This window comes from Lolium perenne, chromosome 2, assembly GCF_019359855.2.
Source record: "Lolium perenne isolate Kyuss_39 chromosome 2, Kyuss_2.0, whole genome shotgun sequence".
NCBI lineage: Eukaryota > Viridiplantae > Streptophyta > Magnoliopsida > Poales > Poaceae > Lolium > Lolium perenne.
In genome coordinates, this window is record NC_067245.2 from 52,564,082 (window position 1) to 52,636,170 (window position 72,089).

General features: G+C 42.9%; 4 protein-coding genes across 4 annotated transcripts; all 4 read right to left on the minus strand.

Annotated features, from left to right (window-relative positions):
- Positions 1-20,311: 20,311 nt before the first annotated feature.
- On the minus strand, positions 20,312-22,918 carry LOC127332599 (small ribosomal subunit protein eS6). The gene is made up of 6 exons (XM_051358911.2): positions 22,763-22,918; positions 22,600-22,664; positions 21,491-21,548; positions 21,288-21,396; positions 20,924-21,196; positions 20,312-20,796 (listed from the first exon to the last, which is right to left on the minus strand). The coding sequence occupies exons 1-6, from the start codon at positions 22,766-22,768 to the stop codon at positions 20,555-20,557; spliced, it is 753 nt and encodes a 250-aa protein (XP_051214871.1). The 5' UTR covers positions 22,769-22,918; the 3' UTR covers positions 20,312-20,554.
- A 943-nt stretch (positions 22,919-23,861) lies between these two features.
- Positions 23,862-29,080, minus strand: LOC127332598 (serine/threonine-protein kinase SAPK2). Its single transcript, XM_051358910.2, has 9 exons — positions 28,741-29,080; positions 26,930-27,004; positions 25,418-25,519; positions 25,272-25,325; positions 25,103-25,195; positions 24,929-25,021; positions 24,744-24,848; positions 24,533-24,631; positions 23,862-24,452 (listed from the first exon to the last, which is right to left on the minus strand). Exons 1-9 carry the CDS (start codon positions 28,858-28,860, stop codon positions 24,168-24,170), a joined length of 1,026 nt encoding a protein of 341 aa, XP_051214870.1. The 5' UTR covers positions 28,861-29,080; the 3' UTR covers positions 23,862-24,167.
- Positions 29,081-32,321: 3,241 nt separating this feature from the next.
- On the minus strand, positions 32,322-33,104 carry LOC127332600 (uncharacterized). The gene is made up of 2 exons (XM_051358912.2): positions 32,864-33,104; positions 32,322-32,784 (listed from the first exon to the last, which is right to left on the minus strand). The coding sequence occupies exons 1-2, from the start codon at positions 32,960-32,962 to the stop codon at positions 32,416-32,418; spliced, it is 468 nt and encodes a 155-aa protein (XP_051214872.2). The 5' UTR covers positions 32,963-33,104; the 3' UTR covers positions 32,322-32,415.
- On the minus strand, positions 33,096-35,732 carry LOC139829888 (serine/threonine-protein phosphatase 7 long form homolog). Its single transcript, XM_071825112.1, has 4 exons — positions 35,219-35,732; positions 34,238-34,904; positions 33,890-34,159; positions 33,096-33,807 (listed from the first exon to the last, which is right to left on the minus strand). Exons 1-4 carry the CDS (start codon positions 35,428-35,430, stop codon positions 33,586-33,588), a joined length of 1,371 nt encoding a protein of 456 aa, XP_071681213.1. The 5' UTR covers positions 35,431-35,732; the 3' UTR covers positions 33,096-33,585.
- Positions 35,733-72,089: the final 36,357 nt, after the last annotated feature.

A 72,089-nucleotide genomic window follows, 5' to 3' on the forward strand; every position in this document is an offset into this window, starting at 1 on the left:
AAGTCGACGCACTTTCAGTAAGTTTTTTGATCCCTTCTATTTTTACGAGAGTCACTGTTTTTTGTTGTTTGACCCACATTTTATTTCCTTGGCAGACCAAACAAACCAGGAATTTGATCTGTCAAATCCTGTTGACGACCCTCTCATTGATGCACTTTCCTATCTGGAGCTGCATGGGTCCGAAATTCGTGAAGGCGTGGCCAATGCTAATGCAGGATTGTCGGCGTTGTTCCCCTACTTCTTCCCGAAGAAAGAGGAGCCCTCGACTTTCCTTAATCTCGCCAAGATGTTCAATTCATCAGAAGACCTTGGACTGAAGATGCGCCAAGAAAATATGAAAATTGCTGTCGAAAGCACTGTCGCTTTGGTTGCTGACAGTCAACAGGCTGTTGATTGGACGAAAGTTGGCGACACCGAGCAGATAGAGCAATCAAGATGGAGGTCGTTGATTAAGGCAGCCAAGCCCAACACGAAGAAGATCTTGGCCTATCTCGGGATCAAACCAGCGTCGACTCCTAGCTCATCAAGGCCGGAGGTCTAGTTGCATGCCTCTTTATTTTTCTTTCTATGTTTCTTTTGCTCTTGTCGCCAAAGTAGTCATTTGGCGACACGTACTTCCTTAGCTCCACTGTAATGCCTTTGTAATTATTCCGAGAGATTAATGAAAACTCTATCTTTGTTTATTGTTTGATGTTGTCTTGTCTAAATGTCAGTTGATATTTGATAACTATACTCCGTCTGCCGCTCCTTCCGATATTTCGCCTTCTTCTTCTCGCTCGAGGGGAGCTTTTGTCAATACGCACCGTCGAAGATACCTTGTCGCAAGAACTGGACGAACTTCGACAAAGAACTTCAGGTATGCGAAGAAGCAAACACTTGTGATGATGGAAAAGTCTCATAAATCATCTGAAGCGAAAAAATTGCACTTGACAAGCTCGCGAGGCCGTGGCTGCTAAGGAAATTGTCGCTTCCGAGGCTGAAAAGGCGACTACTCGAGAAAATTTCATGCTCGAGTTAATGAATGAAGCTTGATCTGATATGTCGGGTATGCTTGTTTCATCCTCCGATATCTTTTATCTTCATGCTACGTCTCTTGAAGTTTTTCTGCTCCTTTGCTTTAACAGGTTCCTTTACTGATACTGTTGCGGAAGAAGAGAGGGTAAATACTAGGACGAACCTCCTTGTTAACCTTTCCCTTGATCATGGTTCTTTGTTTTGGGCTACGCCAGAAAGGACCCGCCAGGTTGTCAGATTTCAAGATCGCGTTTCTCAAACTCACGATTTCCTTGATTTCTGTACCAAGACCCTGTTCATGGTTTATAATTCCATGTTCCCTCGGAACGTTCAACCAAAAACTCTTCCTGAGGTAATGGAAAAATTTAAGGACGCTCACAAGATCCATGATTTTGTCAAAGCTCAACTGGTGGCTGGCGCCAGATTTGCTCTTATCATGCTTCAGATATGCCACTCGAAACTTGACCTGACCGAAGTTGTTGCGAAAGTTCATGAGAAGGTAAAGCGCCGAAGAGTTGGTGTCGACCGAATTAACACGAAGGTTTCTGAAGGAGATATGCCCTAGAGGCAATAATAAAGTGGTTATTATTTATATCTTTATGTTTATGATAAATGTTTATATATCATGCTAGAATTGTATTAACCGAAACATTAGTACATGTGTGATATGTAGACAAACAAGAAGTCCCTAGTATGCCTCTTAAACTAGCTTGTTGATTAATGGATGATTAGTTTCATAATCATGAACATTGGATGTTATTAATAACAAGGTTATGTCATTGTGTGAATGATATAATGGACACACCCAATTAAGCGTAGCATAAGATCTCGTCATTAAGTTATTTGCTATAAGCTTTCGATACATAGTTACCTAGTCCTTATGACCATGAGATCATGTAAATCACTTATACCGGAAAGGTACTTTGATTACACCAAACACCACTGCGTAAATGGGTGGCTATAAAGGTGGGATTAAGTATCCGGAAAGTATAAGTTGAGGCATATGGATCAACAGTGGGATTTGTCCATCCCGATGACGGATAGATATACTCTGGGCCCTCTCGGTGGAATGTCGTCTAATGTCTTGCAAGCATATGAATGAGTTCATAAGAGACCACATACCACGGTACGAGTAAAGAGTACTTGTCAGGAGACGAGGTTGAACAAGGTATAGAGTAATACCGAAGATCAAACCTCGGACAAGTAAAATATCGCGAGACAAAGGGAATTGGTAATATATGTGTATGGTTCATTCGATCACTAAAGTCATCGTTGAATATGTGGGAGCCATTATGGATCTCCAGATCCCGCTATTGGTTATTGGTCGGAGTGAGTACTCAACCATGTCCGCATAGTTCTCGAACCGTAGGGTGACACACTTAAAGTTGGATGTTGAAATGGTAGCACTTGAATTATGGAATGGAGTTCGAATATTTGTTCGGAGCCGGATGAGATCCCGGACATCACGAGGAGTTCCGGAATGGTCCTGAGAATAAGATTCATATATAGGATGTCATTTTATGTGAAATAAAATGTCGCGGAAGGTTCTATGGAAGGTTCTAGAAGGTTCTAGAAAAGTCCGGAAGAAACCACCAAGGAAGGTGGAGTCCACAAGGGACTCCACCTCCATGGCCGGCCAGCCCTAGTGGGGGTGGAGTCCCAAGTGGACTCCACCATAGGGGGCCGGCCACCCCCACATGGGAGGTGGGAATCCCACCTTTGGGTGGGAGTCCTAGTTGGGCTAGGTTTGCCCCTCCTATGGAAGGTTTTGGTTTCGGGTCTTATTCGAAGACTTGGACACCAACACTTGGGATCCACCTATATAATGAGGGGCCAAGGGAGGGGGCCGGCCACCCCAAGACCATAGCTTGCCGCCCCCTTGAGTGGCCGGCCAACCCCTCCCAAACCCTAGCTTTGCTCCTCCACTTCATATTTCCCGCGTAGCTTAGCGAAGCTCCGCCGGACTTCTACACCGCCACCGACACCACGCCGTCGTCTTTGTCGGATTCAAGAGGAGCTACTACTTCCGCTGCCCGCTGGAACGGGGAGGTGGACGTCGTCTTCATCAACAACCGAACGTGTGACCGAGTACGGAGGTGCTGCCCGTTCGTGGCGCCGGAACCGATCGTGATCAAGATCTTCTACGCGCTTTGCAAGCGGCAAGTGATCGTCTACCGCAGCAACAAGAGCCTCATCTTGTAGGCTTTGGAATCTCTTCAAGGGTGAGACTCGATACCCCCTCGTTGCTACCGTCTTCTAGATTGCATCTTGGCTTGGATTGCGTGTTCGCGGTAGGAAAATTTTTGTTTTCTATGCAACGTTATCCTACGGTGGTATCGAGCCGTGTCTATGCATAGATGGTTGCACGAGTAGAACACAATGGTTTGTGGGCGTTGATGCTCTTGTTATCTTTAGTTTGAGTACTTTGCATCTTTATGGCATAGTGGGATGAAGCGGCTCGGACTAACTTTACATGACCGCGTTCATGAGACTTGTTCCTCGTTCGACATGCAACTAGTATTGCATAAGAGGCTTTGCGGGTGTCTGTCTCTCCTACTATAGTAAAGATTCAATTTACTCTTCTATTGACAACATTAGTATCAACGTTGTGGTTCATGTTCGTAGGTAGATTAGATCTATATCGAAAACCCTAAACCACGTAAAATATGCAAACCAAATTAGAGAGCGTCTAACTTGTTTTTGCAGGGTTTGGTGATGTGATATGGCCATAATGTGATGATGAATATGTATGAGATGATCATTATTGTATTGTGGCAACCGGCAGGAGCCTTATGGTTGTCTTTAAATTTCATGTTGAGTAGTATTTCAAAGTAGTTGTAATAGTTGCTACATGGAGGACAATCATGAAGACGGTGCCATTGACCTTGGTGCTTCGCCGACGATGATGGAGATCATGCCCGAAGATGATGGAGATCATGTCCGTGCTTTGGAGATGAAGATCAAAGGCGCAAAGACAAAAGGGCCATATCATATCACATATGAACTGCATGTGATGTTAATCCTTTTATGCATCTTATTTTGCTTAGATCGCGACGGTAGCATTATAAGATGATCTCTCACTAAAATCTCAAGATAATAAAGTGTTCATCCTTAGTAGCACCGTTATCAAGTCTTATCGTTTCGAAGCATCTCGTGATGATCGGATGTGATAGATTCGATAAGTACATACAACGGGTGCAAGACAGTTTTGCACATGCGGATACTAAGGTGGCCTTGACGAGCCTAGCATGTACAGACATGGTCTCGGAACACGTGATACCGAAAGGTAGAGCATGAATCATATGGTTGATATGATGAACACTTTGAGTATTCGCCATTGAAATCACACCTTTTCTCGTGATGATCGGGTTTTAGGTGCGGTGGATTTGGTTCGTGTGATCACTAAGACAATGCGAGGGATATTGTTTTGAGTGGGAGTTCACTTAGGTTTTTAATTATGTTGAATTAAAATTTGAACTCAATATGTCATAAACTTAGTCTAAACTATTGCAAATATATGTTGTAGAGATGGCGTCCCCAATCAATTTTAATCAGTTCCTAGAGAAAGAAAAACTTAAGAGCAACGGTAGCAACTTCACCGACTGGTTCCGTCATGTGAGGATCTTCCTCTCTGGCGGAAATCTGCAATTTGTGCTTGATGCACCGCTAGGTGACCCTCCTGCAGAAGATGAATCCGATGAAGTAAAAGCTGTTTACGCGACTCGGAAAACTCGGTACTCTCAAGTTCGATGTGCCATCCCGTGCGATCTGGAATCCGATCTTCAAAAACGTTTTGAGCACCATGATCCTCATGAGTTGATGAATGAGCTGAAAGCTATATTCGAGACTCATGCGGCGATGGAATGCTATGAAGCATCGAAACATTTCTTCAGTGTATGATGGAAGAACGCAGCTCCGCTAGTGAGAACAGGCTCGCCATGACCTGGCCTGCGAAGAAACTAAGTGACTTGGGAATAGTGATTCCTAACAGATCGGGGATTAATCGTGTCCTTCAATCACGCCACCAAGTTACAAGAACTTTGTGATGAACTACAATATGCAGAACATGAACAAGGAGTTACCTGAACTCTTTGGCATGCTAAAAGCTGCTGAGATTGAGATCAAGAAAGAGCACCAAGTGTTGATGGTCAACAAGACCACCAGTTTCAAGAAACAGGGGCAAGTCTAAGGGAAAATTCAAGAAGGGTGGCAAGAAAGCTGCCACGCCTCCTATGAAACCTAAGAACGGCCCTAAGCCCGATGCCGAGTGCTATTCTTTGCAAGGAGAAGGGACACCGGAAGCGTAATTGCTCCAAGTATCTCGGCTGATCTGAAGAGCGGCCTTGTCAAGAAGAAGAAAGAAGGTATATCTGATATACATGTTATAGATGTTTATCTCACTAGTTCTCGTTCTAGTACCTGGGTATTTGATACGGTTCGGTTGCTCATATTTGTAACTCGAAACAGGAACTAAAGAATAAACGACAAGCTGCCGAAAGATGAAGTGACGATGCGCGTTGGAAATGGATCCAAGGTCAATGTGATCGCATGATCGGCACACTTCCTCTACATCTACCTTCGGGATTAGTTTTAAGCCTAAATAATTGCTATTATGTACTGCGTTGAGCATGAACATTATATCTGGATCTTGTTTAATGCAAGACGGTTATTCATTCAAGTCTGAGAATAATGGTTGTTCTATTTTTATGAATAATATCTTTTATGGTCGAGCACCACAAAAGAATGGCTTATTTCTGTTAGATCTCGATAGTAGTGATACGCACATACATAACATTGATGCTAAGCGAATTAAACTTAATGATAATTCTACTTATATGTGTAATCGCTGCCTTGGTCATATTGGAGTGAAACGCATGAAGAAACTCCATCTTGATGGATTACTTGAATCACTTGACTTTGAATCACTTGATAGATGCGAAGCATGTCTAATGGGAAAAATGACAAAGACTCCATTTTCTGGTATGATGGAGCGAGCTATCGACTTATTAGAAATCATACATACCGATGTATGTGGACCAATGAGCGTAGCATCGCGCGGTGGTTATCGTTATGTTCTAACCTTCACAGATGATCCGAGTAGATATGGGTATATCTATTTCATGAAACATAAATCCGAAACTTTCGAGAAGTTTAAGGAATTTCAAAGTGAAGTAGAAAATCAACGTAACAAGAAGATCAAATTTCTACGATCTGATCGTGGAGGTGAATATCTGAGTTATGAGTTTGGCATGCATTTAAAGAAATGCGGAATACTTTCACAATTGACACCGCCGGGAACACCTCAACGAAACGGTGTGTCCGAACGTCGTAATCGAACTCTCTTAGATATGGTTCGTAGTATGATGTCTCTTACTGATTTACCGTTATCATTTTGGAGTTATGCATTAGAGACAGCCGCATTCACTTTAAATAGAGCACCATCAAAATCCGTAGAAACGACACCGTATGAATTATGGTTTAATAAGAAACCTAAGTCATCGTTCCTGAAAGTTTGGGGTTGCGAAGCCTATGTAAAGAAGTTACAACCGGACAAGCTAGAACCCAAAGCGGAGAAATGCGTCTTCATAGGATACCCTAAGGAAACTATAGGGTACACTTTCTATCACAGATCCGAAGGCAAAATCTTTGTTGCTAAGAACGGAACCTTTCTTGAGAAAGAATTTCTCACTAAAGAAGTGACTGGAAGAAAAGTAGAACTCGATGAGATTGATGAATCTATACTCGTTGATCGAGTAGCGCGATGCCGAAAGTTGTACTGTACCGCCTACACCGGCAACGAGAGGAAGCTAATGATAATGATCATGAAACTTCGAACGAGGAAACCATCGAACCTCGCAGATCGACAAGGGAACGTGCCACTCCTGATTGGTATGATCCTTGTCTAAATGTCATGATTGTAGATAACAATGATGAGGACCTGCGACGTATGAAGAAGCGATGATGAGCCCAGATTCCAACAAATGGCAAGAAGCCATGAAATCCGAAATGGGATCCATGTATGATAACAAAGTATGGACTTTGGTAGACTTACACGATAGCCGAAAGGCTGTCGAGAATAAATGGATCTTCAAGAGAAAAACAGATGTCGATGGTAATATTACTGTCTATAAAGCTCGACTTGTCGCAAAGGGTTTCCGACAAATTCAAGGAGTTGACTACGATGAGACTTTCTCACTGTAGCGAAGCTAAAATGTGTGAGGATTTTGTTAGCAATAGCTGCATTTTTCGATTATGAGATTTGGCGAGATGGATGTCAAAACGGCGTTCCTTAATGGAGATATTGAGGAAGAGTTGTATATGGTACAACCCAAAGGTTTTGTCGATCCTAAAAATCTTTGACAAAGTATGCAAACTTCAGCGTTCAATCTATGGACTGAAGCAAGCATCAAGAAGTTGGAACCGACGCTTTGATAAGGTGATCAAAGACTTCGGGTTTATACAAAGTGTCATGGAGAGGCACTGTATTTACAAGAAAGTGAGTGGGAGCTCTTGTAGCATTCACGATATTATATGTAGATGACATATTATTGATCGGGAATGATATAGAACTATTAAGCAGTGTTAAGGGTTATTGGAATAATAGTTTTTCATTGAAAGACCGTGGTGAAGCCGCGTATATATTCGGCAGCAAGTTTGAGAGAGTTATATCACGACGCCTAATCGGGCTCTCACAGTACATATCTGGACAAGATTCTAAAGAAGTTTAGAATGGACGAAAGTAAGAAAGGGTTCTTACCTATGTTACCGAGGCAAGGTATTGAGTAAAACTCAAGGACCGGCTACGGCAGAAGAAAGAGAAAGGATGTGTAACATCCCCTATGCCTCGGCGATAGGATCTATCATGTATGCCATGCTATGTACTAGACCGGATATAGCACATGCTATTAGTTTGACTAGCAGATATCAAAGTGATCCAGAATGGAACAACTTGGACAGCGGTCAAGAATATCCTGAAGTACTTGAAAAGAACTAAGGATATGTTTCTTTGTTATGGAGGTGACCAAGAGCTCGTTGTAACGGTTACACCGATGCAAGTTGGAACACTGATCCCGATGACTCTAAGTCACAATGCAGGTACGTGTTTATATTGAATGGTGCTGCATAAGTGGGCAAGCTCGAAGCGATTGCACGGTGGCGAAGTCTTCAACAGAATCGAGTACATAGCGGCTTCAGAGGCTTCATCGGAAGCGGTATGGATGAAGAGGTTCATTGTAGAGCTCGGTGTGGTTCCTAGTGCATTGGACCCATTAATCATTTACTGTGATAACATGGGTGCCATCGCCAATGCACAAGAGCCAAGGTCACACAAGAGGCTGAAGCATATCAAGCTGCGTTACCACTCGATTCGCGAGTACATCGAAGATGGAGAAGTAAAGATTTGCAAAGTACACACCGATCCGAATGTAGCAGATCCGTTGACTAAAGCTCTCCCTAGGGCAAAGCATGACCAACACCAGAATGCCATGGGTGTTAGGTATATTACAATGTAATCTAGATTATTGACTCTAGTGCAAGTGGGAGACTGAAGGAGATATGCCCTAGAGGCAATAATAAAGTGGTTATTATTTATATCTTTATGTTTATGATAAATGTTTATATATCATGCTAGAATTGTATTAACCGAAACATTAGTACATGTGTGATATGTAGACAAACAAGAAGTCCCTAGTATGCCTCTTAAACTAGCTTGTTGATTAATGGATGATTAGTTTCATAATCATGAACATTGGATGTTATTAATAACAAGGTTATGTCATTGTGTGAATGATATAATGGACACACCCAATTAAGCGTAGCATAAGATCTCGTCATTAAGTTATTTGCTATAAGCTTTCGATACATAGTTACCTAGTCCTTATGACCATGAGATCATGTAAATCACTTATACCGGAAAGGTACTTTGATTACATCAAACGCCACTGCGTAAATGGGTGGTTATAAAGGTGGGATTAAGTATCCGGAAAGTATAAGTTGAGGCATATGGATCAACAGTGGGATTTGTCCATCCCGATGACGGATAGATATACTCTGGGCCCTCTCGGTGGAATGTCGTCTAATGTCTTGCAAGCATATGAATGAGTTCATAAGAGACCACATACCACGGTACGAGTAAAGAGTACTTGTCAGGAGACGAGGTTGAACAAGGTATAGAGTAATACCGAAGATCAAACCTCGGACAAGTAAAATATCGCGAGACAAAGGGAATTGGTAATATATGTGTATGGTTCATTCGATCACTAAAGTCATCGTTGAATATGTGGGAGCCATTATGGATCTCCAGATCCCGCTATTGGTTATTGGTCGGAGTGAGTACTCAACCATGTCCGCATAGTTCTCGAACCGTAGGGTGACACACTTAAAGTTGGATGTTGAAATGGTAGCACTTGAATTATGGAATGGAGTTCGAATATTTGTTCGGAGCCCCGGATGAGATCCCGGACATCACGAGGAGTTCCGGAATGGTCCGGAGAATAAGATTCATATATAGGATGTCATTTTATGTGAAATAAAATGTCGCGGAAGGTTCTATGGAAGGTTCTAGAAGGTTCTAGAAAAGTCCGGAAGAAACCACCAAGGAAGGTGGAGTCCACAAGGGACTCCACCTCCATGGCCGGCCAGCCCTAGTGGGGGTGGAGTCCCAAGTGGACTCCACCATAGGGGGCCGGCCACCCCCCACATGGGAGGTGGGAATCCCACCTTTGGGTGGGAGTCCTAGTTGGGCTAGGTTTGCCCCCTCCTATGGAAGGTTTTGGTTTCGGGTCTTATTCGAAGACTTGGACACCAACACTTGGGATCCACCTATATAATGAGGGGCCAAGGGAGGGGGCCGGCCACCCCAAGACCATAGCTTGGCCGCCCCCCTTGAGTGGCCGGCCAACCCCTCCCAAACCCTAGCTTTGCTCCTCCACTTCATATTTCCCGCGTAGCTTAGCGAAGCTCCGCCGGACTTCTACACCGCCACCGACACCACGCCGTCGTGCTGTCGGATTCAAGAGGAGCTACTACTTCCGCTGCCCGCTGGAACGGGGAGGTGGACGTCGTCTTCATCAACAACCGAACGTGTGACCGAGTACGGAGGTGCTGCCCGTTCGTGGCGCCGGAACCGATCGTGATCAAGATCTTCTACGCGCTTTTGCAAGCGGCAAGTGATCGTCTACCGCAGCAACAAGAGCCTCATCTTGTAGGCTTTGGAATCTCTTCAAGGGTGAGACTCGATACCCCCTCGTTGCTACCGTCTTCTAGATTGCATCTTGGCTTGGATTGCGTGTTCGCGGTAGGAAAATTTTTGTTTTCTATGCAACGTTATCCTACAGTTTCGCCTATAGCCGAGGAAATGATTGAAGACCTTCTTCGGATGGATGCCGACTTTTTTGCCGACGGTCATTATGCTGACTTTCTTGGCGCTGCTCCCGAAGAAGGCAGAATTACCCTTGATGACATACTGCATCAGGAGTAATTATTTTCCTTTTGTAGATAACTCTTCTTTTTAACCTATGACTTTGATTATATATTGTGAAGCAAACGTCGTATTTCTATATTTGACTAGCCCCCGAGTATTTCGGTGGCTAGTTGTTGCGAGGTTTTTGAACCAAGGCATTCATTATGGTGAATATCAGCCCCCGAGCGTTTTTATTGAGTACTATTTTGTATTTTGATTGACTCACGAGGTATTTTTAATACCAAGGTGATGCTTTTTTCTTTTGACGAACTATATTGAAATTTGTCGGGTTCGAGACTTTGAGCATGTCGATAAAGAAAAAGTTATATTGACACTATCTTTATTATATTGCAGCACCGCGAGCCCGCCTCATTAAAAACCTTTCCCGGCCCCACTCGGTGCCCCGAAAAAGGAAAAGAGTGCGTCCCGAAAACTCGCGGGCGTTTCAGTATATTGAAGTTTCATAAGGACTGTATTTCAGCTCTAGGCATAGAAACGCCTGAGTTGCGCCACGTTCCAAGGGTTTTGCTCCTCCACCCCTGTCTTCTTGTCCTTTATTCTGTATGCTCCTCCTCCGATTACTTCTGTGACGATGTAAGGGCCAAGCCATGGTGACTCGAGTTTTTCATGACTTTTTTGCGTGAGCCGAAGAACTAGGTCTCCCACCTGAAAAGACCTCGGCCGCAAACGTCGACTGTGGTAGTTTTTCAAGTCCTGTTGGTATTTGGTTACCCTTGATAGTACTTCGTCTCGAGCTTCGTCGAGTGCGTCGACGTCGTCCTCCAACGCTGCCGTAGAAGTTTCTTCATTATATTCGGTGACTACGGGGAGTCGTGCTCTATTCTGTTGGCGATGCGCCTCTGCTCCATGGACTAGAAAAACGGGGTCTCTGTGTCGCCGTATTTGGTGTTGTTCGGATGCTCCACAACACACTTGGTAGTTCTTCTGGCCAGGTATGCCGAGCTTTTTCCAGTGGTCCTAACAGGCGTTTCTTGATGCCGTTGCAAATGATGCCATTGGCTTTCTCGACTTGCCCATTGGTTTGAGGATGTGCAAGCGATGCAAAGTGCAGCTTGATACCTACTTCCTTGCAATAATCTTTGAATTCGTTGGATGTGAAGTTACCGCCATTGTCTGTGACGATCTTGTGGGGTACTCCAAATCTGAAGACGAGGCCTTTTACGAATTTTCTGCAGATGCTCCGTACGGTGAATTTATCGGCTTCGCTTCTATCCACTTTGTAAATTTGTCGACACTACTAGCATATACTCCTTTCCTCCTGGCCAGGATTTGTGTAACTTGCCTACCATATCAAGTCCCCATTGGGCAAAGGGCCATGACAATGGTATTGGTGCTAGTTCTCTGCTGGAGAGTGGGGTTTTGCGGCAAACCTTTGACACGCGTCGCAAGTTCTTACTATTTCCTTAGCGTCCTCGATTGCTGTCAACCAAGAGAATCCTGCCCGAAAAACCTTGGCTGCAATAGCTCGACTACTTGCGTGGTGGCCACAGATTCCTTCGTGTACATCCTTCAGAATTATTCTTCCTTCTTCGGGTGTGACACACCTTTGCAGACGCCTTTGAAATACTCCGCTTGTATAATTCCCCTTTGACTACCGTGAAGGCTTTGGAGCGTCGAATTATTCGCCTTGCCTCGATCGGATCATCGGGTATTTCTTTCACGAGGATGTATGATATGAACGTACGCATCCATGGTATCTCGTATCACCATGACCAGGTCTTGTTCTTCTTCTTCTTCCTCTTGCTCTTCCTTGGTAGCCCCCGAGGGTTTCTTCTCCTTCTTTTTTGACTTTGTTGATTTGGTGGATCTCTCTGTTATCTCTTCCCGAGAATACACTGGCGGGACCGCAAGGCATTGCGACCCGATATTTGCAAGAACGTCGGCTTCGTCGTTGCTCAATCTACTAATATGATTTACTTTGCATCCATCGAACAACTTCTCGAGCTCGTTGTACACCTCCTTGTATGCCATCATGCTATCATTGACTGCGTCACATTGGTTCATAACTTGCTGAGCCACCAGTTGTGAGTCGCCAAAGATTTTTAGTCGAGTTGCACCGCAGCTTTCGCCATCTTCATCCCGTGTATGAGAGCCTCATATTACGCTTCATTGTTAGATGCGTTAGGGAACGTCATCCGAAGGATGTACTTCAACTTATCGCCTTCGGGTGATATGAGCACTACTCTGCGCCAGCCCCTTCTAGTCTTTTGGACCCATCAAAGTTCATGGTCCAGGTTCTCGACAAGTCTGGAGGTCCTGTGTTTTGCAGCTCCATCCACTCGCGATGAAATGCTGGCAAAACTTGCGACTTGATTGCTTTTCTTTTTCATACGTGATGTCCCGAGGGGAAAGTTCTATTCCCCAAAGGGAGACACGACCCGTAGCTTCTGGATTGTTTAGTATATTTGACAAGGGAGCTTCATTGACCACTATGATCGGATGTGCCGAAAAATAGTGGCGCAATTTTCGTCTTTGTTGTGTACACTCCTTATGCTAGCTTTTGGTACTGAGGGTACCTTTGTTTTGAGGGCGACAGAACTTCGCTCACGACGTATACTGGCCTCTGCACTCCATGGATTTTGCCTTCTTCTTCTCTTTCGACTACTAGCACCGTGCTAACCACTTGAGGTGTGGCTGCGATATACGGCAGGAGAGGTTCCTTTTCCTTTGGTGCCACCAAAATTGGTGGTGTCGAAATTTTGCGTTTCAAATCCTCGAAGGCTCTATCGGCCTCTTCGTTCCATTGGAATTTATCTCCTTGCTTTATCAAAGCGTAAAATGGTAACGCTTTTCTCCTAGCACGGCGACAGATACGCTCAATGCTTTGCGACTCGCCTTGATTAGCTGCTTGTATCTCTTTCAACTTTGTTGGCTTCCTCATTGTTACTATAGCTTGTATTTTGTCGGGATTTGCTTCAATCCCTCTTGCTGAGACTAGGAACCCCGGAGTTCTCCTGTTGGGACACCGAAAGAACACTTCGTCGGGTTCAACTTTAGGCAGAATTTGTCGAGGTTGTCAAAAGTTTCTTTGAGATCCTCGATCAGCGTTGCCCCCTTTTTGACGTTATGACGACATCATCGATGTATACTTGCACGTTTTTCCCGATCTGTGTTGCTAAACACTTCGCATCATCCTCGATATGTTGCTCCCGCATTTTTAGACCGAAGGGCATTGTCTTATGTGCAGAACACGCCGTAAGGTGTAATAAATGCTGTTTTGGCTTCATCATCTTCTTTTAATCTGATCTGGTTATAACCAGAGTATGCATCCGAGAAAGGAAAGACGTTCACAGCCTGCCGTGGAGTCGATGATTTGATCGATCCTTGGGAGGGGAAAGTGATCCTTAGGACAATGTTTATTGAGACACGTAAAGTCGACGCACATGCGAAGGACTACCGTGTGTTTCTTCGGCACCATCACTGGGTTAGCTACCCATGTAGCTTCTGTAGATATCTCTTTGATAAAACCAGCCTCCTCGAGTCGATTTATTTCGGATAGCATGGCTTTGCGGTTTGGTTCGAAAACGCCGCAAAGGTTGTTTGATTGGTCTTGCTCTTTGGATCCAAGTTTAGGTGGTGGTCGGCAAGTTCCCTGGGTACTCCTGGCATGTCAGCTGGACACCATGCAAAGATTTTCCAGTTCTCACGGAGGAACTTGACGAGCGCTTTCCTATGCGATATCCATATTTGTTGCAATGGATGTCGTTTTTTGGGTCTGTCGGGTGGATTTGCACCTCCTTAGAATTTTTCTCGGTATTGAAAGTTGACTCTTTATTTGGCCTTCCAACGTGCGGCGATGCGTCGTAGTCGGTCATGCTTTTTGACGCCAAATACTCAGCTTGCATCCCGAAACTTTACGATAGCCGATGAAAATCTTTGTCGCATTTATCGGCTAAAGCGAAGCTTCCTTTGATCGTGATTGGTCCCCTTGGTCCAGGTAGCCTCCACAACAGGTATGTGTAATGTGGCACTGCCATAAATCTAGCGTATGCTGGTCGTCCCAACAAAGCGTGAATGCTGCGACGGAAAATCTACGACTTCAAATTCCAGCCTCTCGATTCTATAATTCTCTCGGGTTCCAAACTGAACGTCGAGGTTGATTTTTCCCAGTGGATAATTTGGCTTCTCTGGTGTGATACCGTGGAACCTTGTGTCTGTTGGCTTCAGGTTCGCTAAGGATATGTTCATCTTCCTCAATGTATCTGCATACATGAGGTTTAAGGCCGCCGCCGTCTATGAACACTCGAGAGACGTCAAACCCGCAATAGCTGCTGGTAGAATAAGTGCTGACTGCCCTGGTCGAGGAACTTGTTGCGGATGATCTGCTATGGTGAACCCAATATCTTGCCCTGATCAATTAAGATACTCGACGAGTTGGTGGAGGCATTTTTTCTGCCATAAACACTTGTCGTGAGATTACTTTCGAGCTCTATTTGATGGCCTTGCCTTCGAATCATCGACACCGCTCCATGAGAATTGGGATCAACGTAAGGTGGTGGTGGGGGTGCTGCTGCTATTACGAGCTGATGTCGATTGTCGTACGTGATTGCGGGAGGTGGTGGCAGGTGGATCTCGCTCCTGGGTTCCCGAGGATTTCTCTGTCTGCTCGAGCATTAGCGTGCTCTGCATGCCTTAGCATTGCCTGAAAATTTCGACGGTCTTCTGCAAGTGCCCTGACTGTCTTTTACCGTTGTTGTCAATGAAAAAGTGCATCCGACACGGCCCGTTCATCATCTCTTCGGGGGACATGAAAGGCCTTGGGAACACAGGCCCGCTATTTTGTCTGTTGTTGCGAGAATCATCCATGTTGTCGCTTCGCTGCTCATCGCTTCTCTCGATAATCATCTCTGTTGTTTCCTCCTGTATTTGTTCGAAAACCTGCCGAGATTTGTCCTGGAGCGTCGTAATGCAGTCTGCCGAGGAAACCGTCGCCTTGGTTGATAGTTTCGCCCCGGTCCTCTTACGCGACTTGTGTCGTTTGTTATAGACAGCATCTTCTCCATCTGCCCATTTGTTTGCTATCTCCATTAACGCAGAATCTTGTTCTTGGATTGGTTCTCCCCAAGTCCTCGACAAAATCTCCACGCCCGATTCCCGCAACAAACGCATCTATTGCTCTCTCGTCGAGATATATTTTCTGCCGAGTTTTTGATGATATTCCATCTTTGGATGTATTTTCTCATTGACTCATCTGGCTTTTGTCGACATGCTCTCAACTCCTCTAACGACGCAGGTTTTTGCACGTGGATCTGAAGTTCTTGACGAACACGTCCTCGAAACTTTCCCAGTGTCGATAGATCCTGGAGTGAGTTTCTTTATCCACGATCGTGCGGCTCCACTCAAATGCACCTGAATGCTTTGCATGGCTGTTGCCCTGGTTCCTCCCGTGAGCTTCTTGTCTCCGGATAGTCGACTAGCCAATCCTCTGGATCTTGAAGGCCGTCGAACTTTTTGAAATTGTCGGGTAGCTTGAATCTGAAGGGACTCGAGTTTTCGGACTCTCCTCGTGAAGCATGGCAAGCCGCACATATCTTCGTCGTTAAGCTCCGGAGATTGCCGATGATCCCTTCGCTTTGTCGTGCTCGTCGACTCTTGCTTGTGCTGCCGTATCTCTTGCTCCACTTGGTCCTTCGAGGCTGCCGCCGTTGCTGCTGCAGGTCGTGGACTATTTTGCCTTCTTGTTCCTTCGGGAGGCGTTGAAACGAACGCTGTCCCCATAGCTCCAACTCCTGCTATCGCCATATTGTATAGTGTTTCCCTTGGATCACCTGGAGGTGGTTTAGACGCGAGGATAAAAGCTTGTGTCGCCATATACCCAGCTTTCGGTGTCTTAGGGATAATGTTTCCTCTTGTGTCTATCGACATAAAGGACATGTCGAGGTTTTGAACCAAGTGCTCTCTTTACGCTTCGGGTATGTGTTGTAACCTTGATCTTCCTCTGTTCCGAGCCTCCTGTGGCTATCACCCGAAGTTCTAGATTGTCGACTCAGATCTGCCCTTCTCTGCTTTGGATGCGAAGCTGCTTCCTTTCTCTGTTCAACTCAGTTGTCTGTTTTCCAATTCCCTCGCAGCTCGTGCGAGCCTATATTGATATGCTTGCAATTCCTCCGGTGTGGCCGTGGTAGCCATTGGTTCTGTACCGTTCATAGCTCTCGCGGCTCTGTCCCACGCTGTTTGTGAAAGTTGGACTCTATCTCGCGGCTCGGCCCGACGTATTTATTGCCCAGGCCTTGTCGCAGATTGGAGGGATCGACGTATGGATTTCCCAGATCGTCGAAAGCCTCAGATGTTTCCTCTTGATCTTCAATGGCATAAATCTGATGATACTTTGTACTCAGATCTATGTTGGGTTTGGTGGCATCATCGTTTTGATTGATGAAGACCTTGCCCACCGTGATAGATTTGTCGATGAAGTCATAGGCATCGACATCGCTTGAGCCATCGCTTATATATGAGTCCGCAGATGACTCAAACGACATGTCGTTGAAGATCTTGGCGAGTTTCTCTCTTGTTCTGGTGCTGATGTAGCGTGTCGCCGAAGTTTCTTCTTCTCCTGACTCGGTTGACGACGCATAGCTTGAAAAATCGGAATCGACCTTCGACGATCTCGACGAAATCGGAACCTCGACACGATACGATCCTTCCTTCTCGACGCGAAAGTGAAACCTTCCGAACGTCATCTCCATGGGCTCCGCCAGATACGCATATGCATCCAAACGGGAGGGTGGGTGAGGAACAAAATCGACAAGACCAGCAGCGATCTGTTTACCTCGATCCATTGTGTTGCTTGCAGTTGATGATGTCGAAGATCTTTAACGTGCCATCGAGATCAGATCCTTACGCCTCTAATTCCCACAGACGGCGCCAATTGACAAGGTATCAACTTGTCAATGCCTATGGATTGTAGGCTAGGGTTTAGTTAGAAGTAGAGGGCAAGTAGATCTCGAAGGTTTCAGCCGAAAAGTACTCGACGATTATGAAAATTAGGGTTTGCAGATAATGATTCGATGATCTCCTCGTCCCTCGACTCCCCCTTTATATAGGAGGTGGAGCCGAGGGATTCGTGTAGTACAAATTACAGAGTCCGGGACGGTTTCTAACTCATCCCGCCAGATTACAAAATAACATTTCCTATTACAACTCTATCTTTCCTTAAATACATCTTGGGCTCTCGAATCCTCTTATTCTTCGGGTAGTGGGCCTTCAGTAAACCCCGGGTACTATCTTCGGCAAGCCCATTTGGGATGCCTATGTCAACTGAGAAGAGAATGGGTAGCTTGCTGGGCCCTACACCCTGAGGGCCCATCAACCCTAGGTCATTTATGTTGGGGGCAAGTCCAAGTATTACTCAGTATCTTGCTGGGCCTACACCCCGAGGGCCTGTGACCCTAGGTTATTTGTGTTGGGGACAATCCTTCTCTACCAACTATTTTTTAAACTTTCTAGTACTCCCTTCGATCCATATTAATTGACTTCAATATGGATGTATCTAGGACTAAAATGTGTCTAGATACATCCATATAGAGTCAATTAATATGAACAGGAGGGAGTACTAAAAAAATGTTTTTATACTTATTTTTTCTATAAAGTTGTTTATCCAAAGAAATTTGATACATACATGCATATTAATATCTCCTAGTACAAATATGTGAATTGCATGATTCTGTGCTTCGGTATCAGCCGATGAAGTTGAAGGCTGCGGTGAGAAGCCCGGAGAAGGTGTAGGCAATGGCATGACGAGACAACATGCAGGCAGGGGCGGATCTAGGGTGCCATGGCACCCCTTTCCAAATGAAAAAAGGACTTAAGAATTTGTATACTGGACAAGTTGATGTTGATAGTGTTTTCCCTGTCTGTATTGTAATTAAAAAAACAAGCTTAGGGATAATCTCGGCAATGTCCCAATTCTGGTGGGGAGATGATGATCAGCAGAAGCATATACACTGGTTCGCTTGTGGAAAATGTGCATCCCAAAAAATCAAGGTGGCATGAGATTTAGAGATATTGAGAGTTTCAACCTAGCTTTGCTTTCTAAACAATGTTGGAGACTTCTATCAGAGCCTGATTCTTTATGTGCCCGGGTCCTAAAGGCAAAATACTATCCTACAGGTGATCTCCTAAACTGTGAATTGAAGAAGGGCAACTCATTCACCTGGCAAAGTATTTGGGCTGGCATTCAGACATTCAAAAGAGGGCATATTTGGAGAGTTGACAATGGTGAAAATATAAATATCTGGGAGGATTGTTGGATACCCTCTAGCAATAACAAGAAAATATGACGCGGAGAGGAAATATTGTATACACTAGAGCGTCAGAACTTATTGACTCAGAAACAAGGACTTGGGATGAGGACATAATCAGAGAATTTTTTTGGGCTGCTGATTGGAAAAGGATCTTGCAGATACCTCTCGCCATGGGTATGATGGAGGATTTTATCTCATGGCATAATAATAAAAGTGGGGTCTTTTCGGTGAAATCTTCATATTACTTGGAATGGGACCATCATCACGGGCGGAAACTACGTCGAACTAGACCTTTCGACTCATCCGCAGTCAGTCCGGTCTGGAGAGCTTTATGGTCTACTAAGGTTCCGGCTAAAATAAAAATCCATTGCTGGAGGACTTTGTTGGGAGCGATCCCTTGCTATGGCGTTCTGGCCAACATGCATATTCCCATTTCGAGCCAATGCCCGATGTGCTCTGTCCACTGTGAGAGTGTGGCACACGCTTTATTCAATTGTGCTCGGGCCATGGAGGTTTGGGATGGATTGGGTATGTCGTAGGTTTTGGAAAATGCCCGCAATGCTGAAGTGAATGGTTATACAATTCTCGAGTCACTCCTTCTAGATACGACGGTGGCGGCAATCTCCCCTGAGGTACGCCGATGTTATCTAGCGGCAGTGGCAACATGGTACATCTGGTGGGAGAGAAGAAGAGCAACCCATGGCGAGACACTACAAAATTCTACCCGATCAACTCTCTCAATTCTCACCTTAACTATGAACTACGGGAGAGCGAAGAAGTTGGGGACTCCCCCTATTGATAGACACGGTTGGAAGAAATCGCAGGAGGAACTCTTGAAGTTAAATGTGGACGCTGCTTTTAATGTTGATACAGGTCGGGAGGCACGGGTGTGATCCTGCGGGATCATACGGGAAGCTGCATAGCAGCGGGACGTTGGACACTGCAATATGTAGAAGAGGCTTCCACTGCTGAAGCTATTGCACTCCGTAATGGGCTACTCTTAGCCGGCGAAGTTGGATGTAATAAAGTCATCATCGAATCTAACTGCGCCGAGGTGATTACAACTATGCAGAACGGGGGCAATTCGTTGGGAATAGCAGCAGCAATATATGAGGAGGCTACTTTCCTTTGTAGGGGTTTTGCCCGCGTTATTTTCTCCCACTGTCCTAGAGAGGCAAATGAGGCAGCTGATAGCTTAGCCAAGCTCATGGAGGTGACCCAAGCTGTTTGGCATGGTGATCCCCCTGACGCTATTAGAGCGGTTATTGCAAATGATGTAACGATTATGTAATGAACTGGCAGCAAGTTTTTCACGCACTCTTTTTCTTACCAGGGTACCTAAGGGGACTGGAAGGTTTTTAATGAGGCGGCTTGCTTGCTATATATATAATGAAAGTGTTAATTTCAAAAAAAGAAAAAGCTTTCACACTGAGCGCTGGGCGTTAGGATGGCTCACCGAGGTATTTTCCCCTCGTTTTTCTTCACGATGTAGAGCTTTGGCTAGTCTAGCCAGACACAGATTTTATGTAATATATTACTAGCTGAAATAACAATACAGCTTATAATTTAGGAATTTACGCAGAGTAAACTGAAACACCAGAACATCCTGTGGTCGCTGGCACCTCTACTAACTAGAAACCACCAAAGAATTACTCCAGTACTAACAAACTCTTAATATATAATAAGATACCGGTTCATGCAACACTACATCAATTATTCAACTAACTAGAGAAGGCTGAAACTCGAGGGTGGATTTACCGAACGAAGTGCGAATATATTCTTTGGCTGTAACTTAATATATAGGATGTAGATATATTTAAGCAGAGGCAGCAGGAGCCTTGGTAGCAGAAGAGAGCTTCGACCTCCTCTTAGACATGCTCTCACTCCGGCGATCTCTTTGCTCCTTCAGTCTCTGTGCAAGCAGCTTCTGGTACTCTGCGGCCTCGGACTTCTTCTTGATGATCCTCTTCTTCTTGTCAGTGATTCTAGCACGCTTCCTCTGGAGGGTCAAGGGAGTCACGAGACGCTGGATCTTGGGAGCCTTGCTCACCGTCTTGCCTGCAAATAAGAATCGACATCAATTACATATGAACAAAGTTAATGAGAGATGCAACATGGATGCAAGGAATTTCGGCTTCCTTGACAAATACAAAAATTGGAGCCAACACAATTTAGGAAAGTTCACCCTTCTTGTTAGTGAAGGTCCTGCGGTATGTGTTGACATAAGTGCGGACATCATCATCCTCGCCAAGGTTAAAGAGCTTCTTGATCTTGGAAGCCCTCTTGGGTCCCCTCATCCTGGGCTTCTCGATGTCAGTCAGACCAGGCAGATCATGCTCACCCTTCTTGACAATCACCAAGTTAATCACAGATAGGTCCTGGCTGACAATGCAACCACGGACAGACTTTCTCCTGCGCTCACCGTCACGCCTGCCGTTCCCACGGAAGCAAGGTGTGCCTACAGAATTGAGACAAAACAAGCACAGGCTGAAGTTCAGTTCAAGAGGGATAAAATGTAAGTACAAGTACCGTTGAAATAAAGGTAATACCCTTGTGCAGCAGAAGACGGACACGTCCATTGGTTAAAACTCCTTGCTTCATTGGGAAACCTTGCTTATCACAGCCACCCATGATCTTGAACACGTAACCCTTGAATTCCTGAAGAAACAGAAAACAACAGATATCCTTCATCAGAACTACCAACACATCAGCTGAAAGGTCAAGTATCAGCAAATAAGTTTTAGTAGGTTACGTCACCCAGAAGATGCCCAAGGACCTCCTGAGAGATCCTTTTGTCATAAAGGTTACGCCTGTAGTTCATACGAAAGTGTTACATATGGAGATAAAAAAAAAAAGAGAATAAATCAGCTCGAATATTTATCAATCGAAAAATTAGCTCACAGATCATTAGCCACTGGTTTCCAAAGTAAACTATATTACTAATTTCATAATGGTTTGGAACATCAACAGGATTATTATTCAGAAAGTTCAAAAATATTCAACTTCTAGTTTAAATCTTATTCCTGATATCACAGGGTCCATAGTTTTTATGTTCACAAACTAAAAAACATCACAAATAGTTGAAACTATTTAATACTATAATATGTTAAAAGAGCATGTCGTAATGACGATCTACTGATGTATAGTTGACGTATAGTGACAGCACAAACATATCATAAAAGAATATAAATGGTACATATCTAAATGCATTTTCATCTAGCTCAAAGTAAGCATGGGTGCTAAATGCACAATATAATTAAATGCGAACACACCACAAAATCCTCCATATTGTGGTTTCATAAATAATATTTGTCCTCTTGCGACACTTGCATCACCGAATAGCTTAAAATGGTAACTTCTGTGTCCCCCCAAAATCAAGGTTCCAAGAATACACCCTAAATTCTACTCTAGTTCACTCCAAGAGTGAAAGATTCTAAACGATCCTAAATCGCACCATAACATTGATAAAATGTCATTTTAGCTCATTTCCGCATCATCCAAATCAAATACTACCTTCGTTCAAAAATAAGTGTCTTAGTTTTGTCTAGATATAGATGTATTTAGACACATCTTAGCTGTAGATACATAGAAAAAGTTGAGAACTTATTTTTGGACGGAGGGAGTAAAACGAACTAACAGAACTAAGCGTCATCATTAACAAAGTAACAGAACTAGTTCTCAAAAACTAAGTATTAGATGCAGCATTCATAACTCAACCAAACTAAAACTCGCCGATGACAATGATCTGCACACCAAATAGCAACACAATGTCCTAAAAGCAATCAAGCTTGGTGATTGCACTACAAGGATCTAAAGGATAGCTGCACGAATAGACCAATGTGAGGGCAGAGATACACTTACAGCTTCTGGTCGTCATCGATCTCCAGCTTCTTCTGGCACCCCGTGGTGGGGCAAGCGATGTTCGCCTGGTACCAACGTAAAATCAGACGAATTAGGCACCGAACATATCACATCTGCGCACATCAGGATCGATTGTGCATGAAAGGCAATTAGCAGTGCGTACCTTCATGGTTGAGTTGCGGCAAGAGCTCGCGCGCGGCGAGCAATTGTAGCGCTGGCGGTGGCGGCAACGTCGGCGCTGGTGCGCTAGGGTTTTGGGCGAGGGAGGCCTGCGTCGGAAGATGTCTTGAGTTTATATGGGTGGGTGCGTCCAGCAAAGTAGCGTGGGCCTTAGATTCTGTGCACGGATGGATAAGATAATGGGCCTGTAGTGAGAAATGGGTTTATGCCTGCGTACGTGTCCCTGCATATTATCAAAAAAAAAAAAAAAAAAAAACGTGTCCCTGCATTCCCTCAATTTTTTTTTGTCCCTGCTTCGCCCAAAAAAAAAATGCTTAGTTTACCTATTCTAAGGTCTTGTGGGAATATGGTCAAATTCCACTAATGCCTGTATGTAATATGACTCATCAATCCTTATGCATGCGTAGGCTTCACTTATTTATGGGAATTTGTGTTAGAAAGCCAGCAAGGTTAATTACCGAATGTTTGTCTTTTTCACCATCGCTGTTCCCAGTCCCACTCCCTGCTTCAACCCTTTGAGCGAAATGTGGCAAAAGGAAGGAAAATCCATGGACCGACCCCATTGTTTCCACCCCATAGGGACTACGAGACCACCCCAAGGATGCCTTCGGCATTGATCTTAAGTCTAAAAAAAAATGCTTGGTCTCCCAGATAATTTGCTAGGGCAGCTACTGTTACTTTTGGTTCCTAACATGACGTACAAATTCAATGAAATCAAGTACCGCTAAGCTCACCTTTCTGATGTTATATTCACACATGAAAGCCGTTGTCTCAATTTAAGTGGTCAAAATCTTGGTATGAGCTTAGTTTTAAACTTTCAATGGACAACACTCCAAATACCAGCTATTGTACCCAGACTTCTTTTTTTCAAAAGGGGGTTGAACCCAGCCTCTACATTTGATGCACACCTTTTCTTTTATTAAAGTCGAAGCAAGGCAACAATGCCAGTGCCATGGCACAACCACAGCTACAACTTAAGTCGACTTTTTCCGCATCAGCACCATCAAGAAACCCCAGGCTATGCATTTTCAATAAATTACTGTATTCTTCCTGAAAAAAAACTAGTATGGCAGAGGTTACTGTAAAACAAAAGAGTATCTTTGAAAAAAATGAAACGGGGACAGTGTGATAAAAAAAATGACAATGGGATGTACACTGCCATGGCACAAACAGAAGCAAGTCACCAGGAATGCCAGCTAAGAACACCAGCGAAACACATGGAAGTATATATATTATATTTATACACAGATAGAAAACTTGGTAATACACAGCAGACTGCAACTCTCTGAAAAACGAACAACGACAAGACAGAAGGATGAACGCATCACAAAGACCAGACCACAAAGACAAAGTTCACGGCGGCGCCTCGCCTGAACCACACCTGCCCGTCACAACGCGCAAACGAAGTCGCCGCTGTCCTCGATGTCTGCATCGACGTCGTCGATGTCGTCGAGCTCCATGCTCCCCATGCCAGGCACGGAAAGCTGCCCTGCGAACTTGGATCCGTCGCCCGGTTTCCGCGCCTCCTGGATGATGGCCATGATGTCCTCCAGGGTCTGCGGGGGCGAGTTGATGCCGACCATGTGCAGGCTCATCTGGTACTCGTCGGTCATTTCGATGGGTAGATTCTTGAGGAACCACGGGTGGTTCTTGATCTCCTGGATAGTTATTCTCTGCAGGTAATGGCTGGTCAGAATGCAGGAACTATGTGTAATTTTGTTCGGATGTGTAGCTGTTCTGGGAGAAGGATTACTTGCTCAGGGTTTGCGACGAAAATCCGGGACAGCAGATGTCTGCACTCGATTGAGATCCGGACGTAATCAGGTACCGCATATTGTACACTGAGTATCCGCTGCAAGGATCTTATAAAGTTTTACTCCCACACAAAATGAGCAGCACATGCTCGGCTAAACAAATCTTAATGAGGAACTGCATAGATCCAACAGATTGTGGGATGAACTCACAGTAATTGTCTTGCGGAAGTTCTTTGGCTCGTCTGGGTCCTCAAATGGATAAGCGCCGACAAGCATCACATATAGAGTTACTCCACACGACCAAACATCAGCCACCTGGATTGCAAATGATGTTTGAAGGGTACGGTTTGAGGAATCTGAATATTTAACTACAGAAATAGAGAAGTGGAAATTACCTTTCCATCATATTGCCTTCTTGAAAGGACCTCCGGAGCAATATAAGCTGGAGTCCCGACGGTTGATTTAGGCTGAGAGTGCAAAACAGAGGACTGGAAAGCAGAACTACGAGTAAGTATAATGGTTTATAGTTGGCAAGCAGGTAATAAAGGTCACAATAAGCTCTGCATTACCTTGGAATAACCAAAATCACATATCTTGAGCCGGGGCGCTTCACTCCCATCTAGAAGTGTATTTTCTAGTTTCAAATCTCTATGACATATTTGCTGCAGTGATAACAGGATATGGTTATGTACTGTTAGCTAATTTTAAGTTCTTATCGTGATTAATTTGATTGTGTACCATGGAATGACAATAGCTAACTCCTGAAAGCAGTTGTTGGAAGAAGAATCTAGCCTGTTGATAAGAACGAACAAATCAATATACAATCAACAGAATGACACTCACTTAAATATTAGGTATCTTCGACTGTGGTGAATATCGTCTACCTCATTTTCGCTAAATCTTCCAGAACTGCAGATTCTTTCGAATAGCTCGCCACCAGCAGCGTATTCCATAATTATGGCCAAATGTGTGGGAGTTAGCGCAACCTGAAAAACTAAGTGGCCTTTTTTAAGCTTCACAAGCTGGATATGATAATAGATTTATACTTGAAAAATAAAGCATAATATGTTTTTAAGCTAAAAGGAATTTAAAAGACTTAAACTTGGAAAAATTCTATACCAATTCGGATATTAAGATATTATATACAATTATACAGGTATACTTTTCGTTTGGACCATAATCAAACGCTTTGATATTTTGTACACTTATACACAAAGGCAGTATACTGAATGAAAGCTTAGTTCAAGTGGAACACATCACATACAAGCAAGATTTAAGTCCAGAAATAACATTAACCTGCAACGCTTGAACAAGAGACTATGACGTCCTGCTAGGTCAGTATCAGTTCCATAGTCATTTAATGAAAAGTTTGCATTAGACTATAAGCAATTATGATATCTTCATGCAAAGTCATGGTGGTCTCAATGCTCAACACCAACGGCAGGTCCACAAAAGTACTTACCCAATCTAGAGGGCACGGCACTAGGACAAGCTACTGGATGCTGATAAGCATCCAATTATACATGATTAATGCGTTCTCACAAACCGTTGAAAGAAGTAGCCACTATTAATATGCATAGAAAGAAGAAACAGAATAAGCACTATATAAGTGAGAGTAAGAATATATGGGAATATTCTTGCAAACAAGTTGGTAGCCACAATAGCAGCATATGCTTAGAACTACTAAAATAGGAAAAGCACTCAAGCTTCAGTGTGTCACTACTAAAAGAGTCCTTTCAAACACTGCAACCAGGATAAAGTTTCTCTTTACATATTCTAATTGCCCTATTCAAGTTGATGGATGGTTTACAGATAGACAATACTTTCTTGCTGGAACTTCCAAACTGGTATAGGGCATATGCTGAGAAAAGTTTCAGGTTGAACATTACATCGTATCATTTTTTTTTTGTCTTCAAGAAAAAACTGCCTCTGTCCTGAATAGGATGTCTCAGCGTTGTCTAAATATGCATGTATCTAGACATGTTTTACTGTGTAGATACATGCGAATTTAGACAAAGTTCAGACATCCTATCTAGGATGGAGTAAGTATATGATTTCCGTATTCATTTTTTTAAAATAGTTATTGGAAGTGTGAAGAATTTTCAGAAAATAAATTGCACTGAAGTTTCCTCAAAATACTTATTTTATTAGCAGGGGTGTTAAAATAAATTGCACTGAAGCTTGAGTTATTCCCCCATTTCGAAAATAAAAACTGAAGCTTGAGTCTGATACTTTTGCATTACTTTTTAAATCTATTAAAACACAGGGTCAGCAAATTTAGAACATGTGTTTCGAGTTCTCCAGATTTATTGGTGAGTTAATGCTTGCATTCTAGATCAATAATGATGACACTGAATTTGAGTTTGAATCACTTCCATAAGGCAGAAGGCACTTACCTCTTTGAATCTAACAATGTTCGGATGCCTAAGAGATCTGTGGTTCATAATCTCCCTTTGAACATTCTCATCAATCTATGAAAGCAGAAGAAGCAAAGTTGAAGTGTTAGTTGACCAATTAAAGATACTGAAACATCAAATCAACCCAAATAAGGCAAGGTGAATGTTTTGCTCCACAGGAGCAGCGAAACGTGAACAACAAAATGGTCAGAGATGGTGAATGTAACAGGCCAAAAAAATGGTGGTTATGTGCAAAAGACAAAAAGCGGTAAAGCCAATGAGAACTTCTGAAACATATATAATAAATTACAGGGTAGCATAAGAAAATAATCAGATAATATGAACCAAGATACATTAATCAAAATTCTTGTTCTTGTTATAATCAAAAAAGAAAGTCTGTGGCAGCATAGCACGCTCTAGCAGTATCATTGACTAAGTGAAAGATGTTGATGAAGCAGGGATTATAGGAAAGGGAGATGGGAAAAGGGTCCATAAGAAGCTTGGAGAGAAGTAAAAGTAACAACACATGCAAATATATTTGGCAATTGGCTAAATGGGGTAGATACTAGGTATAAAACGCTTATCAGAGTGGGCGCGATTGCAGTTGTATGGACGCTATGGCTATGTAGAAATGACAAAAATTCTTCTCTCATGCAGGTCATTTACCGATGTACGGCTTTGCTCCGTTCATGGTCGCCACTTCAGCGCTTGGAGGACCGAGACCTCTTTATGGAGGTGTCTACACGGTTGGAGAACACGGCCAAGGAGTTTATTTCCCAACATGGGTGGCTGCATATTAGGCGGATTGAAGCCAACGAAGCATAGTCTAGTTTGGCTCTTTCGATGGATCTTTTAGAGTTTATTTGTTCAGACTTGATATTCGAACGGCTGTGTGCATCTTAGTTGTGCAGAGGCTGGGTGTAATGCTTGAATATTTTGAGTAATGAAGCGCCCTTTATCGAAAAATATATATGACCAAACAAACTAATTAGTAAAGCAAGTTTGCATAACAATGACAGATTATTTGCTACTTATTTGTGTTGAACAGAAAGAGGATTTACTACTTCTGGGGCGTTGTCTACCAGCTTTGTAGAGACTTATATTTAACTAATTAACTAGTACACCTTAAACAAGTCAACCATAGTTTTGCATAGTCTAACAAAATGCAACACAATCCAAGGAAACCTTACAAAATTGGACATGCCATTTCACTTAGGCTGCAACACAGCTGCAAAACGGGACACGTATATGGTGTTTTGGTTGGTGACCTTGAGACTAAAATCAACAAATAAAAGTTTGCCCAATTATAACTAAGGCGTGCATAGCAAGATACAAGTTTATAATAACTAGTCAAAATTACAATAAGCAACAAACATCCAGCAGGGCTTGGACTAATTAGCAGCAGGTGGAAATTCGTCTATTTAATCAGAGAGAGCAATGAGCAGGGCAGCCCCTGCATTGACCAGTGAGGAGCGATTCAAGGCCGATAAACCGAGCAGTGATGTCAACCATGTTTTCGTCAAAATCCAAGGCTTATTTACAAATATAAAGCCCCCAGAATTCGGGAGAGTAGGATTTTGGCTATAGGAACAGAGCAGATTGGGTTCTGCACTCTGCAGTAGTAGATCATCCAATCTGCTGAGCAAAATACGCCCAAGACCACTCACCTAGCTAGCGCCAAATTAGCAGAACCATCGGGTACCAACTGAACCAGTAGCAGGTCAGATGAAGAACCCCTGATCTTCATACACCAAGAAACTGAAACAAAATCTAGGAACGGATCATCAGACAGGGGGGAAATTGGAGCTGACCTTGTGGCCCCTCTCGATGAACTTGACGGCGAAGAGCTCCTTGGTCCTGATGTCCCGGACGAGCTTGGCCACACCGAAGTTGCCGGAGCCTATGTCCTTGATCACCTCGTACCGCTCCATCTCTGACTGCCCCGCAGCTCGTAATCGGCACTGGATCAAGAAGCACTAGTAGCGGAGAACCCGTGGCTAGCAGCTCAGGCAGGTCGGTCAAGAACCGAATAGAGGCAGTGGTGAGTGGAGTGGACACCAGGAGGGAGGGAGGGAGGGAGGAAGCAGCTGAGCTAGGGGCGGAGGGGGGAGGAAGGTGAGGGGAGTGCGGTGTGGAAGGGGGTTGGCCTTTTGACGAAGCTGGTGGTCGCAGGCAGTGGCAAGTGCGTGGGGAGAGAGACGTAGCCATGTAGCCATACCGTCCGTCGTGGGCTATCACGCTCTGAAGTGGTCGCCTACTCGTCTTGCCCGCGGGTAGTAATCAATTTTGCAGAAAATCAGAAACCGTTTCTTCTGAAATTTCCATTTCAAAGGTCCGAAAACGATGGAACAGTACAGCACCACAAAACAGGAATTATTTAGCACCATTCTTTTCTTTCAATGTATCAATTACACATTTACACTCGGTGGTTGTACCACTATAATGTAAAAAACTGGTCAATAAGTTAAAGAGACCTCGCCACGGCGATGAACTACTGGCAACAGCTCAACCAAAACCATCACAAATAAGAACACCCAGACTGCAAAAGAGGTTTTTCACAAGCTTCATCTTCACCCGATTAGCCTAAGATCTTAATACAATGCATTCAATAAGAAACCGATCGATATTGCCAGATGTAACCAATGAAGACCATACCTAGGACTTAAGGAGCACCATCAAAAATGAAATGAAATCCCTAGTACCGCTACACTCGGGTGCTAATGTTGTTTCTGCAAATCACCAATCACTACATCATGTGCGTGGTCCCAACGGGAACATCGTCACGTGGCGGAACCGCGCTGGCATGACTGTACTCATCGCATCCAAGACCTGCCGTCCGCCATTACTTAGCAGTCTCGACCTCAACGTAAGCCATCTAGACCTTCTAGTCTTCCAATAAGAGCCGTGTTGACATCCCCCACCTACGCTAACACCATGAGATCACGGCGTGGATGCCAATGCCGACATGCACCATGTCGTCGACAAAAAGTAGAGCTTCGGGACGTGCTCCCTTAAAGCCGCACGGGCTGATGTTTGGGATGCCCATGACCAGATCTCATCCAATTCAGATGTCTAGGAGAGTCTTGCCTCAGTCCGTGAAGAAAACTTCCGATGGAGTCCGTAACTCATCAACAGCCAGATCGAGGACAAATGATATACTGAAAGATCAACGGGAAAACCACTAGGGTCGCCGCCCTTCCTTCCTTTTCCCCACCGGCTCGGCTGACCTCCACCTTCTTCACTGCGCCAAGGAGGAGTCCCCACTTCCTTCAGGGATGGGGCTCACAACAACCACACCAGCGGCGACGCTCGGTTTTGGCTCCTGGCATCACGTAGGGAGCGACGTCCGTGAGTGAACCGATCATATGTATTATTATATTGTTGTTAATTTAGCACCGCTACACGGACCAAACAAATAGATCATCACGCCTACTTGATCGTCCAAATATACCAGCAAAACATCATGCAATCCAATAAAAAAAACATAAATTTGTGTTGTTTTAAGGTACATTATGTCGGTCTAACACTCTAACTGTGCATTTCGTAAGTCAGAACAGTAGCGCCGCACTCAGTTAAGCTCGATCGTGATGTTTCCTTTTTCCGATCGTGATATTGACTTGCCAACCAATTAAAATCCTAAATTGTGTGTGTCGCCCCCCATGGGCCATGGCCGCTTCCACATCAGAGAATGAGCATAAGTGCAGAGAATTGCCCCACGGTCTTTCACAAGCGTCTCTACTACTTGTATACTTATCTCCTATTTTCAACGGTTCTCGATTCTTACTTTTGCAATGTAACACTTCATGATCCGCCAATGAATTTCATCATCCTTGGAAGATGCCACGGCCTAAAGTTGCATTAAAGGGGAACAAATAGAACTGAAAAGTGCCGATGCAATCTGAGAATTTCTTGGATGTCATTTTCAACGGTCCATAATTCTTATTTTTGTGATGTTGCCGTGATTCACTACAAAATTTCATCACCTTTGGAGATGCTACCGCATAAAGTTGCAACGAAGTGTCAAAAATAGCACGAAAAGGAGCCGATGCAATCTAAAAAATTCTCGGTTGTGGCATGAAAATCACGAATGTGCCAGGCATGTTCAGACTGTGCTTGATAATAAGAAACTGATTCGTGTGGACCAAATAGAGAGAGATGTGCTCTGATCCGCTAAACACTAATCAATTCGGAATGTCCATATGGCATCACCCTGACCAGAAGAGGCAAACGATGGAACTAACTATGAGCTACGAATGAGCAGGAAAAGGTTTTATCTGCTCAGGTGACATGGGTACTACTGCTGGCAAAAGGATTACTATAACTTGTGTGGCTAGGTATGGTTATAAATTTCAACGCCAAATAGCGATGTCGATAAAATCACTTCAGTGCGCATTATTGCATCGTCTTTAGGTCGTACAATCATCAAGCTGATTTGCACCTGACAAGCCAATAAGAACATTATTAGTTCTCGTCATTGATAATGTTTTTTTAGGGTACATTGATAATGTTCAGAACAAATATTGCAAATGATGTATGCAACCTAACATCATTAACCGTTACGGTAGGCTCATGTGCGTATGAAACTTCTCTATCTAATCCACCTTATCCAGCCGAAAACAACATATCTTCCAGTCCTCCAAAAAAAGGAAACCGTGCCAGTGCAATCGCTTGCAGGCCTCTTTCGTCTATCTTCTTCAGGTAACAAACTGAAGTGCTGTGTTGATGCAGCAATCTTGGCGATTTACAAAAAATAACCCAAAAGTGAAAGAAAAGCACAGACTAACCCTCCGGCGAAACTATTTCACCAATCTAACCCTTTTGTGTGGCGCCCCTCCCACGGGCGCCACACATGCCCATGTGGCTCCCCTCCTGCCGGCGCCACTGTCCCAGCCGACGTGGCCCCCTCGCCGCTGAGCTGGTGCGCCCATCCGACGTGGCAGCATGTGTGGCGCCCCTCCCAACGGCGCCACACATGCACTTGGAATTGCCCAAAACATACTGTGAGACAAATCTTCTGGGACTTAGCCGTTTTGCGAGGCTCGATGTGTGGCGCCGATGCCACGGGCGCCACACTAGCCTGTGTGGCGCCGATGCCACGGGCGCCACACATAGAGGCTCGCGAAAACGGCTAAGGACTTATCGTCCGGAGCCCCTGGATGTTTTCGACCCAATAGTTCATATAAGTTGGCATGTGTGGCGCCGATGCCACGGGCGCCACACTAGCATTTGTGGCGCCAGTGGGAAGGGCGCCACACATTGACTTGTGTTAAAAACATGAAAAATCCTACCAAACTCCAACAGTTACGAGTACAACATTGGACATAACAAGTAGCAATTTCATGACATACACATATAACACTTCATAGGTCACATTGTAGCACGTAGATTCAAACAACAAGTAGCATTACAGACCATGGTTCGAAATGACATAGGGTTCACAAATCGATACTTATGAATATAGAGTTTACAACAACACGTAGCACATCCTAGTAGCGTCCTCGACGTGCCGTCCTCGCGGGCTGCTTCCGGACGGCCATCCTCTTCGTCCGCTGCCGTGGCTGTTGTTGCTGCTGCTCCTGCTGCTCCTGCTCCTCCTCCTGCTCCTCCTGCTCCTCCTCCTCCTCCTCATCTGAAGAGAACGGCTCGTCGTTCCTCATCCTCGACAAAGCTGATCTCCGCGGCGGCCCGTCATCCTCCTCAGTGACAACCTTCTTTCCTCGGTTAACATAATCTTTCGGAGTGTACCGGTTTGGAGCCTTGCCCCTTGGCTTGAACTGGTAAGCTGACCGTGGGGCTTGCTTGGAGGTATGCTTTGGAAGTATGCCTTGACTCAGAATTAGGTCGTCCTCAGGAATCTTCACAAACATGAACACATGAGATTACAAAAGTTGAAATTAGTAAGAACATGTTTGACAACAACAAAATAGTCCATACCTCCCGCTCTTCTGAAGAGGAAGATGTAGCGATTTCGCCTTCCCGGCAACCTAGCAAGCTGGCTAACCGCCGCATCTTTCGTGCAGTGTTCTGCGTCATGCCGTTAATGGTTACAAAGCCACCACATCATAGTACCGTACATTCAAAGTTGGTGATCATACCTTAATGAAATACCGCAACGGTCCGACAGGTTTTTCATCTCTCCCGCTCTGCTCCCACATAACCTCGCACTCCTCAGCTGTTTTTTGGATCTCCTCCCGCTGTGACAAACATAGCATACACAATTGAAGCGAGCACATGGCAATCTAGATGATGTACTAGTTAGTGAGAGAATCCGTTACCACGAAGTTCAGCTCGGAAGCAATAGAAGTCGATCTCCCTCTGCGAGCAAAGGTGTCGTGCTGGCTTTGCCCAACCTCATCGAACTGGATGGGGTCGTCCAAGATCTCCTCAGGATACGCGTGCTTAACTAACTCGATACGCGTGTTCTCATGGAACCACTCGAGGTAGTTGTTGAAAGCGGTGAAGTCGTGAGGCACAATCTGCTTAGGGCCAGCATTCCGTGCCGCTTCCAAACAGTGTTGGAACGCTGCGATGTGGCCGCTATGATGGACTGGCCAATTTGTGATTTTCCTCTGCCGCTGTCTATCAAGCCTGCAAGAATCAACAAGTTAGTTTGTACCTCTTCTATCAAGAATCTTCCATCGCATGATTCCAGAAGTTTACCTATGAAGCGCCTTGTCCGTGTCTTGCCACACTGGTGGGCACTCCTGATACAGCCCAAACTGTCTCATCACTCTTTGCGGCTGGTGGTGTTCAACAAGCCACATGCATATGAGTGGGCAGCGCATACGCCAGAACCGCGCCTCCTCCGTGCACTTATGGTTGAGGTCAGGCATCCCCGCGCCAATACGGTAGTAGGTACCATATGGCTCCCATTCCACCTGCAGAAAACAAATAGTTCAGAATTTACAACATGCCAGTAGAATCAATGAAAACTAGGATTGCAAAAGAGTGATCGGTTACCTGCTCAGCGGTAAGAGTGTCCAACTCCGCAGTGTACTGCCTGTACATGATCTTTGGATCGCTCGTCATCTCCGAGACATTGTCCCAAAGGTATGCCCAAGTCGGCTCCCGATCAGGGTTGTTCCGGTAATGAGGCCAATGCGACTCCTGGAGTACCCTAGGCCGCCCAACTGATATGCGGTCCCAGCTCCATACGGAAAGTAGGAGCAAGCATCCACCAATACCGCCGCTCCCAGTCCTGCTCCCAGTCCTGCGACAAGCTTCGTCCAACTGCGTACATAAGACATTTGGTTACTACTTTGTGTAGCACACTACTATAGGAAAATAGTACATAGAACAAGTCATCACCTGCCGGTAGAGGTAGGCAAGTGCCGCTGTTCCCCAACTCCACCGGCTGTCCAACACAGTAAGCGCCTTCAGCCAACACCAATGGGCCAGCTTCCCCCCACTGTCAGGAAAGAGAGTCCTCGAAATCATGTACCATAAGTACACGCGGGCGTACGTCCTCCGAGTGTCCTCGTTGGCCCCTTCCGGGCATTCTGCAAAGTTAGTCCTGATCCAAGAGAAAGACGCGCCGGCGGGAACTCTCTCCTTTGGATTTGCTGGCGCCGGAGGAGCCTTGCCAATAAGGTCCTCCATCTGTCCGCGCCACCCATCAGAAGCTGTGTTCATACACAGTGGGTCGCCCTGAATAGGTAGTCCAAGGATCATGGAAACATCCTGGAGAGTAGGGGCCATCTCGCCGGCCCTCAAGTGGAAGGTGTGAGTCTCCGGCCTCCACCGGTCGACAAGGGCGGTGAGTGCAGAGGGGTTCATGTTCGGCCCCCCACGGCTTACAAGGGATATGAACGGCATAAGACCGGTAGGCTGGATGAACTCCGTGTACCTCTCGTCATACGGTATATCCACTGTGCCATGGTAACGAATCTTCAAAGGGTGAAGATCCGTTCCCCTCTCCGTCATATGAACAGCCCGGTGCTCCCTGTCGTACTCTTCATCCAGAAGCCACACCATCCTACATGTTTACACAAACATATTATGAGTCATTCCACTAACAAAAATGAGCAACACATACATGAGAGTTCATATCCAAATACATGAGAGTTCCATACATACACACATACATTCATATCTAGGGTTCCAACAAATATTTGGTTCAAATATGAGTTATTCCATCACAAATAGTAGACATTTCAAGACATACATACATAGAATTTGAACACATACATAGCCATTTTATATCTACATAGCCAAATCTAGGGTTCATATCCAAATCCACCAAATCCACCAACAATAGTGGACGAATCAGAGGGAATCGAAGGGGAATACCTTGAGGAATGGAGGAGGAAGGACTTGGCCGGATAGATCTGACGATTCCTTGGTCGATTTGGTGGGGGGCCGAAGGGGAGGCGGGCGGCGGCGGCGGTTGGGGAGGAGAAGCAGAGAGGAAGAGAAAGAAGAAAGAGAGGGTCGGGCTGGGCGCGGACGCGGGCGCCACACTTAAGTGGATGTGTGGCGCCCGTGGCATCGGCGCCACACATCGAGCCTCGCAAAACGGCTAAGTCCCAGAGGATTTGTCTCACAGTATGTTTTGGGCAATTCCAAGTGCATGTGTGGCGCCGTTGGGAGGGGCGCCACACATGCTGCCACGTCGGATGGGCGCACCAGCTCAGCGGCGAGGGGGCCACGTCGGCTGGGACAGTGGCGCCGGCAGGAGGGGAGCCACATGGGCATGTGTGGCGCCCGTTGGAGGGGCGCCACACAAAAGGGTTAGATTGGTGAAATAGTTTCGCCGGAGGATCAGTCTGTGCTTTTCTTTCAGTTTTGGGTTATTTTTGTGCAAATCGCCCAGCAATCTTCCCTGGTCCTGAAAGCCACATGCGCTTTTCTGAATCCCATGTGATGCACAACTTTCTGTCTGATTTGGGTATCTGACTTTCTCTTGGAAATCTGGTAGGTTCCATCCATAGCTACCTGCACGCAACGACGCTAGCTTGAAATGGAAAATTCCCAACATGACGGTGTACTTTGGATGGAACATTCCACTGAAAATTAGCCATGAGAGGAAACTTCTGGATGTAATCCCGCTTAACAGAAAATAATGTCGTTAAACCTTTTCGCGACATTCCGTCTGGATGAACCTATGAACTAATGGATGAGCAGGAAAAGATTCTACCTGCTCAAATATATATAGCATGGGTGCTACTCAGCTGTTGAACAATATATTAAGATGTGCGGCTAAAAATCGTTTCAGGCTTCAGCCCAGAACTGTATTCAATAGCTAAAGCATTTAAGTTGGAGTTAGGTTCCTGTAGGGTGTAGAGGCTTTTTGGTTTCTGAAGTTTGTTTGGGCATGTATGGAGAATTCTGGCTCCTGTTTTTTTTTTTTTTTTTTTTTTTTTTTTTTTTTTTGAACAAGGAAGGGACCTAGAAGCTAACATTCAGCGGTGGCATATACAAGTACATAGAGGACCAAGAAAATAAAGAAAATTACAATCAGGTCCAAACATTTTGCACAGAGAACCCTAAAGATAACATTGGAAACGCCATCGGGTCCAGCTCCATTGCCGCCGCATCGCTGCAACACAGCACAACCAAGAACCACGCCGCCGGGGACTGAGCCACTTGGGGCGAGGCACCGGGAGCTAACTGCACTGGTGCTAAAGGGCCTCCATCTCGGCATAGAAGACTGGAGGTTGATCTTCACCTGCAACCGCCGGCTGGGAAAAACCGACGCCGACGTAGAGGACGGGAGTGGTCGCCCACTCGTCCTTCGACCATCTTGAACGGCATCAGAGGAAGAACTGCCGTTGATTCACTCCCAGGAGCAGCTTCAGAGCTCCCTTGATGCAGATCCCGAGCCTGACAAGCCAGGACATGGATTCCATCTTCCTCCGCATCACCATGACCCGAGGAAGCCAACTCCCTGTCAAACTTGTCCGCGTCGAGACTGCAAAAGAACAAGGTCTTATTGAAAGAGATTTCCGCCGCCTCCCTCCCCGCCACCTTCGGCTCTGACCCTTGGAGCGCCGCCGCGAGGAAGATGGATAGCAGGCCACCACAGATCTGACCCCCAAAATCTGCAGCGAATCTCATGGCATAAAGCCAAACTTCGACACATGGCCAACACCTATAACTAATGCTATCTCTACTATGTACAGGAATACCAGCGTCAGCTCCTAGCCACTTCCTACCAGCGGCGCCGGCAGAGAGAGCATCGGAGAGACCCGGAGAACAACGGCTGACTCTCAAAACTACTGTAGCGGTGTGAGAGGGTAAAATGGGAAAGTAAATTATGACTCCTGTTAAAACTCATTACTACACTATGTTTATCTGGTTTCTTTAATGAAATCGGGGCTTTTGGGCCCCTCAATTCGAAAAAATATATCTAAAGCATTATTGCACCCGCTCTAGGTCACACCTTTTACAATCATAAAGCTGATCCAAACTTGACGACCTAATAAAACAATGTTAGGGTTCGTCAAAGATATATACATTGAGCCTATCCATTATATTAGTGAAAAATATTAGGAAAAACAGAGAAATGCACTAAATAAAAAAAATATGTCGCCAATCTAACGTTGTCAACAATTACAATGCATGAGGTCACCTGCTTACCAAAATGGTCTATCTGCATTTTTGTTTTTGTGAGCCTACCATTGGCAGCTTAAAACCACAAATAATAGCTGCCACATGACTACGGTGCTTTGGAGTGGGGCCTCCATTGAACTCGGAGAGTTCCAAAAAAAAATCTTTTTTCTACAGATGATTTTTTGAACCTATAAATTTTGTTAAAAAATACTTTGTACTTTACACTAGGATTTTTGTTTGCTTGTACTCTTCACATTTGTCCTTTACGTGTAGATCTCATACATACAAATATCTCGATCAAAATTTAGGTTTACTTAGAATAGGTCTATATGTTCCTAAGGATTTTCTTTTTTAAGAATTTTTTGGAGTGTAAAAATGAAGTTTTTGTTTTTTCCTTTCAAAAAGTGAGTTTATAAAGTCCGAGCTTCGACTGAAGGGTTTCCGCTCTTGGGTCTGCTCTATTATCTTCTTCGAGTAAACAAGCTGATGCAGCACTGCTCCATGTTTCTAAAAGCCACATGCATGCACTTTTATGAACGTCGTTGGCTGGACTTGCGCGATGTGACTGTGTTGTATGGTGCCGTGGCGGTGTCGATGGCAGAGCTGGCAAGGTTAATGCGTGAATCCTTCCTGGTGATGGGTCGGCGAAAGATGGTCGAAGCGACTTCTCAACCGTGTGCAGTGGTGTGCGTACAGGGTTGGCTGGACCGGTTTAAGTTCCTGACTCGCTATGGTGCGTTTTGGTGAGGCCTCCGATTTTCTGATGATGTGCGTTGGTGAGATCCAGGCATGAGGCCCGACACAATCACCCCTTCATCAAATTTGTAGGTGTTGAGATATTTATCGTTAGTAAGGTGGCTTCAGTTTGATCTTTATGTTCTTGTAAGATTTCAGTGAATAATCTTAATAGAAAAAAGTTGTGTGCATCAATTTGATACAGAGGCTAGCGTAGAACCTCAGTTTCGAAAAAATTGCACTTCTATGAACGCTATGTGATCGGCAGCTTTCTTTTTGATAGTGCTTTATCTTCGAAATCTGAGAGGTTCCTACCTGCACGCAAAGATGCTAACCCGGAACTGGAAATCATCCAACACAATAATGAACGTCAGGACGGAACATTCCAGGACTGGAAACTTCTAGAGAAGATATCTTAAACAGAGAAAATGGCTGCCATGTTTGGGCGGATGCTTCGAGAAACCGAGATATATACCCATCCCAGGAGTAGTATATTGTGGCTGTCACCTACCAAGTTTTTATCAATAAACAATGGGCAGATACCGGTAAGTATTTCAAAGTGGAAAGCAAGCGCCCACTAGAATCCATGTACCCGCGGCCTAACTGACTCGGGACAAGATCGAGTTCAATATTATCAAAACAGTTAGTGCCAACGGCCAATCATATTAGGCGGTGTCGCGTCTACTCCCTCCGTTCTCTTTTAGTCTACATTCTAGGAAAAATCAGACAAATTAGTAGTGCATTTATTAGTACTACTTAAACTGGTAAACAACCAATCCAAGATACATTGAAAACAGTGACATCCAATAGGTAAAGGAGGACCACTTCGTTTTCCGTATTGTTGTTGACTAAAAGCTAGAATGTAGAGTATTTCAGAACAAATTTTAGACCTAGAATGCAGAGTATTTCAGAACGGAGGGAGTATATATATGCTCCGTATCTGGTATAGCAGAATAATATCAATAGACGCAAAAAGTGTCTCTGGTTCCCGAACTCCAATGATCCTTCATTTGCGAAATAAAAAAGTTAAGTTGCAAAGAGTTATGAAGAGTAATTTTGTCGAATCAACGATTAATAGGCCGATTAATCGCTATTATGGGCCTGACCGTATCGATTACCTCTAATCTCTTGTATTAATTCTTTAACCCGATTAATTTCTTTGATAACCCGATTACTAGGAATGTCCCGATTAATTAGTCCATATTGGTAAAAAAAGTTTCATAATTTTCAATGCAGATCGTCCATGCAGTTGCTCAAATCAAGTAGGTTTGCGAAGTTTCAACTCGATTCTCGCCTCCAGGACCTCGATTCCAGTCGTCGCTGAACCATTGCTTATCGTTGCCGACCAGACCTTGGATACAAGATTTCGACCACCTTGAGGAGCTTGTCGAAGAGCTCCATGATGCCTTCAAATAGGGTAGGTGGTTGAGGCGCAAAAGCGGCAGTACCTTGGATAGATGGTGGGACAAGAGAAACTGCAGAGGGCAAAGGAGAAGCGAAACGAAGGAACATGGTGGTGGCCGGTGTCTCCTTTATCGCTCATGACCTAGAAATTTACGTCACAGAGGAGAAACATACATATTTTAATGGGATTTTGGACCCTAGAAAAGTAGGAAAGACATATAGACACCCATATACTATTTCTTTATTTCTTATATAGACATGTTTTTGGTCGTAATTTGTGTAGATTTCGGATTATCCACTACTCCAGGCCGACTGAGTAGTTAACGATTACCGAGTGTACGTGCGTGCTTGTGAGCGTTTGCATTTTATTGTGTTCTAGAAAAACAAATTGATGTTTTGCATGTGATACATAGTTGGCTACATAAAAAATCATTTAAAAAAAACTTGTAAATATGATTTTTTGTTTTTTATCAACGGGAGTCATAAAACATACACTCCAATAGACTGTCGTAAATATGATTTTTGTATAAAACCCCATGCATGCATGCATATGGCTGCCAATTCGATCGTGTTTTCAATCCATCCCTCCGGGTACATTGCGATTTAAAATCGACGACGCGTCGTATCTTCCTCCCGCGCGCCGCAACCGAGCGAGACGTAGCTAGGAACGGCAGACACTTGGGACCGCGTCTTCCCGGCGATGTCACACTCACATGGCCTGCTGCATCGATCCGCAAGGCCACGCCGGTCGGCACCCAGTTATAGGCGTCTGTGCTCCATTAATTTCTTCCCGTCAATCTGCGAGTGGAGCACCGTTACGACTTACGTCGCCGCGCCGCAGTTTCTGTTGGGTTGCCGCCTAGGCGTGCGTGACGGCGATCGGGAGGCCGGTGGTCTCCGATGGAAAGCGAGGAAAATGATGCCGTCGCTGAACCGGTCGCCGGTCGATGGTGCGCGCGCGGACCCGCTCCCGGCCGTGCCCTGCCTTCTGGGCGAACAGCGGTCGGCGTCACGCTGGAATCAAATCTTTGGACGAGGAGACAGGGCGTACCCGACGTCGTGCCCGTGGACGGTGGACCTTTCCGGTGTCTCCTACTGGTGCTGCTGGTCTGATTGTCCAGCTTGCTGCCGGTGAAAAACGCGAGGGAAGAGTCCACCATGTACGTCGACGTCGTCCCATCCGGGTACCAGCTACCGGCTCCGGTTCTGCGTGCATCCACGCGGTTATTATGATCTGACAGCGTAAGATGAAGAAATTAACCGGTGAAACACTTAGGGTATCTCCAACATTGCGAACCAAATGGACGCGTTGGATCGTTCCCGTTTTAGACTGTTAGAGTGGCCACAAGGATACGCGGACAGCACCCCGCGTTCGCGTGTCCGTTTGGGTCGCGCGATGCGTTCAACGCGGCCAGATATGGGTCGCAGCCATAGAATTTGGCATTTTTAATATAAAAGCATAAAAATCATAAAAAATATAAATAACTTTAAATGCTCAAGATTTGTTACATAAGATTATTGTTCACCTATTCAATGACAAAGTACTTGTTAGGGTAATAGACTTGTTATATTACCAGGGGACCAAAGACCACAATATATAGTACATGTACAGGTGTAAATATGCAGGAATCCCCTAACACATGGGAAACTACAATATACAAATATATACTCTAACACCCCCCTCAAACTCATGGTAGATCCATGATACGTCCAAAACGTATCTACTTTCCCGAACACTTTTGCTATTATTTTGCCTCTAATTTGTGTGTTTTGGATACAACTAACACGGACTAACGCTGTTTTCAGCAGAACTGCCCTGGTGTCTTGTTTTTGTGTAGAAAATCATCTTTCAGGAAAATCCCCGGAAATAATTGCAATGGACCTATTTTCACAGAAGATTGACGGAGCCAGAAGACGAGACGGAGGGGGGCCACGAGGCGCCCACCCCATAAGGCGGCGCGGTGGGCCCCTGGGCCGCGCCGCCCTATGCTTGCGTCGCCTCGGGCAGCCCCCGACGCTCCCCTCTGGACTACTTAAGGCCTCTGACATAAAAACACACGGGGGGTTCGACCATATTGCCAGAAGACATCCAGAACTCCGCCGCCATCTCGAAACTCCGTCTCGGGACCAGAAACTCCGTTCTGGCACCCTGCCGGGACGGGGAATTGGAGGAGATCATCGCCATCATCATCACCGACGCCTCTCCATCGACCATCCATGTTTTCCCCATCCATGTGTGAGTAATTTCCCCGCTGTAGGCTGAAGGGGATGGTAGGGATTGGATGAGATTGTTCATGTAATAGCATAAGATTGTTAGGGCATAGTGCCTAGTATCCGTTGTTGGTACTTTTATGATATTGTTGCAACTTGTTATGCTTAATGCTTGTCACTAGGGCCCAAGTGCCATGATTTCTGATCTGAACATGTTATTGATTCATGATGATATTCATTGTTTATGATCTTACCTACAAGTTGTATACACATATTGCTGTCCGGAACCCGAGGCCCCAAAGTGACAGAAATTGGGACAACCGGAGGGAAAGGCTGTGATATGAGGATCACATGTGTTCTTGGAGTGTTAATGCTTTGCTCCGGTTCTCTATTAAAAAGAGTACCTTAATTACCAGTAGATTCCCTAGAGGCCCGGCTGCCACCGGCTGGTAGGACAAAAGATGTTGTGCAAGTTTCTCATTGCAAGCACGTACGACTATATACGGAACACATGCCTATGGTTATTTAGTACTTGGATATTGTTTTATTATTATCTGCAAATGTCCTGCCTTGATTGTTACATGAGTTCTCTTATCCATGCAGCGCCCGTTCATCCATCCCTGTGCCTACAGTATTTTAATCCTGCTGTTTACTATAATCACTACTGCTGTCTTTATTACACTGTTGCTTATATTTCACTACTGCTACTGCTATAGAACTGTTGCTACTGATAAACTATTGCGAGCAAGTCTGTTTCCAGGTGCAGCTGAATTGACAACTCCGCTGTTAAGGCTTACAAATATTCTTTGGCTCCCCTTGTGTCGAATCAATAAATTAGGTTTTACTTCCCTTGAAGACTGTTGCGATCCCCTATACTTGTGGGTCATCAAGACTATTTTCTGGCGCCGTTGCCGGGGAGCATAGCTTTATTTGCCAGTTCATCTGGATTGATATTGTTCGCTGCAAATTCTTCATCATGGGCAAACCTCGCGATACTAAAGTCGCCATATTACCATCCACTACAAGAAAAGGTACAACTCTGAGTACCTCTGCTGCTCTTGATTCACCATCTGTGATAAGTCAACTAGTTTCACCACCACAAGCTTCACATGCTGGTACTTCTGCTGAATCTGAAAATTTCTCTTATAATCTTGATGATGCTTATACTGTGCTTGATGATAATAGTTCATTAGGTCCTTTTCTAGATGCTACAATTGCTAGGTCTAGACAAATTAAAAATACTGAAATTCCTAATGAAAATACTGTTACACCTATTAATTCACCTGAGTCGGTTGAATACTCTAGTGATGATCTTGATGAAGATTATGTGGAACTTGATGATGATTTTATTGATAAATGTAATGCTACTACTGATGCAAGTAACATTAAAAAGCTTCTTGCACAACGTGCTATTAGATATAAACTGTCTCCTGATCCTAAATTTGCCACATCTCCTATAAACATTAAAGATAAGGATTATGATTTTTCTCTTGATTTATCTCATATATCTATTGTTGAGAAAACACCTTTTTGTGGTACTGAAAAAGAAAGTGCTGTAGAGCACATGAATGAGCTTTCTACTTTGAGTAGCTTGTTTTCTGATGATATCAAGAAGCGTACTTATTTTTTTGCTAATTTTTTTCCTTTCTCATTAAAGGATGATGCTAAAACTTGGTATAATAGTTTGCCTCCTGATTCTATTGATAGTCCAAATGGTTTGTTTGATGTGTTCTTTCCAAAATATTTTCCTGCTAGTGCTCGACATATTGCCTTGCAGAAAATTTATAGTTTTGACTAGGAAGATGGAGAGAAATTGCCTGAAGCTTGGGCAAGATTTTGCTCTCTTATAAGTGCTCGGCCTGTACATGATTTGGAAAAGCATGACTTACTTGATATATTTTATAGTGGACTAACCATTGAGTCTAGGGCATACCTGGATAGTTGTGCTGGTTGTGTTTTCAGGAAAAAAGAACTCCAGACGAAGCCAAAAAAATAATGGCTAGAATAGGCCGAAATCATGATGATTGGACTACACCTGAACCAACCCCAACACCAATATTGAAGAAGAGGGTATGATTAAATTAAATGATAAAGATATGAGGGAAGCCAAGAAATCTCTTAAGGAGAAAGTTATTAAATCTGAAGATGTGAAGAATTTACCCCCCATAGAAGATTTATGTAAGATAACTCCCCCTTCATCCACATATGAGGTACATTCTCTTCAACGCTTTGATAAAGATATTCCTTACTCAAAACCTCCTGATCAATGTTTAGATGAATTTGATAATTATGTTGTTAAGCAAAACAACTTTAATATGAGAGTAGAGAATCATTTAATGGAAAATTCTCGAGCTATTAGTAACTTGCATGGTATTGTGGAGAGAACCTCCAATGATGTTAAGATGCTTGTTAAACATTTTCATATGGTTCAAACTCAAATTGATCAACTCACTAAAGTGCGAAATGACTTGTTAAAAAATACTTCTAAAGAAAAATATGCTTATGAAGTAACAACTAGAGGTGGTGTTTCTACTCAGGATCCTCTATATCCTGAGGGGCATCCCAAAAGAATTGAACAAGATTCTCAACAAACTAAAGAAACTAGTGCTCCTTCTAAGAAAAAGAAGAAGAAACATAAAACTGTTGTAGAATCCTCTGAGCCTATTAATGATCCTAATAGTATTTCTATTTCTGATGCTGAAACTGAAAGTGGTAATGAACATGATAAAGATAATGATAAGAATGATGTTTCTGATAAAGAAGAGGTTGAAGATGAACCTGAAAAGCATGCTAAAAATAAGAAGTACACTAAAGAAGATTTTATTGCTAAGAAACATGGTAATGAAAGAGAACCTTGGGTTCAAAAGCAAATGCCTTTTCCTGCTAAGAAATTAAAATCAATGGAGGAAGAACACTATAATAAATTTTGTGATTGGATGAAACCTTTGTTCTTGCAAATCCCTTTGACTGATGCTATTAAATTGCCCCCTTATTCAAAGTATATGAAAGATATTGTCTCTAACAAAAGGAAAATTCCTAATGAGGAGATTTCCACTATGCTAGCTAATTACTCTTTCAATGGCAAGGTTCCAAAGAAGCTGGGAGACCCAGGTATACCGACTATTCCTTGTTCCATCAAGAATAATTATGTTAGAACTGCTCTATGTGATTTGGGAGCAGGAGTTAGTGTTATGCCTTTCTCTCTTTACAAGAGACTTTATTTAGATAAGTTGATACCAACTGATATATCTTTGCAAATGGCTGATAAATCTACTGCTGTTCCTGTTGGTATATGTGAGGATGTTCCTGTTCAAGTTACTAATAATTGCTTAATATTAACTGATTTTGTTGTGTTGGAAATGCCTGAAGATGATAATATGTCTATTATTCTTGGAAGACCTTTTCTTAACACTGCAGGGGCTGTTATTGATTGCAATAAAGGAAAAGTTACTTTCAATGTTGATGACAAGGAGCATACTGTTTATTTTCCCAAGAGGATAGATAAAGTATATGGAGTTAATACAATTTCTAATTTGAGAACTATCAAAGTGGGAGTTATTGATTGTCCTATATATGAGCCTATCCAAGGATATCAAAATATTATGATTGGATCCATATCAATACAATATAAGGTAACATGATTGATTTGAGGTTTATTTCTTCTTATGTCATGTAGAATTTATTTGGTGGCAAGACTTGATCAACCTTGTTAACAAGTACATTTTATATGCATAGAAGAGCTAAACAACATTTCTTTCTTCCTCCACACTTGTTTACTTGCTGTAGTACTATTTGTTTTGCAAGATGCTTTAGTTGTTTAGAAGTTTGAAAATCTGTTTCTGCCCTGTAATAGTTATTTTAACACCCAGAAATGTGCATTTTTCAAAGTTTTCAAAAATTTACAAAAATTATACCGCTGGTCTTATTTTTTGAAATGCAACCTGGGAGTGCCTGTGGCTGACCAGTGGGGCACCCCACCAGCCGGCGCGGTCAGCAAGGGGGGCGCGCCACCCTGTGGTGAGGGCCCCTCCTGGCCCCACTCATTCATCCCTTCCACTCATTCCACTCTCTCTCCCGAAAAAACTCGTACCAGTTCATTCTCACTCGCGTTTTCGCCCGAGAGCTCAGGATTTCTCGATCTCTTTGCTCAGCCCAGATTTCTGTCTGAAATTTGGCACATTTGCTCTCCGGTATGTGACTCCTCCGATTATCCAAATAGAATTTTGTTTGGTTGAGTATATCTTGAGTATTTTGCTGCTATAGGTAACATGTTAAGCGAGTTTGCATGCTTGTTCTAAGTTGTAAAAAATAGTTTTGATGCATGTTTAGTACTCTACCAAGTTCCTATAGTAGTTTCCCTCAATTATATGTCTCAAAATCAACTTTTATAATGATTGTTGAAAAATTTCAGAAAAGGAAAATGCATAACCACACCTTTGGAGAAGTGTTCGAGAGGGATACGACAAGAGAGGCAAGGCCTTCAAGGGCATCCACTCGAGTTAGGCGATCCTATGATGAGGATGTCATTGCACCTAGCTTTGAAGCTGAAGAGGATAATGGAGTTCCTAATGCTTCATCCTTTCCATGCTTTGACTTTTTGCGTAATGCAGGGCTACTCGATGACTTCTTGTTTCTCATCAATAGAGTGGGCTTATCCACCTATATGGAAGATGAGAGTGCTCAATTTTACAGGCTAACTAAAATCTTTGTTGAAAGCTTTAAATTCAGCAACTCAGCCTTCTCACCATCGGTTAAATTTAAGATCTATGATATGCCTATTACTATGAAGTTGAAGGATTTCTGTGCTGCATTGGATATTGCTCCTATAGGTACATCAAAGAAGATTGAGAACCGCCCCAAAGCTTTGACGGAGCTCTACCGAGAGGTTACCAACGATGATAACCGCGCCATTCAGCGCGGAAAGATAAGGAACATTCAGCTCCCTGCCATTAGATATTTCACTTACTATCTTGCTACTAGTATTATTGGTAGGGAGAACACTAGCAATATTTCTAGCTATCATCTTACTTTTCTGGTTGCTGCACTTACTGGAAGTACACCGTATCATCTTGGTGCTTGGTACGTCTCAAACGTATCTATAATTTCTTATGTTCCATGCTACTTTTATGATGATACTCACATGTTTTATACACATTATATGTCATTATTATGCATTTTCTGGCACTAACCTATTAACGAGATGCCGAAGAGCCAGTTGTTGTTTTCTGCTGTTTTTGGTTTCACAAATCCTACTAAGGAAATATTCTCGGAATTGGACGAAATCAACGCTCAGGGTCCTATTTTTCCACGAAGCTTCCAGAACACCGAAGGAGTCACGAAGTGGGGCCACGGGGCGACGACACGCCAGGGCGGCGCGGCCTGGGCCCTGGTCACGCGGCCCTGTGGTGTGGGTCCCCCGTGACGCCCCCTGACCTGCCCTTCCGCCTACTTAAGCCTTCGTCGATGATAGTTCCAGTACCGAGAGCCATGATACGGAAAACCTTCCAGAGACGCCGCCACCGCCAATCCCATCTCGGGGGATTCAGGAGATCGCCTCCGGCACCCTGCCGGAGAGGGGAATCATCTCCCGGAGGACTCTACACCGCCATGGTCGCCTCCGGATTGATGTGTGAGTAGTTCACCCCTGGACTATGGGTCCATAGCAGTAGCTAGATGGTCGTCTTCTCCTCACTGTGCTATCATTGTTGGATCTTGTGAGCTGCCTAACATGATCAAGATCATCTATCTGTAATGCTACATGTTGCGTTTGTTGGGATCTGATGAATATGGAATACTATGCTATGTTGATTATCAATCTATCTATGTGTTGTTTATGATCTTGCATGCTCTCCGTTGCTAGTAGAGGCTCTGGCCAAGTCATTGCTTGTAACTCCAAGAGGGAGTACTTATGCTCGATAGTGGGTTCATGCCTCCATTAAATCTGGGGGAGTGACAGCAACCTCTAAGGTTGTGGATGTGCTGTTGCCACTAGGGATAAAACATCAATTCTATATCTAAGGATGTATTTATTGATTACATTGCGCACCATACTTAATGCAATTGTCTGTTGTTTGCAACTTAATACTGGAGGGGGTTCGGATGATAACCTGAAGGTGGACTTTTTAGGCATAGATGCATGCTGGATAGCGGTCTATGTACTTTGTCGTAATTCCCAATTAAATCTCACACTACTCATCATAACATGTATGTGCATTGTTATGCTCTCTTTATTTGTCAATTGCCCAACTGTAATTTGTTGACCCAACATGCTATTTATCTTATGGGAGAGACACCACTAGTGAACTGTGGACACCGGTCCATTCTTTTACATCGAATACAATCTACTGCAATACTTGTTCTACTGTTTTCTGCAAACATCATCTTCCACACTATACATCTAATCCTTTGTTACAGCAAGCCGGTGAGATTGACAACCTCACTGTTAAGTTGGGGCAAAGTACTTGGATTGTGTTGTGCAGGTTCCACGTTGGCGCCGGAATCCCTGGTGTTGCACCGCACTACACTCCGCCGCCATCAACCTTCAACGTGCTTCTTGGCTCCTACTGGTTCGATAAACCTTGGTTTCTTACTGAGGGAAAACTTGCTGCTGTACGACATCATACCTTCCTCTTGGGGTTCCCAACGGACGAGTGCTTTACCATCACAAGGAAGCTACTTTCTGGGGCCGTTGCAATCCAACTCCCACGTCAGCAGTGCTCTTATTGCTCGTCGCTTAGCTAGTAAGGGACCTATTTATGGAGTAATTATTGCTTCACGTATTGTTGCACATCTAGATCTTTCTGTTGATCCTAGAGATGAGAAATTAGCTCCTATTAAGCTTGATATTGCTGCTATGAAGAGTCACCAATTTTTCACAACTGACTCTAACTTAGAAAATATTGTCTATAGAATGTTGTTTATTGACGGGGATGAGAGGGAAATCCCTTTGCTGCAGACCGATTTGTTGTAATATCCCAGGTTTAGAGGCAATAAAATGAGAGAACACCAAAGTGTGCATTGCATTCATGCATAGAAAATCCGGGGAATTTTCGCGCTTAAAATAAAACTTACCACAGTAACTGAAGTTTCACTTGACTTGCTGGAATTGAAGAAGATCATCAAGTCAAGCGCTATAAACTTCACTGTGATCTTTGCTAAAACCTTGTTTTGAGTAGAGATGATTTGATCTATGGGCTAGATCAAATAGTAGTAGAATTACAACCAACAACACCTTAAGTAAGGATCAACTACAAGATCTTATAAAGGATCTCAACATGACATTCCTTACCACAACACATGAATAATTATTCAACTATAAATCATAGAACACAGTTAATTAAGAAACTATTCTATACTTATCTTATCCATGTCTTCTACTAGATAAATGTTCCTACCATGAGTCACATGGTATATCTTTTCAACTACAATAATTGAACCCAAGCCAAGGACATTTATAATCATTCTTAATTAAACCTTGACCATTCCAACCTTGTTTCCCAACTCATACCATTACACCTAGAGTAAGGAGAGAATCATTCATATGCTTATATTATGCATTCAATAGAACCTAGCTTAATATTTAAACTTTATCCAAGTGAGGTACTTGTTGATACTAACTAATGATACAAGAAATATAAGTCAAGTACTAAACCCTAATTGACTTAGTATGGAACCATTCTTTTGAATTATAGGGAGGCAAATGTTGTGATCATTACAACTTGGTAATGATCATAAACCCTAGAGAAACCCCACCTATTCAGAAGAGCTCAACATAAAGAGGTATACTCAAGTATATGGACTTATACTTAATCTTGGAGAGAGACCATAATTCACCAATGAATTGTTATGCAGCCAATACTTTGATCATTACAAATTGGGTGATGATCACAAACCCTAAGAATCTAAGTGAGTGTGTGGAGAGAAGTATTAAAGAAGAGAGATTAGTGAGGAATAAGTGGATCATGTCTAATGCATGATCTTACCTTATAAAATGAGATGATAAGTTAAACCTATATATGTGATCCATAGATCTCATTCTTCTCATGAAATGATAAATATATCAATAGTAGTTAATCCAAACCAATCCCATATCCTTTACCATTTGTTAAACCCTAGCCATAATTAGAAATATGGGAACAAATCATATTGTTAAGTACTAGCTCAACCTAATCATGTGTTCATTATGCACAAGTTATAAATTTTCAAACCACTTAAATAGATTTTGTTCTCAAATGAAAAAGGAGATTGAGATAAAAATCTAAAACTTATTTCTATGTTGATTACACCTCACAACATATCAATCTAATTAAAAATTCAATGTTTATTTAAACAACAAAACAATGCAGCAAGCATCATTATCAAATTATATTAATGTTCAAATATTTTAGAAACCTGCAAAACAAAACAGAATTCAAATCTGAATTCAAATCAAATTGAAAACAGAAATAGAAAAGAAGAAAATAGAGAGAGAGAGAAACTTACCTGGTGGACCTCAGCCACCGCAGCAGCCAGCAACCATCTCCACGCTAGCCCATCAACTCGGCCCAGCCCACGAAAGAAAACAGCCCAGATACCGTTTCAATCGCTTTAAAAATCGTGCAAGGAGAAAAGCCACCTTCTTCTTCTTCCCCGGCGTCGACAGCACGCCTGCGCCAGTAGGCCACGACCCCGGCGGCGATAAGGACGACCTGGACGTCGCAGGCCATCTCAGAACCGTGCCCAACTCCTCTCGCGTCCGTCCTATCCAACTACGTCAAGATTCGCGCCCAGAACTAACGCCGCCATTGCCGTGCATCTCGGCCAGACGCCGCCGTCGCGTCGTCAATCCTGATCGCCTCGAGCTCTATAAATATGCCAAGAGCTTCCCCTGGAAACCCTAAAGCTTCGCCGCCCATCCATTTCTTCCCAGAACCTTTATATCTCTCGCAATCAACAAACATCACCGACGGCCGTTCTCCGGCTAGCCGTCGATAGAAGCCACCCCGGAGTCCGTGGGGTAGCTCGTTGGATGCGCCTGCCGATGTAGGTTCTCCTGGCGGAAGGAATCGAGTAGGGGAGCTCAGGGCGAGGCCAATTTGGGATTTTCCCCTTCTGACGATTCGTCGGAATCCGCGATGCCGTGCTCGTCTCCGACCATCTCAAGCTTCGCCGAGGGTCTCATCATCTTCCTGGTGAGCTTACGCGTCTTACGAACCCATTAATCATCCTTAGCATCGCCTGTAGCTCCGTTTCAAGGTTTGGCCGGAGTGGGCCGCCGCAGCACATGGTTGCCGGTGATGCTCCGGCGAGTTTCTCGGCAAACCACCGCTACCATCGTGTTCAGTAGGACGTGGGGATCCAGAAAAGTATACTCGCGCATCCCGGGAGGCCAGAAATCGGCGTCTCCGTCGTGCCCTGCCTCGCCGGCGTTGAGCCGCCGGTAGGGTGACGTGGAGATGGACCCACCGGTCGTTTTGACCTGGTCAGCTGCCAACGAGGCAGATGACTAGTCAGCAACCCCACCAGTCAGTGTATCAGGCTAGGTATCGAACCGGTATGCTTAGTAATTTCCATTTAATTCAAATTCCAGAAAATGCTGAAACTTTGCAAAATCATATAAAATTCATTTCAACTCAGAAAAATGCAAATAATATATCAAAATGCTCACAAAAATAAACTCTACTCAAATAAAATATAAAACAAAAATGTGTGTCAAAATAAAAATTCATTTATTTTTAACCTTATTAATTATGCCATTTCACTTATTTAAAACACAATTTGAAATCAATAATTAGTGAAATTTCAAAATTAAATTTTAACTATTTAGTAACTAAGTAAAATGTTAAGATTAATTTTATTTATCATATTTGCAGTAACTTAATTATTAGTGGTAATTCATAAACCCTAACTAGTAATTATTTTAATCCTTAAACCCTCTAAAAATTAATAGCATGTTAAAATTATTAATATCTATATTTCAAGTACTTAATCACATTAATTCTAGTACCAAGTATTACTTTAAGAATTGGATCATAATTTAGAAACCCTAGTTTTATTATAAGTTAGAATCTGGATCCCATTATTTTATGTGATCATGTCAAAATGTTAAACCCTAAAAACCCTAGTTGCTTATCACATGAGATCATTTGAGTTTCACCTTACATAGAGAACCATATTATGTGACCAATGAATGCATGTTTATGATCCATTAGCAAAAAACCAAGTCACATGAGATTATCATTTCATGTTCCTATTCTTAGTTAAAACCTATATGATTCACTAGTGCCACCTAGGTATAAACCCTAACTTGTTAATTGAATTAGTACCATTGATCCCTATTACTATATACCATACCATTAGGATCAACCTCAACCATCATAATTTAGTAGTACCATAATAATAAACCCTAATACCAACATTGTGTAGCAAATCACATAACATGCTCCTATCCAACTAAACCCTACTTAGGAAATGATAAGCCACTTAGCTTATAAACCATTAGAAATTATTTAGTAAAGCAAATGTGAAGCCATAGTAAACTTAATAGCAAACCTATGGAACCATCTTAAATAACCATCCTTTGATATGATGCTTAGAAGAAACCATAGCAATAAACCTACTAATGTTTGCTATATAGAAACCCATTCTATTTAAGAAACCAACTAGTTCCTATTGTTGAAACTAAATGAACCCAATAATAAACCCTAAAGTTACATAGCTCCTATGTATAGTAGTTCATATTCTTATTTAACCTGTTCTTCAAAAGTTATTCTTTTGAAGTAAAAATGTCAATCAAACCTTAGAAGCCCTAATCCTTCTTTGAAATACTCATTAATTCTTAATTAACATGTTCTTCAAAAGTTATTCTTTTGAAGTATAGTATAAGTAATCATCAACCATGATCTGTAGAACTTAAAATTGACAACTGTTCTTTACATATTATTCCATCACTATTCCTTATGTGTATGATTGTTATGATGTCTTATATCCCTTGAATATGATGCTAATATAACCAAACCCTAATAAGAACCTTGTTTGAGAACCATTCTAAAAGTATAACACCCTAAAGAAATCTTTACAACTCATCCATCCTAAATCATTGAGGTTAGGTTACGCTCGGGACGATTGCATCTCATACTATGCATTATAGCATCTTTGCCAGTTCTTTAAACATTGTCCTTACCGGACGATGATGGTATTTCAGCATTTGGACTTCTCACGTATCGAAGCTTTTGCCTGCATAATCTTGCAGTCAAGAAAGGCAAGTTCATCGCTTGCTCATGTCATTTGATTATTTGTATCAAACTATATGCAAAGTACTATACTTATCACTCATGCATTGAAAAGCAAAGTATTATTTTACAATTATGAATATGACTATGTGGTGGGCAATGGAACCATGGTATGTGTTGATATGGTGGAGGTTCCATTGCATGGGTACTACTCATCTAGGACTAAGTACCAATGCCGTCCAGTGATTCTAGCGCCGTACATATCGCGTTATCCATGAGATCTATAATGGCTCTGGGGAAGTCAGCTGTATCTTTTCCCTTCTGCACGCCAACGGATTGGTAGAGCCGGCGGGGTGTTGGAGGCACTGCCGTAGGTTGGGATAGCCTTTTAAATCCCCATCCATTAGTGATGATGGCTCTACGATCTATGATGGATTGTCCGGAGTACACCATGAGTAAAGGCTGTATTATCGGGAAGTCTACCGGAGGTGTACGGTAGGACAAAAGGGTGGGTTTGCGGTGGTCGCGGAGAAGGCGGTGATTGGCTTGGATCTTATACGGGCCTCATACCAAAGGAAGTGTGGACGGGGACATACTCTCGACGGCAACAAAGTTAAGATCTCTTGTGGGGTAAAGTAACGCACCTCTGCAGAGGGTATCAAGAATTGTGGCTGTCACTCCTGTTCGGGAAGGAGGCTGCGAACGCGGCAGAAAGGAACTCCACGAAGTTCTAGTCAACCTGTGAAGACTGACGGGCATAGTTTTCAGAATAAAATAAACCTTTTGAAGAAATGTTTACAAAAACTTGCATTCGCCTATGACTTTCTGGTCTATGGCTGTAGCTAGTGCATGATACACCTATTTCCTAATATGAACTTGCTGAGTACGCTCGTACTCATTCTATCCCATTTGAACCCCCTTCTTAGATCAAGGCACCGAAGGAGAAACTACCGTGGAACTCGAAGACAAAGGAGTCAACTGCAACAAGATGAAGAATGCAATCAAAGAAGTCAATGGAGTCAACTTCTGCATCAGCTATTATGGAAACCTAGACTAGTAATAGAAGGGAACCTTTTCCCAATCCTAGCACCTAAGTAGCTAGATTTCTATAGCAAGCCAAGTAGCTCATAAGCTTGAGTTAGCAATAAGATAGACTACGAGTCGTTCTTCTGGAGCTTTATTTGAAGTTTTACCTCACTGTAAAGTAGGAGGTTGTGTTGATCTTATGTAAACAGCTCGTGTCTACTTCTATAGACATACCTTGGACTCGCATATGTTTCTGTTGTACCACTCTGAGAGATGTAATATGAGTGGAACGGTGTTTCACTTGTGTTATGTCAACGACTTGTGTACTACACCATGCAGTGGTACGCTGGGTCACCGCAGCTGGTATCAGAGCAAATGCTTTGACCCTAGGATTAAAACCCTTTAAAGGAGACCTATAGGTTTTTGGTAGTGTCTATAGGAAGTTGTCTTAGCCAAACCAATTATTCTTCTGACTTGAGATGGGTATTCACTTGAGAATAATCCTGACACATTTGAGTCAATTCTGCTTCTCTATCTTTCTTAAGTAAAGTTAGTTAGTTATCTGGCTTCATTCCAAATAATTAGAACACCATTGAAGCTTAAGATAATGGGTGGTAGTAGACCACAGTTGGTATACAACACATGGTAGTCCAAAGAGAGGATACAACCATAAGGAAGATATCCTATTGGAAGAAGTATACCAATACAAGTATGGTTAAGTAAGAGTCATTTAAAATGGCAAATAACTGATGTTAAGTAATATAGATAAGTAATATGAGGTAGTATGTACCTATGATGAGTCAATCATAGGAGGTAAGTAAGAGAGATAGGAGTATTTAAGTCTACTTTTCATGGTAGAGTTGGTAATCATATATGATTCACTTGAGAATCATGATGTGAGGGAGTAGAACATCACAAGTGAATTACAAGAGTGTGATAAGGAGTAGGATTTAGGGAATAGTTCGAAAACTTAGGCCTTAAAATCCTAATAACTGTACCAAGTATGTTAGAACCATAGTCCTTAAGATTAAGAAGTCTTATTTAGAGCATATCACATAGAGAAATCCTAAAGTTATAGGTGGTATATTCTAAACAGTCATGTCTTTAGAGTAGACATGTTAGAAATAATTATATTTTAGGAAGTAGTCCTCAATAGCACATATATATGGTATACTATTTTGTTAGTACTTCCAAAGAAAACGTTAACTTCAACTATCCCAGGCCATTTTGTTTCAAGTTTGTCTCATTGCAAATGTGCAATTAAGACAAATGTTGAGACAAATAGTAGAAATTCACGTATTCGTGCTAAGTATCACAACCTAAACCTATCTTATGTGGTGTTATATATTGCACATCTACACCTGATGTTTAGGGATGTCTTACCCAACTATTATATTCAGGCATATAAGGATGTGTATTATAAGCACAACGCTGGATCTTCTTGGATTTTCTTGAATCTTCATTGATTGACTAGATCCATACATGAAGTTTGACTTTGATATGCAAATGCATGTTGCAATATCAAGCTCTTACTTGATGTTATAGGTCTAGAGGGTAAAGGTATTCGTGTGAGGAAGTGACGAATTATGAAGATTTTGGAAGCCAAGATAAAGGTTCACTGGAAGAAGGAAGTACAGTTGTGGGAAGCAACCACAATACTTTAAAGGAAAGACCAATCAAAACTCACTTCTATCCTTAAACAAGGAGTACTTCAACATGGAAGTATCATGAAAGTGAGAAAAATAGTGAATATGGAGTAGTAGAAGTAGAGCTGTATTCATTCTGAAAGAAGGGATTGCAAGTAGAGTCACTTACAATACTATTTTCATAGTATCAACAAGTGGTTATCTTGCAAAACAAACCCTGGAAGAAGGAAAATAGACAAGTGAAGTCGTAGCTGGAATCATAAGACCACAGCTGATATAGGATAACCATGAAGAGAAAGAATATAAAGTGAGGTATATCTTAACCAAAACTATGTAAGTAGCCACAGCTGGTAGGTAGATATTGCCTAAAACCATAACATAGTCACAACTGGTATCCAATAAGCCACATCTAGTACTAGATAGTCTACAGCTGGTAACAGATAGTCCACAGCTTAATCGTTCTTTTACTTTAAAGTAAAGAGGGATTCCGCAGCTAGTATTCCGTAGCTGGTAACCATTTAGTCGGAGGATTCACAATGGATACCCACAACTGTGTGGATACACCGGAAAGAATTCTTCGTGAGACTCTTGAAAAGTACAAACTTTAAGCCAGACCAAAACTAATCTTCTAACCTTGGAGTTTAATGATTAGAAGAAAGGAAGTTTGAAGATCATTAGTAAACTCCAAGGGGGAGAGGAAAGCTGAAGGAGAAGTATTAAGATATTATTGGTAGTGTGATAGACGGAGAAAAAGGTTTGAACTGAGAGGAAGTCCGATCTTATTTTTATAAGGTTGTTGGGAAGTACCCATATAAAAGTACTCTCAGGAGGTTGTCAGACCGGAAGCCGAGGTTCATATCTCGAGAAAGTAAGGGTTAGACCTTAACTTGAGTGGGTAATTGTAATTACTCAAAACCAAGAGAACTTAAGTAAGCTTAAGATAATGAAGTTGGATGAAGAAGATGTCGGAGGACAATCAAAGCTTAAGAAGGCTTAAGACCGAAGGAGTTTGACCATACCAAAACTAATGATTATTAGAAAGATTCCTTTCATGGAACCTAAAGAAACCCAAAGGAAGATAACTAGTACAAACTAGAAGCCATGATTGGATGGACTAAATGAGTCTAATCCATTCGTAGGACTAAACAACCCGGACCATGCTTATTATAAAAACCTTACCAAGTACCATTACTTTCGTTATGGTAGTAAGGGAAAACAATACCTTACTTTAAACCAATCCTTTAGAATCAAGGTTTGAACATCGCAGCTGGCACACCATAGTGCCATATTACACCGCAGCTGGATTACCGCAGCTGGTAGAACCAAGTTTGGAGTACCCAAATAGGAAGATGTCACCACAACCATTAGTAAAGTCCCTTAACACCATAAGATGTCCTAATCCAGGAATCTTTGGAAAGTAAGCCTATAAGCTTAGAGTGTTAGAAGAAATCATAGAATAGAAGAAAGTATCAGTGCCAGACATCAGAAGACTCCAGGAAGGATCTGGACAAGGGATATATTCAATTATATCTAATGAGATCACTAGGAAGTTTGAAAGGATTGTGATCTGTTCAAGTCCGTTCCACATTCCGAAACATGAGAGCGTTCGAACTTCGGGACGAAGTTCAGTTTAAGGGGGAGAGGCTGTAATATCCCAGGTTTAGAGGCAATAAAATGAGAGAACACCAAAGTGTGCATTGCATTCATGCATAGAAAATCTGGGGAATTTTCGCGCTTAAAATAAAACTTACCACAGTAACTGAAGTTTCACTTGACTTGCTGGAATTGAAGAAGATCATCAAGTCAAGCGCTATAAACTTCACTGTGATCTTTGCTAAAACCTTGTTTTGAGTAGAGATGATTTGATCTATGGGCTAGATCAAATAGTAGTAGAATTACAACCAACAACACCTTAAGTAAGGATCAACTACAAGATCTTATAAAGGATCTCAACATGACATTCCTTACCACAACACATGAATAATTATTCAACTATAAATCATAGAACACAATTAATTAAGAAACTATTCTATACTTATCTTATCCATGTCTTCTACTAGATAAATGTTCCTACCATGAGTCACATGGTATATCTTTTCAACTACAATAATTGAACCCAAGCCAAGGACATTTATAATCATTCTTAATTAAACCTTGACCATTCCAACCTTGTTTCCCAACTCATACCATTACACCTAGAGTAAGGAGAGAATCATTCATATGCTTATATTATGCATTCAATAGAACCTAGCTTAATATTTAAACTTTATCCAAGTGAGGTACTTGTTGATACTAACTAATGATACAAGAAATATAAGTCAAGTACTAAACCCTAATTGACTTAGTATGGAACCATTCTTTTGAATTATAGGGAGGCAAGTGTTGTGATCATTACAACTTGGTAATGATCATAAACCCTAGAGAAACCCCACCTATTCAGAAGAGCTCAACATAAAGAGGTATACTCAAGTATATGGACTTATACTTAATCTTGGAGAGAGACCATAATTCACCAATGAATTGTTATGCAGCCAATACTTTGATCATTACAAATTGGGTGATGATCACAAACCCTAAGAATCTAAGTGAGTGTGTGGAGAGAAGTATTAAAGAAGAGAGATTAGTGAGGAATAAGTGGATCATGTCTAATGCATGATCTTACCTTATAAAATGAGATGATAAGTTAAACCTATATATGTGATCCATAGATCTCATTCTTCTCATGAAATGATAAATATATCAATAGTAGTTAATCCAAACCAATCCCATATCCTTTACCATTTGTTAAACCCTAGCCATAATTAGAAATATGGGAACAAATCATATTGTTAAGTACTAGCTCAACCTAATCATGTGTTCATTATGCACAAGTTATAAATTTTCAAACCACTTAAATAGATTTTGTTCTCAAATGAAAAAGGAGATTGAGATAAAAATCTAAAACTTATTTCTATGTTAATTACACCTCACAACATATCAATCTAATTAAAAATTCAATGTTTATTTAAACAACAAAACAATGCAGCAAGCATCATTATCAAATTATATTAATGTTCAAATATTTTAGAAACCTGCAAAACAAAACAGAATTCAAATATGAATTCAAATCAAATTGAAAACAGAAATAGAAAAGAAGAAAATAGAGAGAGAGAGAGAAACTTACCTGGTGGACCTCAGCCACCGCAGCAGCCCAGCAACCATCTCCACGCTAGCCCATCAACTCAGCCCAGCCCACGAAAGAAAACAGCCCAGATACCGTTTCAATCGCTTTAAAAATCGTGCAAGGAGAAAAGCCACCTTCTTCTTCTTCCCCGGCGTCGACAGCACGCCTGCGCCAGTAGGCCACGACCCCGGCGGCGATAAGGACGACCTGGACGTCGCAGGCCATCTCAGAACCGTGCCCAACTCCTCTCGCGTCCGTCCTATCCAACTACGTCAAGATTCGCGCCCAGAACTAACGCCGCCATTGCCGTGCATCTCGGCCAGACGCCGCCGTCGCGTCGTCAATCCTGATCGCCTCGAGCTCTATAAATATGCCAAGAGCTTCCCCTGGAAACCCTAAAGCTTCGCCGCCCATCCATTTCTTCCCAGAACCTTTATATCTCTCGCAATCAACAAACATCACCGACGGCCGTTCTCCGGCTAGCCGTCGATAGAAGCCACCCCGGAGTCCGTGGGGTAGCTCGTTGGATGCGCCTGCCGATGTAGGTTCTCCTGGTGGAAGGAATCGAGTAGGGGAGCTCAGGGCGAGGCCAATTTGGGATTTTCCCCTTACAGCAGTTCGTCGGAACCCGCGATGCCGTGCTCGTCTCCGACCATCTCAAGCTTCGCCGAGGGTCTCATCATCTTCCTGGTGAGCTTACGCGTCTTACGAACCCATTAATCATCCTTAGCATCGCCTGTAGCTCCGTTTCAAGGTTTGGCCGGAGTGGGCCGCCGCAGCACATGGTTGCCGGTGATGCTCCGGCGAGTTTCTCGGCAAACCACCGCTACCATCGTGTTCAGTAGGACGTGGGGATCCATAAAAGTATACTCGCGCATCCCGGGAGGCCAGAAATCGGCGTCTCCGTCGTGCCCTGCCTCGCCGGCGTTGAGCCGCCGGTAGGGTGACGTGGAGATGGACCCACCGGTCGTGTTGACCTCGTTAGCTGCCAATGAGGCAGATGACTAGTCAGCGACCCCACCAGTTAGTGTATCAGGCTAGGTATCGAACCGGTATGCTTAGTAATTTCCATTTAATTCAAATTCCAGAAAATGCTGAAACTTTGCAAAATCATATAAAATTCATTTCAACTCAGAAAAATGCAAATAATATATCAAAATGCTCACAAAAATAAACTCTACTCAAATAAAATATAAAACAAAAATGTGTGTCAAAATAAAAATTCATTTATTTTTAACCTTATTAATTATGCCATTTCACTTATTTAAAACACAATTTGAAATCAATAATTAGTGAAATTTCAAAATTAAATTTTAACTATTCAGTAACTAAGTAAAATGTTAAGATTAATTTTATTTACCATATTTGCATTAACTAAATTATTAGTGGTAATTCATAAACCCTAACTAGTAATTATTTTAATCCTTAAACCCTCTAAAAATTAATAGCATGTTAAAATTATTAATATCTATATTTCAAGTACTTAATCACATTAATTCTAGTACCAAGTATTACTTTAAGAATTGGATCATAATTTAGAAACCCTAGTTTTATTATAAGTTAGAATCTGGATCCCATTATTTTATGTGATCATGTCAAAATGTTAAACCCTAAAAACCCTAGTTGCTTATCACATGAGATCATTTGAGTTTCACCTTACATAGAGAACCATATTATGTGACCAATGAATGCATGTTTATGATCCATTAGCAAAAAACCAAGTCACATGAGATTATCATTTCATGTTCCTATTCTTAGTTAAAACCTATATGATTCACTAGTGCCACCTAGGTATAAACCCTAACTTGTTAATTGAATTAGTACCATTGATCCCTATTACTATATACCATACCATTAGGATCAACCTCAACCATCATAATTTAGTAGTACCATAATAATAAACCCTAATACCAACATTGTGTAGCAAATCACATAACATGCTCCTATCCAACTAAACCCTACTTAGGAAATGATAAGCCACTTAGCTTATAAACCATTAGAAATTATTTAGTAAAGCAAATGTGAAGCCATAGTAAACTTAATAGCAAACCTATGGAACCATCTTAAATAACCATCCTTTGATATGATGCTTAGAAGAAACCATAGCAATAAACCTACTAATGTTTGCTATATAGAAACCCATTCTATTTAAGAAACCAACTAGTTCCTATTGTTGAAACTAAATGAACCCAATAATAAACCCTAAAGTTACATAGCTCCTATGTATAGTAGTTCATATTCTTATTTAACCTGTTCTTCAAAAGTTATTCTTTTGAAGTAAAAATGTCAATCAAACCTTAGAAGCCCTAATCCTTCTTTGAAATACTCATTAATTCTTAATTAACATGTTCTTCAAAAGTTATTCTTTTGAAGTATAGTATAAGTAATCATCAACCATGATCTGTAGAACTTAAAATTGACAACTGTTCTTTACATATTATTCCATCACTATTCCTTATGTGTATGATTGTTATGATGTCTTATATCCCTTGAATATGATGCTAATATAACCAAACCCTAATAAGAACCTTGTTTGAGAACCATTCTAAAAGTATAACACCCTAAAGAAATCTTTACAACTCATCCATCCTAAATCATCGAGGTTAGGTTACGCTCGGGACGATTGCATCTCATACTATGCATTATAGCATCTTTGCCAGTTCTTTAAACATTGTCCTTACCGGACGATGATGGTATTTCAGCATTTGGACTTCTCACGTATCGAAGCTTTTGCCTGCATAATCTTGCAGTCAAGAAAGGCAAGTTCATCGCTTGCTCATGTCATTTGATTATTTGTATCAAACTATATGCAAAGTACTATACTTATCACTCATGCATTGAAAAGCAAAGTATTATTTTACAATTATGAATATGACTATGTGGTGGGCAATGGAACCATGGTATGTGTTGATATGGTGGAGGTTCCATTGCATGGGTACTACTCATCTAGGACTAAGTACCAATGCCGTCCAGTGATTCTAGCGCCGTACATATCGCGTTATCCATGAGATCTATAATGGCTCTGGGGAAGTCAGCTGTATCTTTTCCCTTCTGCACGCCAACGGATTGGTAGAGCCGGCGGGGTGTTGGAGGCACTGCCGTAGGTTGGGATAGCCTTTTAAATCCCCATCCATTAGTGATGATGGCTCTACGATCTATGATGGATTGTCCGGAGTACACCATGAGTAAAGCTGTATTATCGGGGGAAGTCTACTGGAGGTGTACGGTAGGACAAAAGGGTGGGTTTGCAGGGTCGCGGAGAAGGCAGTGATTGGCTTGGATCTTATACTGGGCCTCACACCAAAGGAAGTGTGGACGGGGACATACTCTCGGCCGGCAACAAAGTTAAGATCTCTTGTGGGGTAAAGTTACGCACCTCTACAGAGGGTATCAAGAATTGTGACTGTCACTCCCTGTTCCGGGAAGGGAACTGCGAACGCGGCAGGAAAGGAACTCCACGAAGTTCTAGTCAACCTGTGAAGACTGACGGGCATAGTTTTCAGAATAAAATAAACCTTTTGAAGAAATGTTTACAAAAACTTGCATTCGCCTATGACTTTCTGGTCTATGGCTGTAGCTAGTGCATGATACACCTATTTCCTAATATGAACTTGCTGAGTACGCTCGTACTCATTCTATCCCATTTGAACCCCCTTCTTAGATCAAGGCACCGAAGGAGAAACTACCGTGGAACTCGAAGACAAAGGAGTCAACTGCAACAAGATGAAGAATGCAATCAAAGAAGTCAATGGAGTCAACTTCTGCATCAGCTATTATGGAAACCTAGACTAGTAATAGAAGGGAACCTTTTCCCAATCCTAGCACCTAAGTAGCTAGATTTCTATAGCAAGCCAAGTAGCTCATAAGCTTGAGTTAGCAATAAGATAGACTATGAGTCGTTCTTCTGGAGCTTTATTTGAAGTTTTACCTCACTGTAAAGTAGGAGGTTGTGTTGATCTTATGTAAACAGCTCGTGTGTACTTCTATAGACATACCTTGGACTCGCATATGTTTCTGTTGTACCACTCTGAGAGATGTACTATGAGTGGAACGGTGTTTCACTTGTGTTATGTCAACGACTTGTGTACTACACCATGCAGTGGTACGCTGGGTCACCGCATTTGTTCAGTGTTCGCAGGAGACCGTGGTCGCGCTCCAAAGAGGAGGTGGATGAGCAGCTGAGGATACGTGGTTTCCACCAGCAGCATGACTCCGAGGACGCGAGCCCTCCTACGGGTACAATGTCACGTATCCTGGTGCGTCTTCCAGCACGTACCAAGGACAAGATCCTTCTTCGTCATACTACGGAGGTGCCACCTCATGGGCACCGTGGGATTGATCTCCACTTAGGCCAAAAGCCTAAGCTTGGGGGGAGGTATGCCGGCAACACTCATTCGTTGCATATTACAATTGCCGGATATTTGTACATACTTGTTTCGCTTCATATGGTTGCCTCTAATGTGAGGAGGATGATATTTGGGGAAGTGCTGTCTAAAAACAGATTCTGGGCTGATACTAAAAAAAAATCCTAAAAATATCCAGAACGTTATTTTGAGAAGCTAATTTTTTTGCGTGTTCCCCAGGTTATTATCTAACTTTCATTAGTTGAGCACTTTTCGATTTGAATAGCGGAAGATTTTCGAAAAAAATGATTACTGTACTGCTGTCAAGTTTGACGAAATTCTGCCGCTTTGTGTTTATGTTACTCTTTTAGTTTTCATTCTCTTGTTTTTGCTTTGTTTCTTTCCTAAAACACAAAAAGACCAAAAATATTTCTGTTGTATCTCTTTACCATTTGCTTATTTGGTTTCTTGTTCCTATTTTGCTTTATTTACTATCGTTAGTTTGGTATGAGAAAACCCAAAAAGATTTTGCTTTGTTTGCCTGTTTCCTTTCGTTTTTGTTTCCAATTCGAAAACACCAAAAATATTTGTTGTTCTTCTTCGGTTTTGTAAAGTTTATTATGGAGTTCAGCGGTCTCCGGTGGTTGGAGCTTGGTTTTCATTCCATATTATTCAAGCCACGCAAGTGAAAGACAATAATAACGATCTACGACAACTCGACTGTGGTGAGAGGCTGGTATGAACTCTATTTGTTTTTATTTTTGTACATATACTCATCCATGTGAGCCTGCTTAGTTGGTTCATGTGAGGTAAATGTCATTTAATGAAAGTCTAGTAGTTCATGATCTCTCATGTTTAGCTCCAATTTATTAATATGAGTAGCATGTCATGAATATTTGCTTGCATTGTTTTATTCATAGATAGGTATGCCATTGTGGTATCCTCCTCTGAATAATTCATTTGAATTGACTTGGCACATGCTCACGCATGCATATGACTGAACAAAAGTCAATTAAGCCTCGATGATTTATTTTGCTTCAGAGTTCTTGTATCACCTTTATGCCTCCGTTAATTTTATTTTGTCGCAAGCATGATTATGACAGTTATTGCTCTCCTGATTGTCGCTTCCCAGTCTATTGCTAGCCTTCACTTGTACTGAGCGGGAATACTGCTCGTGCTTCCAAACCCCTGAAAACCAAGTTATTCCAAAGCGTCCACCATAAATACCTATGCATGGCATTTCAAACCATTCCAAGTAAATTTCCATGTGCTACCTTTAAAACCTTCAAAGTACTTCTCAATTTGTGTCAATGTTTCATAGCCCATGAGGAAGTATGTGGTGTTTCATCTTTCAACCTTGTCATTTACTCCTGACAGACTTTCACTAATGGACTAGTGGCACATCCGCTTGTCCAATAATTTTGCAAAAAGAGCTGGCAACGGGGTGCCCAGCCCCAATTAATTAACTTTCATCAATAATTCTCTTCACATGTTTTGCTCTGATTTATCAGTAAGCAACTTAATTTGCAAATAGACACTCCTCCATGGTATGTGAATTTTGGAAGGCACCCGAGGATTTGGTTAGCCATGGCTTGTGTAAGCAAAGGTTGGGAGGAGTGTCATCCATAATGAAACTAAAATACATGTGTAAACAAAAGAGAAGAAGGATGATTTACCTTGCTAGTAGAGATAACGTCCTTCATGGGAGCCGCTCTTGAAAGTCTGGTTGACGAGGTAGTTAGAGTGCCCACTACCATTCGTTGACAACAACAAACACCTCTCAAAACAATTTTACTTCTGTTTTAAAATGAAAAGCTCTAGCACATGTTTATCCCTGCTTCTCTCTGCGAAGGGTCAATCTTTTACTTTTATGTTGAGTCACCATCCTTTCTTTGAGCACCTTCTTGAGAGCATAATTGTCATTCTTAGTGTAATATGCTTGTCCCAGAATATGATTAACTGTGGTATAACTTTGATTCTTTTATCTTTGATAATCCTTACTTCTAGTCTTTCCATGAAACTCAGAGGTGCCTGGGCATTTATGTTTTACTGTACAAATACGGGCAAGCGAGATACCACTTTATCATATCTTTTTATGAACATTGCTTTTGAATCCTGCTGATAGATATGATTCATGATGCTTACTATTAGTTTGTTGGTATCTTTTTCATGATTGACATAACTATTAGATGACTTTATTTGCATCTATCTTATTATGAATTGCCTAAGTACTTGTCCATATCATGAGAATATTTACATCATATGAAAAAATGTGTTCGTGAAAGTTCTTTTACCGCACTCAGTTGTTAACTGAATTGCTTGAGGACAAGCAATAAGCTAAGCTTGGGGGGAGTTGATACGTCCAAAACGTATCTACTTTCCGAACACTTTTGCTATTGTTTTGCCTCTAATTTGTGTGTTTTGGATACAACTAACACGGACTAACGCTGTTTTCAGCAGAATTGCCCTGGTGTCTTGTTTTTGTGCAGAAAATCAACTTTCAGGAAAATCCCCGGAAATAATTGTAATGGGCCTATTTTCACAGAAGATTGACGGAGCCAGAAGACGAGACGGAGGGGGGCCACGAGGCACCCACCCCATAAGGCGGCATGGTGGGCCCCTGGGCCGCGCCGCCCTATGGTGGCGTCGCCTCGGGCAGCCCCCGACGCTCCCCTCTGGACTACTTAAGGCCTCTGACCTAAAAACGCACGGGGGGTTCGACCATATTGCCAGAAGACATCCAGAACTCCGCCGCCATCGCGAAAATCCGTCTCGGGACCAGAAACTCCGTTCTGGCACCCTGCCGGGACGGGGAATTGGAGGAGATCATCGCCATCATCATCACCAACGCCTCTCCATCGACCATCCATGTTTCCCCCATCCATGTGTGAGTAATTCCCCCGCTGTAGGCTGAAGGGGATGGTAGGGATTGGATGAGATTGTTCATGTAATAGCATAAGATTGTTAGGGCATAGTGCCTAGTATCCGTTGTTGGTACTTTTATGATATTGTTGCAACTTGTTATGCTTAATGCTTGTCACTAGGGTCCGAGTGCCATGATTTCAGATCTGAACATGTTATTGATTCATGATGATATTCATTGTTTTATGATCTTACCTGCAACTTGTATACACATATTGCTGTCTGGAACCCGAGGCCCCAAAGTGACAGAAATTGGGACAACCGGAGGGGAAGGCTGTGATATGAGGATCACATGTGTTCACGGAGTGTTAATGCTCTGCTCCGGTTCTCTATTAAAAGGAGTACCTTAATTACCAGTAGATTCCCTAGAGGCCCGGCTGCCACCGGCTGGTAGGACAAAAGATGTTATGCAAGTTTCTCATTGCGAGCACGTACGACTATATACGGAACACATTCCTATGGTTATTTAGTACTTGGATACTGTTTTATTATTATCTGCAAATGCCCTGCCTTGATTGTTACATGAGTTCTCTTATCCATGCAGCGCCCGTTCATCCATCCCTGTGCCTACAGTATTTTAATCCTGCTGTTTACTATAATCACTATTGCTATCGTTATTACACTGTTGCTTATATTTCACTACTGCTGCTGCTATAAAACTGTTGCTACTGATAAACTATTGCGAGCAAGTCTGTTTCTAGGTGCAACTGAATTGACAACTCCGCTGTTAAAGCTTACAAATATTCTTTGGTTCCCCTTGTGTCGAATCAATAAATTCGGTTTTACTTCCCTCGAAGACTGTTGCGATCCCCTATACTTGTAGGTCATCAATCCACAACACTGAGTTTGGAGAGTAAGAAGTCATGCTGCGCTCGGGTTTGTGCCTTTGTAAAGAAATCCGCCAACTACAAATCTGAAGGCACACGGTTATGCGTGCGTCCACGCTCGGTTCTGCGTGCGTCCACGCGGTTATTATGATCTGACAACTTAAGATGAATAAATTAACCGGTGAGACACTTAAGGCATCTCCAACGCTGCGAACCAAATGAACGTGTTGGGTCATTCGTTTTAGTCTATTTGAGTGGCCGCGGGGACACGGACAGCGCCCCGCGTTCGTGTGTCCGTTTGGGTCACGCGCTGCGCCCAACGCGGTCAGATATGGGTCACGGCTATAGAATTTGGCATTTTCAATATAAAAGCACATAAAACCATAAAAATATAAATAAGTTTAAATGCTCAAGATTTATTACATAAGATTATTGTCCACATATTCAATGACAAAGTACTTATTCAAATAAAAATGTAAAATGATACAAATGGCCTAGGCATTGTTTTGTTCGGGATTTTCTTCATTGTTGTTGTTTGCAGCATTGTTGCCAACATGCGTCCACATGTGCTCAACCAAATCAGCCTGGAGCTGGTTGTGAACCGCTTGATCCCGAATTTCGTGGTGCACATGGAGGATATCCTGGAATGATGTCGGATCACCTTGAGGAGCAACCAACTCTCTCTAGCTATCCCAATCATTATCAAACAGTGAATCATCCCGCTCTACGTACCTCAACAATCATGTTGTGCATGATTACACAAGCGGCCCACGGAGTTTGCACACTCCATGCTCTAGTAGGGTGCCTGACGATAGCCCAACAAGTTTGGAGAATACCGAACGCCCGCTCGACATCTTTTCGGGCTGTCTCTTGCTCTTTGGTAAACCTTGCCTCCTACTCCGAGTTGGGATGATAGATTGTCTTCACGAGTGTAGCCCAAGGTGGATAGATACCACCAGCAAGGTAGTACCCCTTGTTGTAGTGGTGGCCATTGATCTCAAAATCCACATCAGGGGACTGACCGTGGGCTAGCCTATCAAACACCGGAGAGCGCTGCAGCACATTGATGTCATTGTGCGAGCCGACCATTCCGAAGAATGAGTGCCAAATCCATGTGTCATGTGAAGCAACAGCTTCAAGAATCACTGTGCACCCCTCAGAATGGCCTTTGTACACCCCATGCCAACCAAAGTGTAACACCCCAACTTTTCAAAACAAGAAAGAAAATGAAATTCCTTTTTCCAAAAATTGGAGCCAACAAAAACTTTAACTCAATTGAGTTTGGTGCATAGAGCTCCTACACAATTGTTGTGAATTTTGCTAAGATGCTTGTGTGAAGTATTATGAAATGTTTTCTAAACCCTAACCCTACCCTTCTCAAAACCAAAGAGGAACTTTCAAAAAGAAAATAAAACAAATTGTGAGGCATATGTGGGCTAATGGCAAATTCTCCAATAATTGGCCTATGCCCTAGTCACCTTACCCAAATGGTTGGAAACCATGAGTAACCCTAACCAACCTCTTTTTGAACCCAAAAATATGATCCTTTGGATCAAAGTTAAATAAAGAAAAAGAATAGAGAAATTGCAAAAACCCTCACATATGGCTTATGGCCATTTTTGAAAATCTTTAACCTAGGCCATATAAAATTGTGCCAATGGTTGGGAAACCCTTTTAAACTCAAAAGGATCCTTTTTGAATCAAAAAAACCAAAATCAAATCAAAGAAAAATCAAAAACCTTGTGGCATGTGATAATGGTCACTTTTGACCTTTTTAATATCTTACCCACTTTGAGCCCTTTTATAGGAGATTTTCAAACCAAACCCTCTCAACTCTTTGCACCTCATCCAAGACCTCATCAAGGTGAACAACTTTGGTGTTGACCACTTTGACCAGATCGTTGACCATTGCTCAAAATAGTCAAGCCAAGATGCCACTTTGAAACAAATTCTAGATTCCCTCCAAATTTAGATTTTTCACAAATCTTTTCCAAAACCCAAACCAATGCCACCATTTGATGCCAAACCTTATTTAGAACCCATCCGTGCAGAAAGTTGGCCAAAAATCAAACCCAAGTGAGACCATTACTTGGGATCCAATTGTTACATAGAGTAAAATTAGGGTACAACCACCCCACCAACTATGTACCACCTCTCCTTTATCTATCTTGAGATCATCTATAGTAGACTTGTACCTATAACCAGTACCATGGCCTCACCTATCTTTGCCTTGATCACCATGACACACACCTTGCCTTTATCTTAGCATATGTTACACATACATGTTGGCATTAATCAAATATGCACCCTCTAGCCTCTCCAACCTGGCTCCCCATGTCAAACCCACTTGTCTCACCTTACTTTAGTAAGCCATGCCTTTAGAGACAAACTTTATGCATCAAAGCCTCAAGGACATGCCCATGCCAATCACCATAGTCACCACCATGTCACCTCTCTCTCCCTTCACCTCAGCCCTGCCCAACCATGTCCTGGCTCTTCCCCTTGACCTCCTGGACGTACTACACATGCTCCTCGACGCACTGGTGCACGACACACGCCAGGCCATGACGTGGTCACCACACAGGGGTCGCCAGCGCGCGCATCGGCATGGCCACGGGCGTGCCAGTGCACCTGCTCGCCCTCGTCACCCTGACCTCCTCTCGCCCCATTTATTTCTCCTCCACGATCACCAGGACCACGGCCACCTCGTAGACATGCTCATTGGCCCTCTCACGCCCTGTCACCGTCGCCATCGTCACCGATTTTCCTCCAGTACACCGCACGGACAGGACGTCGCCCGCACGCCTCCGTCCTCCTCCTGATGCACAAGGACGCTTTCCAGGACCGCCATGACATCGTCGACGTCTCCGCATCAGCGCCCACTCCTCTCCTCCCCTGTAGACTCGTCGGCGACCTTGACCTACCCCGCTCCCCGCAGCACCCCTGGGTGCTATAAAAGGAAGCCACCCCAGCCTGAGTTCACCACACCAAACCTGCTCCTCTCCCTCCCCTCGATCTCCTCCACTCCTCGCCCGTCCACATTGTTCACTGGAGCCCAGCAATTTCACGCCGGAGACCCGTGAGCTGCCGCAGACGCCGTCGCTGATTCGAGCCACCTCTGGAGCCGCCGTCTGCACCAGCCGCTTCCTCATCCGCGACAATCTCCTCCTGCACCTCGCCAACCCTCGCCGGACCACCGGAGAGCTCGCCGACCCCCCACCCTCGCCGCCAGTAAGTCCGCATCTCACCGGAGCTCGTCGACGACGAGGATGAACCACAGCCGTTGATCCCTATTATAATCGTGCGGCACAAATCGCCTCATACCGCTTCGGGCGTTATGATAGACTGACGGGTGGCTCCCACCCTGTCAGGCGGCCCGCACACGCGAGTCGTTCAGCTGGGCCGGCCCGTCTCGTTTTCCCTCTGCACAGCCCATGTAGTTTCCCGCGCTGGCCCTTTTATTTGAATTGTGTTAATTCTTTTAGTTTCAAATTCAATACTGGTGCTCACTTAGAATTTGAATAACTCTCAATCCACTCCACCAAATTTGACCAACTTTATATTTTTGGAAATCTTATGAAAAGCTCCATCCAACCCCACTGGTTTGAGCCCTAGATATTTTGTAGAATTAAAGTAGCAAAAATAACAAGGCAGGGACTTTTCAGATTTTAAACAATTGTTAAAAATCAACCAAAAATTCTTTTGAGTTGATTCCAACTCCTATAAATCATATTTCACTTACACTAATTGTTTCTGCAAAAATATGGCATGGTTACCTTGAGTGATCATGGCTTAGTTTAATTAGAGGACTATATGACTATTTCTAGTCAATGATATTGTCCAAAACTATTTATAAATCATATGGGAGCTTTTCTCTCATTTAAATCTTGCACAAAAATTTCAAAATGAGGTAGAGACTCTGGTCTATTAGGTCTCATGTGAATTTGTTTGATGATATTAAATCATTACCATGTTAGGATTAAATTGTATGAGGTGTTTCACCTCATTTAAATCATTTTCTTAAATGATGAGTATGAAGAGGTTGACTTTGGTCAACCTAGGTCATATGTGATTCATGGAAGAAATTAAATCTTAATAAGATAATGAGAGGAAATTATTTCTCTAAAGAAGGAAAAGAAACACCTTAATTAGTATGAGAGGAAATTATTTTTCTTAATTAAGAAAACAAGTCCACCAACTTAATAGTAATGTGTGATGCTAGCCTAGCTTGTGTGACTTATGTGTGTGCTTAGTCTAGTATTTAAGATTGGTGTGGTGACTGTATGTATCGTATTCGTTTTTAGACGCTAGTACCGAAGAATATCAAGAGGAGGAGGAGATCTACTTCCAAGGAGAAGAAGACCACTTTGACCAATTCCCCAACCAAGGCAAGCTAATATTCTTGCAAGATTACCCAAGTGCAAAGCTCCACAAGAGCAAGGCACCATTACCTTTTACTTTATGCTTGATGGACCTATCCCAAGTTTTTACTTTACAAGCTTTACTGAATTTGATTTATCAAAGTTTGTTTTTGATTCATGATTCACTTGGTTTAGTTATGGAGTAGTACAAGAGAATCACACTTAGCCTAGAAAGCTATAAGCTAGTTAGCACCCCTCATGACTAGTTGCTAGTGCTACACTAAAATGGTCTACTCTAGATGGGAACTTGTGAAAACCAATGACTTTGAAAACCTTGGAATGATGAGTCATTCTATTGAAAGATTTTGAAGGTGAATGTGACTTGTGAATGACTTGGTGAAACTTACCAAAAACTGATGGTTGGGTTCGGATGCGATACCATTCCAATTCTTGAGTACCCCCACAATACCTGATTATGGGTATGGCTTAACTGAAAGTTTATGTGTCTTAGTATGGGTTCCCTCTGAACAAGCATCATAGGGGTTATGCCGAGGCTGCCTCCGTTGAAAGTGAAATGATGTGAAATGAGGTGAATGGTCCGGCCAAGCCCTGTGCAGTTCCCAGGCTGACGGTTTGTCTTCACTGGGTGGCCAAACTCATGGGGAGAGGTGCCTATACTAGGATGTATAAGTGAAAGGTTATGGTTGATGATCCGCGTACTGAGTTACGATGATTCGGGGTTATCCCCGACAGATGTAATC

What these genes read in the sequence shown, in the direction of transcription:
- LOC127332599 (XM_051358911.2), bottom strand. An exon ending in ATCGATGACGACCAGAAGCT is followed by an intron (nt 21,549 to 22,599) that starts GTAAGTGTATCT and finishes TATGAACTACAG; the next exon opens with GCGTAACCTTTATGACAAAA. An exon ending in GACCTTCACTAACAAGAAGG is followed by an intron (nt 20,797 to 20,923) that starts GTGAACTTTCCT and finishes TCTTATTTGCAG; the next exon opens with GCAAGACGGTGAGCAAGGCT.
- LOC127332600 (XM_051358912.2), bottom strand. Translation starts at nt 32,962, where the DNA reads ATGACGCAGAACACTGCACGAAAGATGCGGCGGTTAGCCAGCTTGCTA. An exon ending in CCTCTTCAGAAGAGCGGGAG is followed by an intron (nt 32,785 to 32,863) that starts GTATGGACTATT and finishes ATGTTTGTGAAG; the next exon opens with ATTCCTGAGGACGACCTAAT.
- LOC127332598 (XM_051358910.2), bottom strand. Translation starts at nt 28,860, where the DNA reads ATGGAGCGGTACGAGGTGATCAAGGACATAGGCTCCGGCAACTTCGGT. An exon ending in TCATCGAGAGGGGCCACAAG is followed by an intron (nt 27,005 to 28,740) that starts GTCAGCTCCAAT and finishes CTGCTTTCATAG; the next exon opens with ATTGATGAGAATGTTCAAAG. An exon ending in ACTTCCGCAAGACAATTACT is followed by an intron (nt 24,632 to 24,743) that starts GTGAGTTCATCC and finishes AGATCCTTGCAG; the next exon opens with CGGATACTCAGTGTACAATA.
- LOC139829888 (XM_071825112.1), bottom strand. Translation starts at nt 35,430, where the DNA reads ATGTGTGGCGCCGATGCCACGGGCGCCACACATCCACTTAAGTGTGGC. An exon ending in TTGCCTACCTCTACCGGCAG is followed by an intron (nt 34,160 to 34,237) that starts GTGATGACTTGT and finishes TTATGTACGCAG; the next exon opens with TTGGACGAAGCTTGTCGCAG. An exon ending in ACACTCTTACCGCTGAGCAG is followed by an intron (nt 33,808 to 33,889) that starts GTAACCGATCAC and finishes TGTTTTCTGCAG; the next exon opens with GTGGAATGGGAGCCATATGG.